Raw genomic sequence first — 56877 nt, forward strand, 5'->3', positions numbered from 1 at the left:
CACCCTCGTGGTGAAGTTTTTTTCCCACTTCAACTATTTAAGATTTTCTGCTCAGAATTAAATTTCAAATAAAAAGTGAAGTTTTCTTTCATTCCTATGGAAATAAAGGGGAACAAAGAAAAATAAAATGCTTTTCTCCTGTTTTCTGTTTACAAAAAAAAATAGTACTCTTAACAGAAGTATCTGTTTAAACTTGAGGGAAAATGTAAAAGATTCTAAAAGACTTTGAAAACCATGATTGGGACAAAGCTTGGTTTGGAGTTTTAGAGCTTTGGCTTCTAAAAACTTTGGTGCGTTTATGGCTTGTTCATTCAAAGACAAATACCAACATTTGTGATAATCAATATTTAATTTTCCTTTTTCCTGGAAAAAAGGAAAGTGCCCCAGCTCCATGTCTCATGGCCAAAACCCAAGCCAAAGAAGGGGGCAGGCAGGAGGGCCAGGCTGAGCTGTGCCTCTCCCTGCTGGCTCTGCTGCCCTTCCCAGTGCCCTCAGTCAAAAGAAGCAGTGGAACAAACCATGACACAAATTCCTGAGGACAACCCCTGTGAGAGCAGATCTTTACAAGGAGCCTTGGTCTCCAACTTTCCAAGCACCTCCTTAACAGCCATCCCTTCCCAGCAGAACCCAGGTGCGCACCATCCGGGTTTCTCTGGGGGATGCGAGGTAGGCAATTAAAGCTCAGCGCCCTGCAGGGCTGTTTCATGAGGCTCACACAGAACTGTAGTGTTTTCGCCATGTAAACAAGCAGCAGGTCCGTGGGAGAACCTGGCCCACCAGGTCTGCTGAAAGCCTCTGCAAACCCATCAGAGGAAGGTGAGAACAGGAGTGGAGCAGGCAGAACACAGAGCCCAGCCACAGGCACCGAAGGAGGAGCAGGTTTCTTGCACTGTCCCACTATCTCCCCCTCCCTAACCCCACACCAGGAAGCCCTGCCGCCCCAGCACTCACTGGCTGCAATGCAATAGGCAAATTTGCTGCACAGACCGTCTGCATCCCATCCCAAACCCACCGAGGCTTGCATTTTTCAGTCAAATCAAGGGACTGACACCCAAATGCTGCACATCAGGGCTCCCAGGCAAGGATTTCACTGCAAAAGTTTCCTTTTCCCTCATCCTTCCTTTACCCTCCTGTAACTGCTGGACTGATTAGCTGCAAGCCCAGGCAGACAGGTAAAATCCCACCTTGCTAGCTCACTGCCAATTCTTCTTCCTCTGTTTAATGCTCCTGCCAGGAGCGATTCCATTCACTCCAAACACAATAGCCTTTTCCCTCCCCTTAGGCCAGGAGCACATCTCTGCCGTGGAAAATTTCCCTGTCTTATACCTCCGATGCGATCTGCCTGCAGCCAGCCTGGCAGGTTGGCTTCTTTCACACTGCTTAAAATGCTTGTGAAACAAAAGCCCTTTAATCCCTCCTGGCTGGGCCAGGCACCTCTGTCAGTCCCCTCCTGGTAGTGCAGGAGGAGGGATCTCAGCTGGAGGTGCAGGGTGCCCAGGAGCTGGTGGCTGGAAGCTGGGTAGGACACTGGGGACAGAGCTGGGAGCAGTTCCCAGCAAGGGTGCAGAGCTGAGGCCTCGTGTCGATGATGATCTGGGGGGAAGAAGAGCAGAGATCCTCCAACCAGCCCCATATGCTTGCCTGGAGAAGTTTTCAAGGCCCACAGAGCTATTGGGGAGCCAAAGGCTGGCAGCCAAGCACACTGCTGGGCATCCTAAAGCCTGGCAAGAAAAGAAGTAAGTCCAGAAGCAAGGCACCTGCCCTTGTGTTCCCCAATGTCTCTTCCCAGCCCTCCTGCCCCAAATGGGGACATCTCAGCACACATCTGTGCTGGTGAAGAAAAAGGCTGGCTGAAGGGGAGACAACACGGCTCAGGTTGTAGAGACCTCGGATCTCTGACTCCACTGGTGTCCAGTGACTAAAATTTCATGCAGTGACTTCAAAGTGCATATGGTGAAAGAAAAGGATCTCCAGCCACAACAGGCCCATGTTCATCATGTAATTTCCTCGGGATAAGGGAAGAGAGATGATTCAGACTCTGATTCATGCCTGTCCAGTCTGATCTGAGTGTTATCACACATTGTTCCTTGCCAAAGCTAGCCCTGCCCTGTGCCACCCGGGGCTGGCAGAAGCAACCCAGAAACCTTTTTATTTGGGTGGCTCACAAGGATTCAATCAGCTCCTTCCCACCTACCACTTCCAAAGCACCTGTGGGCAGCGGGGTCCTCCAGCTGAGATGGGAATCTCCGTACCACAGCGGCATCGGATGCAGGTGGGCAGCTGGCACCAGCACCCAGATCTGGGCTGCTTCTGTCAGCACCGAGTGCCTCTAGCTCTGGGGTAGCTGCTCAGGAGGCCCACACCACGCTGCTTTTGCTCCTGCCCCGGCCCTGTCCTGCTGGGTGGTGGGGCTGTGGTGGATAGAGCTGCATCCCGGCTCACCAAGCTGTGGGCTTTGCTGAATTGCTTCTGCTTGGGTGAGAAACAGGTGATGCCAGGCAGCCTTGGCCTCTTTGCTGGAGCTCCAAGCTCACCCCTCTTTCTGGTGGCTTTCTGCCTTCACACATGCTTTTCCCCAACCTGCTTTTCCTGCTCCCAGCCCTCATCCCATGCGCTCTGACTCAGGTCACTGCTTTGCCCAGCTGGCGTCAGGAAATCCCCTTGGCCCACGCAGGGTTGGCACCCAGACCAGTTCCGAGGCCTCCTTCCCAGGGCTGCCAATCGTGTTTTCATCACAGGTTTCTCCAAGGGGGAAGGATTTGTTCACACTTCATTGTTCTTCCCTTACGCGTGAGCACTGCGATCCTCCGCGCACAGCCCAGAGGGCAAAGGCAGAGCTCGCACTGCTGACGGTGCTGAAAGCAGACAGATGGCAAAAGCTCCCGGCTCCTTTTCAAGCCAGCCTCAAGAATTTGGCTGCCTGAGCAACCAGCCCAAGGAGTTTGGGGTCTGGGTTTGCCAGAAACACAGCCCAGTGCTGCCCGGACCCCTTGGAGGCAGCAAGGGCAGGCAGTGGACACAGCAGACGCCAGAGCCATTGCCAAGGGCTCTCAGGGGCCACCAGCCGAGAGCTGGCATTGGGCTAATTGCGTCAAAATTCATTAGGTTACTTACTGCCTGCGTTCCCAAGTGGCTGGAGAGGGACACCAGCAAGCAGCGACGCGTGCCGTGGCTGTGGGCACCACCTCTCCATGGATGGTGCCAGGACTTCAGGGAGGCTCTGCCTCCTTCCCCGCTGTTTTTCCCCTCCATGCTCTCCAGTTACCAGCTTGGCAGCCCCACACACAGCAACCGCAGCGACACCCGGGATAGGACCCAGCCAGGACACAAAGTCACCATTAACCTCGTATATCCAGGGAGCTCCCCCTCAAACTACTTGGGGAACAGGATGGGAAAGAGACACAAGATTTAGAAAACCAGTGGAGGATGATTTTTCAGGTGGAAGACCTTCGCTGAGCTACACAGGAGAAACACACCACAACCAGGACGGGTTCACGGCTGCTGGCCATCACTCAGCAGCATCATTTGGAGAAGGATTGGAAACACAGGAGGAAAGCTTGGTTTTATGCCCAGGGCTCCAGCACCGTGCCTGCTCCCTCCTACCTGCTGCAGCATCATATTGAAAAGGGAGATACTGTCCACCACCTGCCTCACAGGTGCATTAACTCATTAACCCATACAGACAAAACAAAGCGCTCAGAGCATGGAGAGTATCACTGCCTGATGCCAGCACCACTGAACGACACCCAAATTCTTGCAAACAACAAGCAAAAACCTACCAGCAGTTATCCCTTGGCCTGGCAGCCTGGACCAGGACTTGGGGAAGCAGCAGCAGAGCACGACGAGGCACTGCTGCCAGCCCACACCAAGAGAAAAGTAGCAGCCACATCACCATCGGCCTGGGTTTCACGTGTCACTGATCAACTCAGGTTTTAATTACGCCCCAATATCCCCCTGTCTCCTGAAACACAAAGCTCTCAGCCAGGCAGCTCCTGCCAGCCCAAGCTTCATAAAGAGCAGCCAGTGACCACGGCAGCCCAACCTTCGAGCCAGATGCTAACAGCTTTGGACAAGTGTGGGATTTTTACACCCCTATCTGCAGGGAAATCTGATGTTTAGTGCCCTGACTGCGAGCAGGTCACCCTTAAACCCCTGAACATCCCAGGCAAAAATAAAAAAAGGAAAAAGAAAAAAAAAAAAAAGCAAAAAAAAAGCAGCGCCGGAGGGGAATTGTACTGGCTCTAATCCCTTCTGCCATTCTGCATATTCATGGAACATTGTCATAACACATCAGCGGGACAAAAGGTCTGTCGGCACCTCCTCCTCATGCCTTTGATAAAGCATGAGACAAATGCTGAGTAAACACTTGGAATCCATTCACTGCCCCATTCTCATCGGGATGAGAAAGTCCTCCTCTTTCTTGCAGGCCCAGAGCTGCTCAGCCTAATAAAGTACGGCCCACGGGCTGTGAAAAGAGAGGCCTATGGATGATGAAAACATGGATTATCTCATTTCACCCTCCTTGTATCAGACCCTGCTCACATTCTGAGTGCACTTGGTCTGACACGCAATTACACACGGAAAAAAAAATTATTAAAAAAAAAAGGCCAGAGGGAGAGGGTATTTGGAGAACAGGGGAACTGTCCATAAAATTTCACAGATGACCTTTCCCTAGTGGGAAAGTGATTTGTTCCTGCCCCGTGACCCAGCCCAGCCATCGCCAGGACTTTTCACATTGACATCAGCACTTTCCTAAACGATGCAGCTCCAGACAAGAGAAGAAAGAACACCCAAAACGGAGCTTTGCAGGTCACTTCAAGGCCTGAGAGCCCAGAAAGCCCACGGGATGCTGCCAAACACTATAGCTGGGGCAGGAGATGTCCCCTGCTCGAAGCCAACCAGCTCCACACCTACATAGGCATGGATCCACTGTTGCTCTCATCACACAGGTAGACAGAGGGACCAGAGCCACCTCTGCAGATGACCAATAACCCCCAGAAATCAGCAAAGAGGGGTTCCTTACCTTTAGATGACTTGGCCAGGATTACTCAGGACATCAGTTGCCAAAATCTCCACCGGGCATTTCCAACACCAATGGCAGCTGCCTCTGTTGCCCAAATTTCTGGAGGCTTGAGCAAAAACCCCTGCAATAAAACAAACAAATAAAAAAGCTTATATAACCTCAAACAGGGCAAGGAACTGGCTGTTTTGAAAGTAATCATCTGGAAGAAATATTTTCCATATAAATGCCATTCTTTATTTGGAAGAATACGGGCAGTTTTCAGTATGAAAGTTATGAACACCGTAATACAAATATATCTATAACAGAAAACAAGAAATAGATTATGAATTGCTGTCAAATGATCAAGAAACAACAAACATACTGCTGCTTAATGAGGGCCTCTTCTCTTTTAAAGAAGTGCCTTGTAAACCTGCCCACTCACTGAAGGATGAGGGAGCTGGCTGTAAACGGTGTATTCAACACTTTTGTCTCTGCAAAACCCTAAAGTTCATTGGTCTTGCAAACAACAGGCAAAAAACAAACTACCAGCAGTGATCCCTTGGCCTGGCACATTACCCGTGAATGCTGCAATTCAAGTTTTTATGCATTTTACAAGGTGTTTGTTACCAAACACCTCGGAGGACTCACGAGTCACTCGCTGGACTGGGTGGTGAAGCCCGGAGCCAACAGCTCCCGATGCCATAAGAAATTTGCCAGTGGTGCTATGCCCAGATCCTCCCAGATTACTTAGTCACATAACTCCCAGTCACTTCCAAATGATCTCAACCGTCCTTGGGAGCTGAGCCTCGAGCTCAGCGCTGGGCGTTTCTCACCGGCAGAAGGCTCTGGGCAGCTCCTCTGCCTGCCCAGCCAGGGCCCCAGCCTGCAGGGCTTTGGGGCTGTGAATTCAACCACGTTGGTGATAAACATGGGGTTTGAGAGAGCCAAAAAATAGCCACTAATCTCTTTTTTCTTTTGCTGCTGTGTCTGGCAACAAGTCACCCAGGGGCTGTGCCCAACCCCAGCTGCCCAAAGGATGCTCGGTGCTTTGCAGGGCAGGGCACTTCACCTGTCTCACTTCTCAGCATGCAATCTGGCTCCGCCACCCTCAAGAGCTCCCAGCCCCAGGGAAGGGTCAGAATTTGGCCCTGAAGATCGATGGGGATTTATTTATTTTTTATTTTTCCATCCATCGAGGCGGGTTTGGTACCTGCCACGTCCTGTCAGCAGCGCCGGGGTTAGCGCATCAAGCCTTAAATCGACAGCGTTCCTCTGAAAACCCGATAAGTAATTGGGGGATCTGCTAATAGGGCTTGTCAAAATCAATTGGGGTTAAACACCTTTAGCTACAATAACAGCCACCTGACCCCGGGCTCCAGAAACCGCTGCTCGGAGGGACCCTGGGGGGTTACTCCTGGCTTCCCACTGCTTTGGGGCAGATAAAAGAGCAGACGATGCAGGGCTGGGTAATCCATTCAGCCCGGTGCACCGAAGTGACAGCTCCCAGAGTTTCTGCAGAGCTGATCCCTGCTGGGAATCATGCTCAGGGGGAGGAATCCGCCCAACCAGATCTGGGCGACCAGAGTTTTCTTAAATTCAATTGCCTGAAGGAGAAGGCAAATAGCGTTTAAGCGGAGGAAAGTGCCTTAAAACCACATCGTTGATACAATGGTGATACAGCCCACTCCGCTGACGCCTGAAATGATAATATTTTTTTTCTTAAATAAATAGCTCGGCAGTACGAGCCCAGCCCCCTGGTGCAGGGAGGCTGCAGTGGCTGCGCTGCCAAAGGGCTCCACACCGGGCTCACTGCCGAGCCTGGGCCAGCTCCGGACAGGCAGACAGCGGTGCTCACACCATGCTGAGCACCTCAGATCCCCCCAGGGGATCCCCACAGCACAAGGAAAGTGTTTCCCAGCCTCACAGCTCCCTGTAGCCCATGTGTCAGGTCTGCTGTGCTCCAGCTCCTGCTCACAGCTCCAGCAGCGCTGGATGAACCAAGGGGGAGTGACGGCTCCTGGATAAACCAGCACAGCTCCAGCATGCCAGCAATATGGAATAAAAGGGTTCATTCTGGCCTACAGGGGTTTATGGGAATGCCAGGACACCTGGACTGTCACCAGCACAGGGTGAGCAGTGGCATGGATTCAGCCCAAAGAGCAGCTGAGGAAAACATGGGGAAGAGCAGGGACATGGGGAGAAGCAACACTCATTCCTCCCCAGAGATGGGATGCACTTCAACTACCCATGCACATCAAGTGTTAGTGGTCTACCAGCCCAAAGCAAGAAAATCGTGCTCTTCCCACATCCAGGATCATCTCCACTGCAGCCCAAGGATGCTGCTGGCCTGCACAGAGCAGGACTGGAGGCTGCAGGGCAGATGAAATCAATCTGCTGGGACGGCTTCTTTCCCTGGAGGACATCCAAGGGGACCCTAATGTGCCCCTTTCACCTGGGCTCGTTTTTTCACTAAAAACCCAAGAGATATTAAACAAAGGAAACTCAGAGTGAGCTGAAAGACTCCACATGGCTCCCCTTTAGCCCTACCCTCGGGAGCCTGATGTCTGAAGCAAGCCTAAAACAACTGTCATCGGCCGGGGGGCGCCTTGTCCCGCGGAGCAGCGGCTGGTGCCACCGAGGAGGCATTCAGTCTAAATTAACTCTAGCCCTAATACCTGAGCAAACATTTTCAGCTCGAGACTTAATATCCCTGGACATGTCTGCTGTCTCCCAGGTGAATCCCCAGATAAACAAGGTCAGCTCAGCTCTAATGCGGCCGTAAAAGGCTGTCAGTCAGCCCAGGGGGTCTGCTCGCAAGGTCAAAGGAGTTCTGAAAGGCACTGGGGCCAGACCCGCCCCGCCACTCATTTTAAGTGCAGGAAGGTTTGTTTTCTCCTTACAATGTCAGGTATCCCAAATTTAGGATTAGATGTCAGCCACCACAACGCTGCTCTTTCAAAAGCAATAAGAAAATAAACACGTGCACACACACATCCCCGGCTAATTCCATGCACTGCACCCACCTGCAGTTGGGGGGTGGAGAGAACCCCTTCGGTGGGTCCCACACACCGTGTTCCTGGCACAAAAGAACCCCAAAAGCAGCATCCCTCAGTCAAAACACACGTTTATGGTACCTCCACCAGAATAATCCACTGCACAGGTCAGTTCGTGGCCAGTTTATCCCTTTTGGGGTGGAACCGTCATTATTCTTCAGCAGCCCTCCTCCTCTCCCTGTTTGTTCATCTCTCCTAAAGGGTTTTGGCAACTCCTAGCAGCCCCTTGCATCTCAGCCAGGGGAGCAGGGCAGGTTGCCCGCTGCATGACCAGCTGCTGTGCCCTGGGACCTCCTAGGAGCTGGTGGCACCAGGCAGTGTCAACCCAGACCCATGGAAATGTGATATGAGAAAGTCTCTGGATCCATCTAAGCACTGCTTTACAGACACAAAAAATACATATAAGTGAAGGTGAATATGCAAGAGAATCCATCTCCCACGTCACCTTATGCTGGGCCCACACAGCAGTGCCCACAGCGAAGAGCAGGGGGGTTTCAGCCTCTCTCAGGAGGGAAGGATGGGGAGCAGGAGCTGCCCTGGCCTCTTGGAAAGAAAAAGAAAGACAAATGAGCTCCTTGGAGGGGGAATTATTTGACTACACACAAAGAGGCGAACCTGAAGAGACTTGTGCCAGGAATGCCTGCAGCGAGGCAGGCTGTTGACTGACAGCAGCACCCTCCCTCCACGGCAGGCAGTGCAGCAGAGAGTAGGGGAGATGTGATCTTCTCCATACCTAACATCCCCGTGTGCTCGGGGAGGCATGGTGTCCCCATCCTCTGCCTGCTGTTCAGTTCACCTTGTTGTGCTCTGGCCATCTACGGACACAAATGGATGAGGAGGACTTTGCTGCTGCATCTCAAAGACATTTATCAACGTCCAGCCCCAAGCAACCTCAGCAGAGGTGCCCCAAGCCACACAGAGGACCCAGCTCATGGCACTAGAGGCAGGTAACCACTGCCTCTTTGAGGCATCTTTGCTCCAAGGTTGTCAAAACAGCCTCTACACCTGCAGGTGTAGGTTTGGTCCTAAGTGGCTATTTCAACACAGCGTGCGCACAACTGGGGAAAGCATTTCAGCCACCGAGTGATTTCTGGGGAGAAATCATCCAAGTGGCTGAATATTCAGGTGTTACTGCGCAAAGCTATGGCTCTCAAGTCAAACCAGATTAAGAAACGGCCATCCTTGATGCCTGCAGCTCCGTGTTCACTGCTGCAGCTCCAGAAGGGATCAGTTTTTAACCTGGATCATGTGGTTATTCAGCTAACCACACAGCCTGATAAAACAGTCACAACTGCACAGCATAGGGGATGGCAAATTGTGGCATAGCTGTAAGCAGCTGGGCCAGGAATGGCTTTTTTCAGACGAAGCAAGTGAATTGTCATTGTACTTAAAACAAAACTGAGTCGACACCATCGGCAGTCTGTCCTGGAGCAAACTTCCCAAGTGGTATCTCCTGGTGAAAGAAACCAAAAAACCTCCAGAAAGCAAGCAGACAACAAAATCCTACTGAACATTAAGGACGACAATCCCTCATAGGCAAGGCTAAAGCATTTCCCCAGAAAGCTCCTCCTCCGTGCTGCCCATCACAGGAACATTCCACAGCCAGTTAATAATATCCCAAGTCACTGCCCCCCCACCAAAGAAAAATAAAAAATAAAAATCAAGGCAAATAAATCATTTAAAAAAAAAAAAAAAAAGTCACTGTCCTTAAACATCCTCAATATTTCAAACTTCACTTTGTTTCAACATTCCTAAAACAGTGTTTTTTCAACAATTAAACCGTTAATCTTTTTTCAGATCCATTCACGACTCTATCTAGATGCATTTATCTGCCTGAGCTCAAAGCCAAGGAGCAAGCAGGCATTTCTTTTTCCGGCTCCTAGAAGACAATAGTGTCACAGCATTCGCTCCCAGGCTATGAATGCATTCAGACATTAGACTTTCCTCATTGCAACTCAGCCTAAAATACGATTCTCAGTTTCATCCCATGACATCATGCTCTCAAGATCCCCCCTCATCTAACTAAAAATCACTTCTCATTGAAGGCTGTGAGAAATTCTCTCTCCCAGACTGCCCCAGAGAGGCCTCGGGAGCTGCTGTCACCAGCTCCTTGCTCTGCTGGAGATGGTCACATCCGCTGCAAGACAGGAGCGGCCCTCCCAGCCACCTGCTTTTCATCCTAATTTTAGGGTTAAACTGTTCTTGAGGTCTGCCAGGCACTGGGATGCAGGAGCTGAGTTGGACACATGCCTGTCTCTGTGCCCCTGGGCTTGGCAATGGTATCCTCTCCCACTGCCTCATCCCAGCTTGTCCATCAGTGCCCTTACTCATTCCAACAGCATCTTACGTGTAGGGGCAGCTCCTTCCTCGCCTCTCCTCACTTCTCCACTCTTGGTAAGTTTCGGCTGAACCAAGATCCCCTCTCCAGCAAAGGCGCTGGAGCTCATCCTGATGCACTGCAGCGGTAGGGAAGCTTTGGCCAAGGACCAATTCCCTTCCCTTTCCCAAAAGATGTCATCCCCATCCCAGAGCATAGCGTGATGGATGTTTTCACCACTATCAACAAACGCAACACACAATGCAACACAAATGTGCTCACAGTTTAGAGAGCGTGTTCCTCCCGTCCCCTTCTGCCTTGCCTGCTGGAATTCAGAGATGGCCAACAACTATTAAACACATCAATATAAATGTTAGTAGATTGCTTCTAATAGGAAACAAAAATGTTTTGAGCAAAGCTAATTGCCGGGAAATAAGGTCGTTCCAATATTTCAGCGGGGGGTTATAAATCTCTTGGTTCCTGCCTCCTCCCAGCCTTAAGGTTTTACAGATGTTGCTGTCAGAAGGAGAAGAATGATTTCAGATGCTTGCTTCCACTTCACATTAAAAAAAAATTTACATGCATGCAGTAAATTGCATGGCGAATTTTCTTTCTTCAAGGAAAACGCTCAAATCACAGCAAACAAATTATAGAAAATCTGCATTGGGACTCCTAAAATCCTGTTATGGTACAAAATGCTCAACACATCAACAACTGTCAAACTTTAACATATAATTCAACTTGGCCAGTCACACTGACTAACCAAATGCTTCTTCCAGCCCTCTGCTTCTTCTCACCCCTCTCCCCCAGCAGGTCTGTGCTGGGGGCAGAGGGACACCACAGGGAGGTCAGGAGCCAGTGCTGGTCCTTCCTGGGCTAGAAGAGGAGGAGAAGGTACTGGGCAGCCATGGAAGAGAGCTGTTGTTTTTGCAAAACCCTAATCTAGATCCACATCAAAATGTTCAAGAGGACAGAGAGAAGGAAGAAGTTACAAGAGGAAGGTTAGGCAAGAAGAGAGTGTCCATCTGTGCACAGGCTGCTCAGAGGAGTTAACCATTTCCTTGGGAAACACTCTCCTGTTGGCCCCATTCACCAGCGGGGTCACCCAGCACCCTTCTCCTTGCACAGAGAGGCTGCTGAGCTCCTGGGAGCCCCAAAAAGCCCAATGCAGGCACCAAAGGAGGACCTGAGCAGGCCTCAGAGGCCCAGGCCCGGCACCGCCATGGCAGGAGCCACATTGGCTCGTGTTGTGGCAGAGATGTGCACATAATAACACACCGATTGCTCGGCTTCAGCTCCCTGAAGCTCATTTCAGCCCTGCTGGGCACCACTGTCACACACTGCAGTAATTTAACGTGACCTTTATCCTAGCCCAGTGCAATCCCTTCATTCTCCTTTAACTTCACTTACCTAACTCCTCAATACCACCCAAAGGGCAGGAGGGCTCTGCCTCCTCCCCATGTTCACCACGTGCCGTGGGGCTCAGGGACATCTCTCTGAGGCACCAGGCTTACACCAAACACACCTAACACAAGCCAAGGGGCCAGGACATCTCACAAGAGGCACACTTTATTTTTCCAACCCAGCAGAAGCCGTGCCTCCCCTGCTGAGATGCCTGGAGCCAGCTCTGAACACCGTGGGCCTGTTCCAGATTTACACTCTTTTTCCTCAAGCTCAGAGATCGCTGCCGAGCTATCTCTCATCCTGCTTTTGGCACCTCCTTGTATTTTAAGCTGTAGTCATACCCTCCAAACCCCACGTCCAGGGAAGGGAGCATCCAGTTCAGCTCCCTTTGCAATCTCAGGACAGCAGCACGACTTCTCCCACCACGGTGGGGTTACTGCTTGGATCTGATTTCAGCAAAACCCACATGGCACCCTTAAAAAAAATAAAATAAAATAAACCAAGTCAGAAATAACTAGCTGGGACAGGAGAGCTGATGTCCAGCGTTTCTCTTATTTAAGCAGAGGGAATGAGTAGAGGGAATTGAGTCTCCCAGAAGAGGAGCATGGGTGAAGGAACAAGCCCGTGCCCACCTTATTGCTGCTGGCACAGGGCTGAGCTGTGGCGAGGCAGAGGCCACACGGGGCCATATTCATGCAGCCCACGTAGCTGTGCTTCTCGATCCCTGCCACACAGCTGGGGGCTGCCTTTCAACCAGCTGCACCTGGGACCGAGCAGCATTTGGAGAAGAGAAAGATGCCAGGACAGCCTGAGGCTAGACGGGCCCCTTCAAGGGCAGATGCCAGCACAGGGTCCCCATGGAGCAGCTCAGCCCCGGGGAAGCCCAGGCCCCGTGCCAGGTCCCCGCAGAGAAACCACAGGGCTGCCAGGTGTGCACCCCGGGGTGCCCGTTTCGGGACGGCTCCTCGGCCCCGACCATAAATACCAGCCCCGACCGCGCGGTCCCCAGCAGCTCGCTGCGTTCTTCCAGCGGCCGTGCCAAGACAAGCCGACGTGAGGCTCCGTAATCGGCGGTTTGTTGGTCCCCTGGGGCCAGTGAAAGCCCAGATTAGACTTTACAGCTGACTCAAATGCACAAGCAACCGGGATCTGCTCGGGCCACAAACGGCTGCGGAATGATTTAGGAGATGGGCCCTTGGAGCTGCCAATTATTTATCTAGTTGATGACTCAGACAAGCAGTTTTACTGGCCAAGCCATGGGGAAAAACATATGGAACTAATCAGGTCGCGCTGAAAAGAAAAGATCAAATTAATATAAAGTAAATTGAACGACGCACACGATAGCAAACCTGATTTTTCCTTCCAAATAGGCACCATATCTAAAGACTCTTTTGTTGCTTATTATTCCTTTTGCTTTTAAGAGGCAACACATGGCAGCAGAAGTCCTTTCTGCAAGCACAACAAAACAGTCTCTTCACAAAGAGAAGCGATGGCTGTTTATTCAGCAGGTCCCTTCTAGTCACGACATCGCCATCTTAAAATCAGAATGTCATTGAGAGAAACAAGAAACCAATGCGTTTTTGTGATTACCCCAGAAATACACCAACTTCGGTGTTAAACCAATACAAACATGTTGATGAGCAGGCTTTGCACTAACAGGTACCCTGAGCTGTTGCCTGTTAAGTAGGCTAAGGAAGAGATGGGGTGCTATGGGAGTTTAAGGTTAACTGAGATATTTGGGGTCGCCTCTCTTTTATGCCCCAGGAAACCTGGATGCCCTTGGGAAAGTCACTTCAGCTCAACCAGCAGGAGCTGGATGCCAAAGTCCTACAGAGATGCATGATTTGGGATCTCGTGGGCTTTGGGACCGCCTCACCGCATAGCAAGGTTTGGAGCTTTCTGCTCACCCAGCCAGGTGAGCATATACAGATAAAAAAAATAATGATTTTTTTCTTAAAATTAAAAAAAATAAAATAAAATAAAATAAAATAATAATAATAATAAAAAAAAAAAAAGATTTTGCTGAAATCCCCTTTCCTGACAGACATCACCACTCCTCAGGACACTGTCCCAGAGACTCCCACCCACATCGCTGCCTCCTCCCTGGCACACAGCCCTTGATAACATCAGGCTAAGGCTGCCCTGTCCTCCCTGGGCCAGAAAACCAGATTTTCTGAGTGACCTGCCCAGGTCACCTCTCATCAGCCTCATTGCTCTTCCTCTCCGCAAGTCGCCAGGTATTGTCCAGAGCCAGACAGCTCCCCCCCTCCTCATTTCCACCCAAATTCTGACCACGTCAGTACTGGAGCCATCCCTTTCACACACCCTCCAGGGATTTATCCCCCCTTATGGCATCAGCTTGCTCTGAAACCTGCTCTTCCATCCTGCCCTTCCTGTTTGTGTTTTCTTCCTCACCGCTGCCCTTTGATTGATTTGTTTAAAGACATCAAATGGGCTGTGGTCTGAGGCCAAAAATGACCAGACCAGCTCAGCAGGTAGAGATCCCAGCTGCAAGAGTTTATTTCATCCCTGGCAGAGGGCTTACCCCACCTGAGATGCACGGCTTGCATCACAGCAACCCAATGCTCTTGGACACGCCACTGCTGGCCCACCCCCATGATCTTCCTAGCAGCTGAGCTTTTATTACTTCTGATGAGTATTTCGAGCAGTTTCACAGCTGTGCTTCCTACCGGAGAGCAGCAAGAGACCACTTTCCACCACCATCCAGCCCACAGCAATGCTCTTGCCCAGGAGGTGAGGGGCGACCTCAGGGCTCCTCCTGCCCATGAAGCAAGGAGGGAACCCACAGTGGCCTCAGTGGATATATTCACAGACCTACAGCCCTTCCTGCCTCCCCTGCTTCCACTACAACAACCCTCTCGTGGGGAACGTGCCTTCACCTGGATCATAAAGCAGAGACCAGGCCAATACTAAAGACAATGGGAGAGAACACACCTTAAAACAGAGCAATGACCTCATGCAGATTCCCAGAGACTTTTTGCTTTTATTAAGCAAGAGAGACAAGCAGCATTCAGGCCGACTTAAAAGATTGAGCAGCATGATGACAGCTCCCATTTCAGGGGAGAAAGGCAGAGGGAGAGGGGATTTGGATCCAGACTAAATCCTTGCGGCAGGTACCCATCAGCACGCACCCAAAGGTCACGCAGGGGAGGCAGCTCCTTTAAATAATAGGGCAGCTTGGGGCTTTTTTCACCTTTGGAAACATTTTTAATTTGTTTTGGCTGTGCTTCACCCCTGAAGACCTCATGGGATGCCTCTAGCATCACCCCTAAAGGAGCAGGTTTGGGGACTGTTGGTGTCCATATACGCAGGCAGAGTTGTGCAGGGCCCAAATGGGGATCCCACATCCCCAGGGAACCTGTCCCCCAAACAGGGGCTCACCTGCCACAGGCACCACCTAACAGTGTCCTGGGAAGTGTTCCCAGGTAGGGCACAGCAAGAGGACTGGAGCTGGAGGGAGTCAGTTTAGTTTTGTGTTGCACTGGTTTTGGGTTCCCTCTCCCCCTTTAAGCAAAGCTCCTAAAAATAAGGGATGACATGGAAATCTGAGTCTGCTTTAAAAAGAAAAAAACAACTTTTCTACTCATTGTGGTTATTGGACAGAGACAAACAAACCAGAAAAAAAGAGGAGTGGGGAGGGAAATCAGAAAGCAAAGACAAAACCAAGCCCCAGCTGATTTCTAACCTAATTTTGTGTTCTCGCAGCGCCTGGCAGGCTTCTCAGTCACGCAGACTTTGTGGCACTGGAGTCCCCTCGAGTGCCACCAAGCTCCTCAGCCAGCCAGGGGCTTTGAGATGCTCACTGTGTAGGGAAGGGGAGCCCCAGGCAGGACGGGCAGCCCGTGCCAGCTGCAGATCTCTGTCTTAAGGGACAGAAGTTTTACACTCTATGACACCCAACAAAACACAAGGAAAGAACTCAGCCATACCTCCCCGGCACTGCAACCCCCCCTAGCACCTTGCCTCTGGACAGCCCAGCGGCACTGAGAGCTTCACCCACAAGCAAAGCAAAACAAAACAAAGCAGGGATAACCAAACCCAGAGCGCTCACCTCTGCTCCTTCCCTGGATCCCAAAGCAGAGGCTGCAGGAACAGCCCTGCCCTACCAGGACACCAAAACCAGGGCTCCTAATTTGCAATTTCACACCACCTTCAGGGAAACCTGCCAGCAAGTCCCTGTCCTCACCACAGAGCCCTGGGCACCTGGGCTGGTTTCCCTGCTGGAACCAATGAAAGCAATTAGTAGCTAATCAGGGTCACCTTGTGGTTTTTGCCAAAGACCTTACCCTTTTGGGACCCTTCAGCATTTCCTTAGCTTCTCTGGAGGGCTCTCACCTCCCCACTTTTATCCCTTTCTTTTCCCCAGAGCTCATATTGTTACGGGACCATGCAGTTCTGAGAGGGGACAGCAGTATAGATAAGGCAGGAGCTAATTAATTGCTCATGATGGAAAAGTGACAACAGAGCTAATTAAGGCTCTTAATATGCCTCCTGCCTACCATGGTTAGCTGCTGTGGTGACCCTGCGCGTACTGGGATGGCAGAAACCTACCTGCTCTCCCCCTAGGACTCAAAATCTCCCTTCCCCTCTGTAATTTCTGTCACACTGACAGTTAATGGATGAATCATTTTTCAACTAATTTTCAAAATGAAGGTTATCACCTTTTCTTATTACTATTAAGGTCATTTGTGCCTTATTTTAATTAAGTGATGTTCTTATTAACTTTTAAAGACACGTGTTATCTGAAGCATAATTATCTAGCCTTTTATCGTGCAGCAGAGCTGGACACAAGTACTGCGGGATGTTACACCCCACAAGGGGAAGGAGAATCCCAAGCTGGTTTTGGTTCTGACTCTGCCTGCAATTGTGTTAACTTGTTCTTGAGGCGCTTCTCTTCCAACATGAAGCAGTGCCCTAAGAACACTGCACTGACGGGTCCTAAAGCACAGATCCTAAAGCAGGCTCATCCTGAAACTGCAGCGTGGGGCAGCAATGGCAGGACGGCCAGTAGGTCCTGAGCTATTCTGTAAGCAATTAGCAACTAGCTTTTGTCAAGAACTATCATTCAAGAGCCAAAACAGTGCAGGTTTTGGCTGTGTAGCTACACGTTTTCCTCTAAAATTGCCCTGTGGAAGGGAACCAGGTGCTTAGCGCTCAGCTTTTCCCAGCAGCTTCACCTCTGGCGCTCCCCGTGCCAGCTCTCACTTCTCAGAGAAGTCTCTCCATCAGCCTGGGATGGAGACACCAGGAACACAGTTTCCAGGACACCAGGTATATGACTCTTTCTCTCATGGAAAGATCTCACTCAAGACAAGCTCAGAAAGTTCCATAGTTGTTTCAGGACGGGAATGACAAACCTGTCACGAACCTGGTGGCACAGAACATCCGCAATAATTAAATTGGCACCATCTAGTTTTTCTCATTAGATGCAATTAAATAAACTGACACAAAAGCCTGATGATGTTCACTGTTGCCAAGTTACCAATATAGCAGATTTCTCGGCAACAAAACGCCATCCCAAAATATGTTTCCTTATGGGATTTTTTTTTTTTTAAAGTTACATTATCAGAAAGAAAAAAAAATAAAAATAAAAAGGCTTTTTAAGGAAACTAGGTCTTTCAATGCACGGGGCATACTGCACAGCTTATGAACGACACTTGCAATCCGCGTCCTCTTCTCGGTGAACCTTGCACCCCTCCTTGTGGCACATTTAAGCAATTGCCTTGCGAGCACAATCCTACCTCCAGGAGGCTGTGGGGCCGCTTCCCAAAAAAGCAAAGCGAAACGCCCGAGACAGGCTTTCACGTCTGGCTCCAAGCATCGTCTTCTCCAGGTTGTGAACGTCTACGAGCTGGAGATATAAACAACTCTCCCTCTCACTAAGAATCAAATACAAGCATGTTTCAAACATAATTAAACTGGAGGGTGTAGATGTGTGTGACACATTGGAACAGTTAAACTATCCAATCTTAATGTTTGTTTAAAGGTTACTTTTGGATGAAAGCTGGTTATAGAATAAATAACAGATGCTGAAGGCATCCATTATGTATTTTTGCAATTAGCAGAAAATCTTGGTACTTTTCTTAAAGAACATACATAATTTTGTGGGATGTTTATTGCTGGAAGCAATCTGCTCTTGCTGGCAGGAACAGCATCCAAGAGCCCAGGGAAGCTTCACAAGAAGTCACACATGGCGAGCCAAATGCAGTGCTCGCTTCAGGAACAAGCATTTCAAATGCCGAGCTCTGTGTCACAAGGAAGCGGTCAAATGCACTTTCTTTCCGCAGAAAACTTTAAATGAAAAAGAATACGGTAAAATTACCCCTATGTCTATTTTCCATGGACATTCTGATTAGCCAGCAAAAATGTGGCTGCTGATTACACTTTCATTTGTGAAATGCATCCAGGATGTTTCATGACATCGTTGTCTCCTGTGCCCAAGGGCTGCTCTAACTCTCCAGCAACCATCTCCCCTCTTGGGGTAGGGAGGTGCTTTGCTGCTGGGAAAATTTGTCCATCCAGGGTGAGTGGCCTGGAAACTAAAATGGAAGTAGACAAGCCACTACAACACCCACAGAACATCTCCCTCCCAAAGGAAATGTGTGTGTGCGGAGTATGAGGTGGGGCCAGCAGCTGAGCTTTGTTCTGTGCCAGTCCTCCCCTGAAAAAAAGGCACTGATGATTTCCATCAGAGCAAACGTAACCCCAGGAGGTACTCGGATGACAAGAGGTATTTGGGTTAGAACATATCATTGGAATATTTGGTAATCACAGCAGGGGACTTCAGCTGGATCTCGCTTCGAAGACAACAGTGGCAATGCCCCAAGCAGCAACCTGAAGAGACAGCTCCATGAAGAGGCCACCACGCTTTAAATTGATCCTCCAAGTACCTTGACAGATTCTGGTAGTCCCTGAAGTCCCCCATGATAGATTGAGCTTCATTCCAAAGACTTGATCCAATTGAGAAGTCATCCCAAAATACCTTTTCACGTCTCACAGCACTAAACGAAAACGTGTGCTGAGCACAGAGGTTTAGCTTAGTGCAAAGGGATCCGCTTTATAAGATACCATTTCCATATACCATCGTATATCATCATACTTACCCTGAGAGCTGCCCAGCAATCCCGCAGTCTTTGCTGTTTCTTACCATAAAGGAACTGCATTGTGCTAAAAAGCCCTCCAGAATAAAACAGATAATATCTTTTGGGATGGCGCCTTGCATTTTCCAAGAGTTGTCTCGCTGCAGCGGGCTATTACATGAAACTAAACCAAACCCTCCTATTTGTAAATTAGAAAGAAAAAGCACAACTCAAACTGTTATTTGGTTTAGCATTGAATATTTTGCACAGTACTTAAGGAGCATTTTAGACAAAAGCAAGCTTTCTGCCAAATATTTGAGGGGGAAGAGAAGATTTCTCTTTTGCTGTCTGAATACAGTTATAAACCAGGATGACAAAATAGCCTGGCATCGCTGCTCGCAGCGAAATGAGCTGTGCATCTAGCTCTTCACAAGAATGGCTCAATTTGTCTTCATTCTGCCCATTTTAGAATCTACAGCTTTACCCCGAGGTAAATTCCTGCCACTGTAACTCCTGAAATTCAAGGTGGCAGAGAACAAGCGGAGACAGCCAACTTCTAGGCAGGGAGTGCATTTGTATGAATTTCTATCCAGCATAATTGTGAAAAGATGAGCTAGAGTAAATCCAAGCATCGCTGCCGCGCGGAACAGATAGGTATCTAAAGCCGGAGTCTGATTAGTGGAGCAGAATTGACTGAGCTTCCTTAAGTATCTTCACTCCCCTCCTCAATCATCTCACTTGCTCCTATCGAAGCATGACAGGTCACTGCTAGTTCAGTGTCTACTGACTGAGGTTTTTTCATGCAACTGCTGCTAAGCACTGTGCTGAAGCAAGATGGGCACATCTGATCTCACAGGAGAAAAGAGCACAGGTACTACAAAGATTTTCTATAGTTAAAAAATAGCACAACACGCTTTATTATCAGTTTTGTAACAGATTATGCACCAAGCTCGCTGGCAGAAACAGCAGTAGGCTGGTGGTACTTAAAGATTTTGCTGCTTTTGCAAGGAACAGAGATTGGTAAGAGCACCCCTTCGCCATCCCAAAGAGTATCTGCAATTCAGAAAGGTAAGGAAAAGACATTAAAAGGCAGAAAGCAAAGAGGATAGAGAATACTTCAGCTGAGCAGATTAACAGACTCAATAAAGACATCTATTGTTACCAACAAATACTCTACAGACCACAGGCTGAAAACCACCATCTTAAACTAAGCAATCCATGAAAAATAGCTGAGAGCAGCAGGATTAAATTCATCTATGCTCCCGTATCTCCACTGGAAGATTTGTAAAGGTCTGCAGATCAAAAGAGGGCGAGAGCTGCTGCTCTATGCAATCCAAAGTCTTAATATTTTTGTTGCTGTCTCCTTTGTTACCCGATTAGCTGAATCATCTTTGCATCGTCTTGCAGTTTTCACTATTAGCCAGCCGTTACTCCGGGGATCTTCAGGCTACAGCAAGCGCACGGCCCCACGCGAGCAGCCTCTAAGCGCTGCACCTCGAAGCAGTAATCTGCTCTGCTCTTCTTCAGCGTGTCGGCCCCACCTGAGCAGAAGGCCAACCGAGCAGCCGCAGATCGCAGCTTTCAGAGACATCTGCTTCACAACAGGGACCGAACTGGTACTGAACTTCAAACTAAGCAGGAAAGTAGCCCACTAAGCTGTAACTTTCCTTACTGCTGGCAGCTTCGAAACTGCCAACAGATAACAACAGTTGGCAGCTCCAGACTGAGCCAATTTTTTTTCCCCATTTTAACTCTCCCATCCTCCTCAATTGAGCCTGGGCAGCAGCACACGGATTTCCCTGCTGTTTTGCATAAGATCTTGGAATTCCCTCACAAACCACCTCTTTTTATTAAGGACAAATGTTGTCAGTGGGGAATATCTTATACTGCAGCAATCCTCTGCTCCGTGCTTGCAGTCTTCGCCACACCAGTCTCTCCTGCCTTGCTCCCCTGACAAATCAGCACCTTTCTGGCAGGGATTTTCGGTTCAAGTCTCCTACCTTTGGGAGAGGAGAGCTTGCTTTGGGACAAGCTACCAGAGTCTTACCCTTGTCGGTCTGTCCCCTAGGAGATTCCACATCCTCAGAGTAGGCTTTCAGCAACAGTTTTTAAAATAACGTTTGGTTACACAGTTTTACCAGCAGAAAGCTACCTACACAGGTTGGAAAATTCCCTGCTTTTCCCATTCCTTTCAGGCCAGCTGTGCAAATCTTTCCAGAGTAAGGTTTCAAGTTCAACATGTTGTTTACTGGAAACCTACATGTGAATAAACAACTCATTTGTGACAAACCTCTCTGTGAAATATGAAGACTTAAAATAAGCCTGGCAACCTCTCCACTTTTTTTTGTTTGTCTTCTAAAAAAATAAAAATAAATAAAAAAAAATTATGCTGCACCAATCCTGCTTCCACCGATATCCAAAACAGTTTTCAGTTTGTCTATCCTGAAGGGCAATCATGACCAGTGTCCAAAAGCAAGTTCTTAACTGATGCATCTAGACTAAAAATACCCCAAATGGAAGAAAAGCTCCTTTAAGAACACAATCTCCAGCAAAGCACATAAACTTGTGATGCAGAGTAGCAGAAAAGCATCCAAGAAGTCAGTGATTGAGCAAGGAAGCAAGGAAAATGAAAAAAATATATATAAATCTCTAACAGTAGCCACACAATAGGATCAGGTTTCCTGGTCCACTTCCCAAGTCCCATTTCTTTCACAGACGTTCCAAACGAATTACTGCTGCAGAACTGTAAGAATGTAGTAACTTGACAAACCTATATAATCAAGAAAAGGTCAAGAAATCAAGAAAGATTAGGGAAATGCCTGCGGAGTTCTCATCTCTTCAGCACTTCAGTTCTGATGCTGAAAGCTGAACCTTTATAGACATATCCGTGTGTGTTTGTCCATGCAAGATATATGAAGTGTACGTGTATATTAGCACCGTTATAAGGGATGTTTTTCATAAATATGTACAGAGAAATTAAGCCAAGCACTCCTATTAAGCCACAGAACAAAGTTTATTCGATCTTCTCAAATTCTGTGTACAGTTTTGCTGCTAAGTGGGCACAACACATTGGCATATTACCTTTAATCTTCATTTCAATTTTAAATCCAACTTGAAAGGTTTTGTAACATTTAATGGCATCTTCAATAAATAAAAGGACAAAAATAACTAGTCTTTGTACAGACATTACAATCCACTCCAAATTCAGTATTGCCAAAACATTTGTCTTTAAAAAAAACAACAAAAAGAAACAACTTGCTCTAAAGGGTTTTTTGTTTGTTTTAGCACTTAAATACATAGAAAAGTATATGATGAGAAAAAACAGATATTCTATCCTCAGCAGAATTTGTAAGAGCCAGTAACTGAGAAACAAAGATAATTAAATCTCTAAGGAGATTAAAGAATCCTGCCTGAAGTCTTGAAAAAAGTCCTGATTTTAGCCTTCACATCAGAAGTGTAGTTTCACTGGGTCCTATCCTATGTCAGCATACTTAAACAATAAGAATTACATTCCATGATTTACTTATTTATTTTAAAGGAAAATTCATAAAGCAAAAGCATTAGCCTCCCATACTAACAGAAGTAATCATGGTCCATATATTCTGCAACAGTAAACAGGTATTTGTGCTCAGTCCTTTGTTTGAACTACCACCATACTGGAAAAGACCCTGTAGTTTACCCTTTATTTCTGTATCCACCTCTTCCCCAGTCCAACAGTAGCAGGAACCTCAGTAAAACGAGTATTCATGCAATACAAACCTGCCTGCACACATCAGAGCACAGGATGAGGACCAACAAAACTAATTTTAATTAGAACTTGGCTTAATTTAAAGCTTTCTTTAAATATAGAAAGTCAGCAATAAAGAAAAGCTGAATCCTCAAATTTTCTAACTGCAATTCCCTGTAATTTGCAGCCCATCACAAACCAATACTAATGTCAGTTAATGTAGCAAGAAGAATCCTATCACTAAAATTAGTTAAAACACCCATCCTCAAGCCTTCTTGGGGCTTCTTCAGTGAAAGCTCAGGGTGTGCAAGGAATGCATGGTTGGGCCCCTATGCATACTAATCTTATGGGGGGAGGTTACTTGAAACAAAAGGTAGAATTACATCACATCTGTACAAACGCTTAAAATACCGTTTTTCAGCTAGTTATCTGCTTCTCCCAACTATTATTGCTGCTGACTATACTAATGCAAGAGAATGTGATAAAGCAGGACCCAATCTGTTTAAGAGAATGGGACTTTTTCTGCAGATATTTTCCCTTCAGCTGACCACATAATAACAAAAGTGCAATCATTTACAAACTTTTCAAAGCAACTATTAAAATTATATACTTTTAGGGAAACAAATTCATAAGTTTAACCATAAAAATATTTCCCCAAGTAATAAACCTTAAAGCATTCAGTAACACAGTATTTCAGTAATTATAATACAGGAAATCCCTTCCACTTGTTACAAAAGACAGAACTATTAGAAGATTTTGCTTAATGTACACTATTTAAGAGTTTTGCACCTTGTGAAGGTCATGCCATAATTAAGAACTAAACTATCATTCAAAATAAATGAGAATGGAAAACTGACCTGACTTTGAAATGATATTCTCAACTTTTTGGAAACGAAGACAAGGCAAAGCCCAGGGTCGTGTCATCCAGATAGTCAGGAACTTACAAGACAGTTTACACCCAGAATCATAAGACAGCACCACTTTCCATAAACTACTTTGTATGCCTATTGCTGAACAGCATATTAAATAGTTTTGTGAGAACTGCTAGAACAGATTCTCATACTAACTGTAGTTTTACTTACAGAATACACGTTTGGGGGCAACAGGGAACTCTGTGACAAAAATTATACTCTGAAAAAAATGTTTCCTCAAATTGGTCCAAACATCCGAAAGATGAACACGGGCACACAGGTCCCTCATTGCTTAATGTTGTTGTTTAGTTGATCCTTAAGAAAGACAGGTGCATGACAATAAAGAAGGGCCGCCCATGACAGGCACAGAACTGTGACAGTACAGTCTCTTCAGAGATGTGTTTTAACTACGATTTTGCCACATGAGCAACTGAACTTATACTAATGGAGAACCCTGAAACTTGTATACTATAGCCACAAGAAATTATTTCCTATCAAAAAAACAGATCCGTTTGTAATTAACTGCCTTTTCAATCATCAATCAATATGTGAAAAACAATAAAAAAACCTTTTAAAACAATTACAAAGAGTGGACTGCAGTAGCAGCTATTCAAGCAAGATTCAAGCACAAGTTTAAACGAACTTTCAAGCTGGGAATTAGCCTTCTTTGTCAAAAATTTGTACAACTTTTTCAAAAACCTAAAAAGAGAGAGATTAAAACATTATTAATTTTATGAAGTGTTAGGTAAACAGTCACTTCAAGTTAATCCAGCACACAATAATTGATAGTATTTAAAGATGTTTTTCTTAAAATTTTCATAGTGATTCTTCAGTAGAAAAATTGGCACCAACTCTGGGAAAGCGGGACATAAGAACAATAATAAATATTTCAGAAAAGCAAGATCTCATGAAAGTGAAAAAGCCAAGAAACTGTTGAACACAGAAACAATAAAAATCTTTTTAGTCCGGCTCATGTTCAAGCAGAACAAATTGATTTCTTAGTTATTCCTATCTCAATTAGTTCTTTACAAGTCAAAATGAAAGTTCCACAACCTCCTTCAGTAATAAACTCATTCAGAAATCACTGCCTAATTAGCTTCACTGACCATACATACAACCAAGAAGAATCCCATAAATATGTAGCCCACACACTGCCATCCCTGTGTTTTCAGACTTACATACTTACTTCATCAACAGATTTAGAGGCATCCACTTTTCTGACTTTTCCCATTCTCTCATATAAGTCTATTATAGGCTTAGTAGACTGCAGATATGTATGAATTCTAGGAGAAAGCAAAGAATGCATTTATTTACATAATAACATTAAACCAGTAGAGAACTGAAAAGTTTTGGATATAGTACCTTTTTTCCAGACTCTCCCGATTATCGTCGCTTCTACCACTGCTCTTGCCTCTTTCAAGACAGCGACCAATACATATCTACAAAAGACATCAAAAGGATGATCATAACCGCAAACACAATGTGCTTACCTGAAAAGCAGGAGCAAACCAAAATAAATTATGAATTAGTAACAAATCTAGATAGTCCAGACATACAAAATATTGTCCAGATCAGATATATTTAAGCCAGACTTCACATAGGGAGTTAAGATTATTCCACAGAAAAAGGATGACAGCTCTATATTTCACCAGTTTATTAAGATGCGAGTTCTTAAAATGGAATTAGGGTCAGTGGAAGCAAAAGCAACATCAAGTTCTGTGGTGTGAATAAGACTCCAACTTGAGACATTTAAAGAAAATGATCTGATTTTCATGGATGTGTTCTGATCTGAAAAGCACAATGTCAGACTAGACTACCAATATATGCTTACACTGAAAAAGAGTTGGTGTGTTCTCTCAAAAATTTATGTAAGATGACACGTTAATTTATTCAAAGTTATATTATTTTTACTTGGCATTGCCATAAGAAGATTTAAAAAGCAAAGTCTCAGTAAAAATTACAAAACGATACTTAAAAGCTGCCCGTTGAACTGTTAGTTTTGAAGCCTGAAGTTAAGTAAGCAATGCTGACACGTGTACACCTCATGAGTGTATTTACCTTATGCATGCAAGAGGACAATAGTTAGGTGACTTTTTTTTCCTACAAAGTACATCTATAGTAAAAATTAGAATCTCAAAATTAACACACCCCCAATGAAAGTTTTCACTTAACCTTTTATTTTCTTTATTAAGCAGAAAAATAGACCCACACTTGTTGAGACTAAAAAACTTTGCAATTAAGAAAAAAATAGCAACATTTCTTAGAAAACTGGGGGAAAGGAGGAAAGCCAGATTAAGATGTTATTTTACGATCAGTTTTTATCCCTCAAGGGCACTGTCATATTAAAGAGACAGCATATCATGGCATTTGTTTAATTAATATAATGTATCATTGTCAAAAAGCCCTTATAATTAATGACTTGCTGAATACAATTTTGATTATGAGGTATCCTACAGCACAGCTCACAACTATGAAAATTAAGACTTACGCTGTCAGCACTTTAGAATTAAAGCAAACATTGCTACCAAACAAGTAGACTGAAATCTTTAAGAGTAAACAGAGCAATGTTTTCTGAACATGAATCAAATGATTGTTTAATATATTTAAAGCTTTTATAAACGCTCCAGAATGCGATTCTTTGAAGTGCTTCTTCAGTAAAATTTATTTGCAGACGATTGTACCAAGTGTAATTATTCACTTGCTATTGCAAAAGCCTGCAGTTCTTCATCTGCAGAAACAAGTTGCCAAAATGCCTGAAACTCACAAATCAAGTTTTCCTTCTACTCCAACACCAGTCCCTTGATATTGAAAGATTCACTACCCAACTGAGTTTTATCGTTCTTCAGTGAATCTCACAACATAGCAAGAAAAGAAGTTAGGCTAACACACTTCATTACCTCGTTGTCGCAATCAAAAAACAGAACAAAAGAAACATCCGCCTTTCCATCCATAGTCTTATTCCAGCCTTGAAGATTATCTTCATTTCTGGGAAATCCATCAATCAAGAACTTGTTCTTCTGAGAATTAGCAGCCATTGTTTGATCCATAGCCTGCCAGAAGAGAATTCATTTCAAGATCCCCTGCACATGCAATTATCTAGCAACTTGCTCAATCACCCCCAAAGTGTTCATATGGCAAATTAATAAGTATTTCTCTTAGAGTTACTGCAGATTTACAGAGTGTTTTTTTTTTGTGTCACCTTCAATGTGTTCTATTTATTTCACTGATGCAACAATAGAGCCTCCTTTTAAACTGAATACACCATTTTATAAAGCTCAGTATCTCAAACTTTTAAAGCTGGGCCTGTTTGTTACATTCTGCAATATTGCGTAACAGCACATACCAGCGTAAGATGCCAAACTGTCCCTGGTCTAGAATTAAGCCTAATGGAAAAAACTCCAGAGAAAATTAGTTGCATGAGCAACAGAAATTTTTTCTGTCACAAAGGAGATGCCCTGATTATTTTCCTGGACATCTAAATAAGGATGAACACTGGAGTTTCTCCTTCCACAGAAACATTAGCAGGTGCTCTTCCCCTTTCCTTCACCTGGCTGTCTATTTTGTTAAAACTTACAGAAACTTAATAACTTTAATGCCTTCACCCTACACTCTCATATGACTGATCTGACCACTAAGCCCTACAGCGTGCTACGGGAAGTGAGAAATACAGAACTTCATTTGTTTCCCTAGGAGAACCCAAAAAGAAAAATTTAAATTCTCACAGATCCCTAGGTATCAGAGGCCATCACCCACTGCCTCCCAGCCAGCAGCATGACTAATTGCCGAGAGAAGCACAGCATGCAGTGTGCACCTGTGTCTGCTATTCCATACTGCTCATACTACATTGGAGAATGGGCAGTTCTTGAAGAATACTGCCACTGCTTTGTCACTTAGTCTGCACGAGCGAGCTAGAAAGGAAATAGCCCTTTCCTCACCCTCTTCAACAAGCTGATTGTTATTTCAACTGGTACGATTTCTCCCTCCTTAATGTAGTTCTCAATGAGTTCTCCGTACTGTGAGCCCGGCCTTTTTCGTTCGTCTCGAAGGAGGTCGCCAGCAGAAAGGTGTGTGTAGCCGTATTTCTGGAACATGCAAAAAACAGGCAGATGCCCTTGAATTAGTACATATGCAAGGTTACATCAGTCAACACTATCAGTGACATTTATCCCTGTATTACAACAGAAAAATATCAGAAATAGCAGCTTGCTAGTGGCAAATCTGTTCCATCTTCAGGACGCACAGCAAGAGAGATTCTTGGGCTAAATGGTTCACATGGCCTTGGTCAGATATTTGCATCGTGTTTTCAAAGGTAACATCCCATTTGGAAATGAGAAAGTCTCAAAGTGCCCGAGGCACTTCTTGAAACATTGCACTGTGCATGAGACATTTAACAAGCACCAAACTTGATAGAAGCTACACCCCATCCTACACAATTCCAGTACCTCACTTCTCCACACGGTAAAGCCAGATTTGACCTACTGACTGACGGCCTCTTCAAAATTTTAAGACTGTCTTTCATTGCTAGGTTTACACAACAGGTAAATCAAAAAAAAAAAAAAAAAACAACAAAAGCACACAAACCAATTCCTGTTTCTTTGCAGCTGGAGGCACGCTTTAAGCACAGCAGTGTCCTTATTTTCTAGTTGTAGGTCTGACAGCAACTTCCTCCTCTGCCTTGGTCGCATCACTTATAACTGCATCTAAGAGTGCAGGTGCACAGATGCCTTGAACCAACAGAAAGCACTGCTGCCAGCAAACAGTCCTGCCCACACACTGCTCCAAACCCAGCCCCGCACACCTGCCCTGTGTTCGTCCTTCCCCAGAAAGGAGGTGACCAGAGGGCTGCCCTTGGGGGAGGCTCAGATGCAGGCTGTGAGCAGATTAATCGGTCCATGGGAGATCTTACCAAAGAGAAACATGTTGTTATAAGGGAAAATTCAGATCACAAAACAATCACTTGCTCAGCTCATTTAACATCACAAGAAAACTAACCAAGTGTACCCCTTGAACAAATATAGTCCTTAAAAACAGATGTAAAGACATCTCTTTAACGAATGCTTAAGCTAAACAGGCAATAAAGACACCTCCTGGGCGATTACCTAAGCTATCTATATACCCAAGACAGAGTACACCTATACATACTTGTCCTGAAGTTTTTGCTACAAAACAAAAGCAGCAGCAAATTACTTCAGGGTTATCAGCTCGGCTGCAGCAACATCTGAAGCAAATTTCAAAAATGGTGCCTGAGCAGCATAATAATGTGCCTAAATGCTTTTTAAGGCTGTGAACTTGGGATTTAAAAACTTGGCTACTGGACTAAGTACAACAGAAATATTACACAACCCACTAAGTGGCTTTAAAAACATTTCAGTTGCTTTCCAATTTCACCCACAAAAGCGTGGAAAGTTAGTTCTGCATAGTCATAATTTAAGAAGGGATATAATTACCTAAATCTCCAAAACTCTACACATCTGGAAAGAAAAGGAAACAAGATTTTGCTTTAAGTAACTGTGAAGAAAAACCTCCACAAATATCTTCTGTAAGCTCTCTGTACTCGTGCTTTCATGTGCATTGCATTTGGACATGCCTATTTAACTGCAAATCTACATATTAACTATGGACTACAGAAGCCGTAAACCCAAGTCAATCTTTTCTCTTAAGCACGAAACCTTACTCTGCTGAACCCCAAATTAACATGCAGTCCTTGGTGAAGTAAAGACCGATGATGTTTTTCACATTAAGTTTCTACGAAGAAGAAAACAGGAGGAAAAATATAATCCCTTCTGTTTTAGAGGATTACCAAACCATTTAATTTTCCTTGGCATGTCCCTTTTCATGCATGAAAAGAAACTTGAGTCAGACAATTTTTGGAATTCTCTATCCTTTGCAGCAGCAAACTAAATTATTTTTTAACGGCTGAACGGGAAAGTAAAAGATAGAAGTGTTTTAAAGTGCTGCTGTATAAATAGAGTTGTTTTAGATAATAGTAAATTGTCTTCTGGAGTAACCTTCAGAACGGATTAACCAGGCAATAAGGAAAACAAACTTCTCCTTCAGTGGCAAAACATCTATTTGTTAACTGCTCTGAGCGCAAGAGCCAAAGACAACATGTCAGTTTAAACAACACAAACAAGCACAGAGAAAGGCCTGACTGCGAGTCTATATGCAGCAGGCTGCAGGGACGTGGTGCTCATGCTGCTCTTGCCAGTTTTAATCAAGCCATGTGCCCAGGACACAAAGTTTTCTTTCATCTTCGGCGAGACAAACCCTCAGCAAGCATCCTGAAGCAGACAAAACCTTAACTTTCCCCAAGAGCTCGCAAAAGAGACTGTAATGTTACTGCACCACCAGGCTAAACGCTCTCACGCCTTGCAAGTTCGCATTGTGCCAGCACTTTCCAGCAGCGCCAAGCCCATCACGATGCAATCCCCAGGATGGAACCTGTTGCAACCACTTCTCTGAAATCAGAAAGAGAGGGCTGTGACTTCCAAACAATGAAAAAGCAGTTCCTCCAATTCTCCCAGGAGAATGCATACATTCTTTTAGAATAAATCCATAACATTAGCTGACGGCTGAAAGGTCGGCTTAAAATAGCAACCAGGTTAAACAAACAAAAAAATAAAATACTTGGATGCCATGCACCTAAGATCTAGACAGACTTCTAGACCTTGGAAAATAAACAATTCACTATTCTAAAACATATTTCATAGATAATGTTTTCCACTATGCTAGCTGACAGGCACGCCCTTCTAGAAGAAAAAAAAAAGAAGAAATCAGCAGAGCTACCATATAAGCTGCTCTCATTGTTTTCAAAACTGTTTTCACATTTGGAGAACCATAACCCCAGTCTCTACCAGAAAATCTGTTTTCAGTGTAGATACCTTCCTCCCTCGCTTTCAAAAAGCAGACTGAAGTGGAAAGGCAAGTTCAAGTTTCTAGCAATCCCACCTGAGAGGTGTTACTCAGAACAGCCCTTAACGGTGCTCTGCAAGAGAGCGAAGCACAGCTTGCTTGTTCATCGCACAAAGGCTTGGGAAATCAGGCTCCACTCAGCAGGGTGAACTGGGACGCACAATCTGGATGTGCCACATCTCCAAATGAAACCCCAAGCCTGCTGCCTCTCCAGAACGCCCTTCTCTTCCCTGTACCACTGCCACTTGATCTGTCATCTGCCAGCCAGGATCTGCAACATCCGCCTGCAGCCAGCACAAGCCTTACGTTGTGTTTGCTGAAAGGTGAGTAGATTCACATGAACTGCAAATGAGATCAGAGGGCTCGTATCCGTGCCACACCTGAACGTGGCAGAGCTCAGCCTGGCCGCTCCCTCAGCGCAGTACAAAGGAACCAGGAGTGTGTATCAGCTGCTGCTGGGACCCCGTGCTGGAGCTTTTACGGGGCACGAGGTTTGCTTCCGATTCAGCCCCGTGTGGTCCACCGCTCTGCTACACAGTTTGGAAGTTCCTTGAGTGCGCAGGAGCCAAGAAAGAAGCTAGAGCAACACAAATTACTGCTCTGACCTTGAATCCTATCTTGGCTTATCGTTGTTAATCTGCAAATGAAAGTCAAAGGGCTGAACAAATAAAAAAACAAACTTTTATTGCCCTAGTTCTGGCTTGTCATATCTTCTGGCAACTTTCAGTTGCTTCGTAAGGTTGCCCATTTTCTCAGATAGCCTCTTCAAGAGCTAGTAAAGAAATAAAAATAGAACCGCGTAAAGCAGGCAGCCTTCATGGTGTGGGGTTTTGGGTTTGTTTGTTTTGCTTAAACCTAAAAAAGTTTTGTCTGCCCCGTTGGCAATCTGCACACAGAAGCAGAACTTTGAGGTATAAATCATCATGCAGTAGCAGCCCTTCTGTCTGCATATTCCAGTAAAAAAATTAAAAAAAGATTTCCCTAGCTAGAGATATATTCTTGCTTCTGGGGGAAAACAAAACAAAACACAAGGCAAAACAAAACAAAAAGCACAAAACCCACACTAATAAAAACAAAACACACAAAGGAGATCCCACTGATAGCGCCTCCGGGGGAGCGGGGGGCAAACAGAACACCCCAGTGCTTCAGGAACGCAGAGCTGAACAAAAGACACCCAGGATGGCTGGGAAAGTCCTAAATTCAATGCCCAGTGAGCGAGCCTGGGTTCTGTAAAATGGAAGCATATAGGGAATTTTTTTTTTTTTTTTGAGGGGGGGTTAAATGATCTCTCACCATGTTTCACAACAGCGCCACGGTTCAGAAATATGAACTGACATTCCAGCAAACAATTATGAGAACTCGGAGCTAACTGGACTACTAGTACGTGGCACTCTTGGAAGAGATTTTGAAAACTGAGTTTAGAGCAAACAACGCTGAAAACGCTTTTATTTCAAGAAAGTTACTGCTGTCTCTCTGCAGACTTCCAGAGGACAATTAACACATGACAGCAAAAACTAAATCTGCTGCTGCTGCTTCCAGAGGAGTGTTTCTGATACACTGCCTTCTTCTTTGCAGTTTTCTTTTCCTCTGAGAATCTGTATCACACATCCCAAAACAACTTAGCACCTTTTCCCCCTTGGATTCTCATTTACGATCTTGCAGAAAGAAGAGGCTCAGCATCCCACCTTGTGGGCTGAATTTTAAACAGAAATATCCAGCTTAGGGCTGCGGTGAGAATTAATTACATTTTGCGTATGCAGGGAAGGGTGTTTTGCATACCCCAAATCCCTGCAGAGTCACCTTGCCAAAAAAACAAAGAAACAACAACAAAAACAGCTGACATCTTGCTTGAAATAAAGACAGATTATTTAGTTATGCTTTTTTCCCCTCTCCCAAAGGACCTTTGTGTTTCAGGCAAAGGTTGTAAAGATTTAAAGTTTAAGTTAATGAAATCATATTTTGTGCAGATTTGAGGAATGTGGTATTTTTCCTTGACTGTACCATAACTACTTCATTAGCAAAGTTCAAAAGTCAGTAATAAAGCATTCATTTTGTCCTATATACACATAATGACCTCACAATCACAAAAGATAAATGCTGTGGGAAGCATGAAGGTTAGATCTCAAGAACATGCACTCAGATGCCTTCATCCAACTACCTGCTCCAACATCTGCCCCACAGAGAGCCCTGCCACATCCCAGCGATGTCGAACGCTACATCAGGCAGCCGTGGAAGGCTGTGGGAGTTAATCTGCAGGGCGGGGAGAGAGCAGGCACTTAAGAGGGAATTCTGCTTCATCCCCTCCCAAACAGGAGGAATAGAGCAGCATTTCTACTGGATTTACATTTCAGTGACAATCCTGTGAGCCTAGGGAATACACGCACAAGTCTCCCCTCCGTATCAGAGGAAACCAGCCTCCTTCAGCTGTCTCTTCAAACCTTATCTGCAAAGATAAAGAAACCTAATCACTTACCTGCTGCTCCCTTTTGTACACTGTGTCAATACCCATTTTCACTTGCTATTACAAATTCTTCCCTCAAATCACTTCCCCATTTTAGTCCAAACTTGATACAAATACACGCCCGGTCCGTAATGAGGGGCTGCGATCTGAACAGCCACGATGCAGGCTGGTACTTAGGAAATCCACATCTTACCTGTAATGATTGATGGCTATCTCCCTTCTCTGGGAGGGTAAAACACAGTCAGCGAAGCAATTACAACACTTTTTGAGAAATTGTTCCCAGGTAGTACTTAATGCCAGCTCCACAAACCACCTACAGGGGCTTGTGGTTTTGAATAAAGTCATTTGAAGCTAAAAATCATACGGGGTCACACCTCAGCAAAGCGAGGCCTCTCCACGTGACGTGCTCCGTCCCACATCTCCAGCATGTACAGCAACTGAGAAGTATTTATAGCTCATACTGACTTTTTGTTGAGCACAAACTTCAGGTTTAGAGCAAGATATGGGATCGGATTCGTTCCTAATGTAAACTAATATTAATCAGCCCATTTATACAACAAGGATGAATGAGGTTTATTATTACTTAGCTGCAGCCCCTTTTCTCTGCGGCAAGCTGCCAACGGGGTTTAAAATCCAAACAAAAATACACTTTCAACCTGAAGGCAGCACTGAGTGCATGACGGCCATTCAACTGCCTGCGTTAGGGCTCTCTGGGGGGCTGTGAGGGCCAGGCCAAGGGTGTGAGCTTAAAAAAAAAAATCTGGTGCTCAACAGTGCCTTGATTGCGTTTCATCCATACTTCCCTGTTCATGCTCTCTCTTTCTGAAGTTTTCCAACAGACTCTCCCGAGCCCAGCCCTCACTGGAGCCACCCCAGACCTTCCCTCCCTCAAGGCTTAGCCAGCAACTCCTGCAGAGTTGCCCAATGGAGTGGGAGAGCCAGACGCTGCTGTCAGCAGCCCCTTGTGCTTCCCGCAGTCAGCCCACTGCACAGGCCGTCAGTAACGTCTTTCCACGCAGCAAACAGGATTAGCAGAATTACGGCAAGTTCCCATTTATTATCTTTTGGACTTCTCTTTCTAGGCTTAGAAAGAAAATAAACACAGTACAAGCAAAGTTAGTTTTCCGTTTTTAGCTGCAACTACAATTAGGGTAGCAGTGATTCATTTGAATCCTTCCTCCTGAAGTGGTCTTTATCCAATTACTGCAGCCTATCAAGCCAGAGGCATTCATACTTCTGAACACAGGGCAGCAGCCACAGGAGGTTCTTCAGCCCTGAGGCTATGCTAATGGTTTGGCGAAAGCCATTAATGACAGCCTAAAAAAATTCCCTACAGTTTAAGCTCGTTTGTTTGCTATGTTCCAGGGACTGAATTTGACCTTACCAAAATTTGACCTTATAAGCACTACGAACCTTTCATCCCACCGCTTAATTTAAGGAATAAGCCAGTTTGAAGAGTCCATAATTTGAGGTTAAAATCCTTCAGAACTAAAGCCTGAATGGCATTTTTCAGTCTGCACCAAATTTGCCTAACCCAGTTATATGTACCAAGGCCTGGGTGTGATGGCAGCACGCAGAAACTGCAACAGCACTGCCAGGGCATCGCCAGAACTGAAGGTGCATCAAACGTGCCTGCGCTAGGACTTGTGGTTGGGTGCTTTGTCCTTTTTCCCTCCACAATCAGCAGATTCAGAAACACAGGCATTACTACAATTCTGTCATTTTTTTTTCATTGGGGCATGGATAGACCTTGATCCTTCAAGGCTTTCCATGAAAAAAAATAAAATGCATGTGCTCAGGGAACAAAAATGCCTCAAAGCCAACACGCACACGTCTGGAAGCATCAACTACTTCTGTAATTACCCACCTGAGCGCTACGCAATTATAATCTGATTGTTTGCTTTTTAGGCAGAGAATATTGCACTGTGCAAGAGTCACCCTTTCCTCTTCAGCATCTGTTCTATCTCAAAGGACTGTAAAAATGTATTTGGAAGAAGAGAATCGTGAAGAACAGAGCCGAACGCCTCGTCATCCTGTGCCACCAGCTTGGGGCTCTTTGAAATAAGAGGAGACGAGGTTAGCTTCTGGGGGGGCAGGACACGTTCTGATCTCTACCATAGCGTAGCACTGAGCCAAATTTCAACCGTGGGCGCTACCCGAGGCGGCAGAGGGCCACACGGCCAACCCCTGCCACGTCTCCCCGCCGGCCGGGCCGTGCCCAGCACCACAGCCCCGGCCCCAGCACCCAGCCCAGCCCGCCCTCGGCAATGGGGGGGGGGTGCAGCCTACAACCCCCAGCGTGCCCCGCGGCCGCGCCCGCAGGAGCCCCCCGCAGCCGTGCCGCGGGGCACGCTGGGAAGTGTAGTCCCCCCCTCCCCCAGAGCCCACCGCCCTCACCTCGACGATGCGAGCGCACTGCGTCCCCTTGCCCGCCCCGGGCCCGCCGAGGACGAAGACGACGACGGGCTTCATGAGGAGGAGGAGGCGGCGGCGGCGGAGCAGCAGCAGGACAGCGGCGGCGGGGCGGCGACCGAGCGGAGAGCGGCGGCGGCGACGGCAGCCGAGACCGGGGGCGGCTGAGGGCGGCTCGCGGGCGGTGCGAGGCTGAGGCGGAGCCGGCGCTGAGGTGGCCCCGCCGCGGGGAAAACGCTTCCGGGCGCCTCAGCGCCCCGCAGCACCCGGCGTGCCCCGCGCGGCCCGAGCTGCCGGTAGCCGCCGGTGGGGGCAGCAGGCCGCGCTCCGCCAGGCCCGGCCCCCAACATGGCGCCCGTCCCCTCTCGTCGCCATGGCAACGCCGCCGCGCCGCAGGGCGCATGCGCGCCCCCCTCCCCGACCGTTTCTTCGCCCGTTTTTAAATCCCCCCCGCCCTGCGCGCGCGCGCTGGCGGTTGGCTCCGCGGGGAGGGGGCGCGCCGCGATCGGGAGGGAGGCGGCGCCGTCCCATTGGCTGGCGGAGGGCGGAGGGGGCGGGAGCGCGGCCGGTTCTGCTTTCCCATTGGCTGGCGGCGGGCGCGGGGCGAGCGGCGGGAGCGGCGGCGGTGTCTCCCCTCAGGCAGCGCCCTCAGGGCCGGCGGCGGACCCCGGCCCGCAGGTACCGCGGGGAGCCCACGGGGAAACGGGGGGCTCCGGGGCAACAATTAGTTGTTTTTTCTTAACAAGTGAGTCCTTTGCTCCTTCTGAAAAACGCTAATTGAACATGGGGGTGAACTCGGCGCTTTACTTTGTCTCTTTGCCGTCTTCGCAGCGCTGCCGCAGGAGGATGGTGCCCTTCAGCTTCCCGCTGGCCAGGTGCGCGCTCTGGGACCCGGCGCCCATGGGTGACGCCGTGGGTTCGCACATCGCCTACTACAGGTATGGAGAGGCCTTCTTAGGCAGCGGGTGGCTGACATAACGCGACAATGACGCGATTCAAAGCTTCATTTCATCTTCTGAGTATAGTGTATAAAAAACACAAAGGAGAAAGAAACAACCAGTGTGTTTGTAATAAGCATATAGGATTTTTCATTGAAAAGAGTTAAGTGTTTAAGAAGTTTCTCTTTTTGTGGGGTAATTGCAGTCAGGTGGGTTGGAGGTACCTTCGTCTAAACTACAATTGCGTGCTGTTTGCTTCCTACATGGAAAGGTGTAGAAGTAACTGCATGCTTGTAGCTTTCTTTAACTTGCTTTTCCTTATCTCTAAATATCCAAAGGAAAGTATTTTTTTGGCAAACTGAATGCAGATAGCATGCTTCAAGTAAAACTTGAAGCTAAGTGTTTTGCTTGCTTCAGAAATCAGGGTTCAGATACCAAAAGGTTTTATTTATTTATTTATTTATTTATTTATTTATTTATTTATTTATTGTTAGAATGAGTCTGGAGGAAAATCTGAAGCACTTGGGAACTTGTAGGGCAGGATATTCCAAACCTGACTTTTAAAATCAACAGAGAGCAAAAATTGATCTTTGTTACTTAGGACAATTTTCATACAGATACATCTACAGCAAGATCTTCAATATTCACGCAAGTATACGAAGATCATTGTGACAGGAGAAGGATATAACCCATTTACTTTATATATGGGTAATCTTGGTAAAGAGGTGGGCAGCCCTTACACACAGGTCAGAGCAGCCTCCACATCTCCTTTCCACACAGTGCTTTGTGAGTTTAAATTTAAATCTCCAAGTTTTAGCCAAGTTTAAAATTAATTACTTTAATTTTTATGAAGGCACTTTACTTCTCTAATCTTGATAAGAGGATATGAGTCATCTTCACAGTGTTCACATAAATCAGTAGCTTCTCTTTGAACTTTCTCCAAGTCAATATCAGATAAGCTTTGATGAGCTAAAATAATGTTGATGTACTTACTAACCCAAATTCCAAACTTTTTACCATTTTACCTTTTTTTAATGAGTTGTGATTTTATAAGTTACGTAATTCTTCTCCTGACATTGCTGTGTCTTTGAGCTCAGGCTGCTGTAGCTTTTAAATCCGCATTCAGTGCTGGGCTAAAATGATAGGGCACCCTGTCAAACTTAGTTAAGCTTTGTGGTTTATTTACTCTGTAGATTTATGAGACTTGAGTTCTGTGTTTTAGCCTTAATGTTTCTAACTTGTACACCTTATATTAAAATAATTCACTATCATGCATCTTAGTTCTATAACAATGTTGCTCTTAAGCTGAAAAGGCTCTTCTCTCTTCTTGTTATTTATTCTCCAGGGGGAAAAAAATGTTTCCACTCTGACCTTAGTTTGCAGGATTAATCAAGCCAAAATATTTTTGTTAAGATAATCGTATAAAGCATTCTGTGAATCTATTCTAGTTAAAGTGTGTTCTTGAATGTGAATGATTGATTGGGGTGATGCACAGAACAAGAGATAAAATCCCATGAATATTTTATGCAATATTACTAACTTTTATCTTTTTGCTGTTTAGAGCTTTGGGCTGCTTCTGTATATTTTCCTTTCAAAGGAGGATAAAAGATCCGTAAGCTAGCACAATAAAGCGCGTTAAAAAAAATTCGTGCTTTAAACTTGGTTGTTGTCTCTCTTTAGAAATCCAAAATTATTTCTGATGGAGAAAACCTTGCGACTTGCCTATCGCCATGCTAAGCAGAGTGAAAAGAAATTATTTGCCTGTTTTTTACTTGGGACTCTTGCAGTGGATGAAGGTAACTTTAAATATCAAGTAGACAGACAATAGCAGTTAGTTGAATAAGCCTTTATCAAGGAGCCTGAGTTGTTGCTCTTGGACTCTTTTTGTTTATTTTCAAGATGGGGAAGGCATAAAGCTAACAATAGACCGTTTTGATCCTGGCCGAGAAGTTGCTGGTGGATCGGGCAAAGTTCCAACTGCATCTCTTCCTGGAGACTTTCTGATTCGGTGTACAGTTAGTGCCTGGGGACCTTCTTCAGGCAGCATTATAGTCCACAGTGCTGAAGATATCAGCTTGGCTTTTAAGGTAAGCAGCTGCTGGCAGCTTTTGGGTTTCTTAATAAACTGCCATCTAGGCAGGAGATTGGACTATGTACAGGTCTTAATTTCCAACCCCACCAATTTAAAACAAAACTAGAAAAGTAGTGCCTGGAGGAAAACTACTTAGTTGGTGATGTCAAACCAAAAAACCAAAAATGGTGATGTTGGTGAGCTACTTGAGTGTCACTGAAAAGCACACTGAAAACTACTCAGAATCGGTGGTCTTCACAGAAGTTCAGGGATTATGCTTTCTTTTATCTTCGACTAAAATCTTGCTGTCTCACTGTAAGTTTTCAGCTGGTCTGACCATGAAAAAGAGCAAGATGACTGTGATAGCAACACACTTATTTAAACAAGCAAGAACAGCTTTTTCTTTCAAATCTATCACGAGTGAGTTGTGGTATTTGCATTAAAGTTCATTAAAAGTATTGCTAAGCAAGTGACTTGCAAGAAAACCTGTAAAGGCTATGTAGGCTGGTAGGTATAGCTGAAATGTGTAAACTATTCTGTGCTCTGTGGATAAATAATCCAGAAAAAACACCTATTTCTGTAATCATTTGCCTGTAGTTACTGCAGTGATACATTCAACTATGTATTTTTTCATACAAATAGCACTCTACATTGGTTTTCTCATGGCGATACATCCACATGTCAAAATATAAATTTCTTGAATGCACGTAGGAAAGCTTCAATGGTCCACTTTGAGCCTTCTAGTTGCTGTTAATTTATTAATTTTTATATAATTTAAGTATCCCCAGGTTTCTGAATATATTATAAAGCAAGGCTAGCAAATGCATTTAAGATGTGTTTAATTTCAAATATATTTTACATTATTATTCATTATATTCAGCATAGCCATGAGCTTTGGAGGCATGGCTTATCTTTTTTCATACGGTGCCTACTGCAGCACTGGCTAATGAATAATTTGAGTTCTTACTGCAGTAAAAATGGAATCGTAGTAGTAATATGAAGACAACTTTGTATGGTTTAACTTTTTTTCTTTCCCTTACTTGTAGGATCTGCAGCACAGCCTGTGCAGTAAAGATTCACTGGACCTGTCTAAACTGCTCACTGTTAGAGCTCACATTGTTTTCACAGAAAACCTGGATAATCTAAATTTCAGTTTTCACTGGGCTTCTATTACTGCAGCAAATATCTTGGAATACACCCCTGTGAAATCTGTCCCAATTATTCCCACAGCCCTAGCAAGAAATTTGAATGGTCCTATGAATATTGCACAAGTGCAAGGAACTTATAAATGCGGGTAAGTAAAGAATGATGCTAAAACTCCTTAAGTGGCCTGTACGCCTTAGAAGAGGAAGGTAGGAGGCATCTCAGTGCTTTGCTTTTTAATAAAGTAACTGACATGAAAAGAACATGATTTCTGGTACCTAAAAAAACAGTACATTGTAAACAAGCAGGAAATGGGATCAGGTAAAAACCTTAAGTCGTTCAAGTAGGAGCTCTTGCTTTTGACCTCAGTAGAAGCACCTTCCTGCTGGGGCAGGCTGAGGCATGTCTAGTCAACAAAACAACTACAAACAGCATCCAGCTTGTGTAACGATAGCAGTGCTGGCCCTAAAACGAACATCAGATGAATGTGAACAAAAGCTCTTTCTGTTAACCGTGCTTATAAAGATGGTGTTGGGGAATTGTCATTCTGACTGGTAACTGCTTTAATAAGATGAACTAAGCATAGAGCAGGAAAATAATCTGAAGCAACTGAATGCCATTTTATTTGGTGAGAGACCTTGTGAATGCCTTCCTGACAGTTATTCAAATTTAACATGACTTGCACTTCTAGTTCATTGTAACTACCAGAATATTAAGCAAATGTGCTTGATAATTTTTTGATTGACACAGGGAATGTCCATACAGTAAGTATGGAGAAAGAATGGGTTTGATTTTTTTTTTTTTTTTCTCAGACTTCCTTCTTGCAGTACTTTCTAAACTTTCATCATTCTTTTCAGGATTTTTCTGAAAGACTGATTTCCAAAATATTAATACTACTAATGGTGATGATAATAAAACAAACAACAAAAAAACACAACTTCTGCTTTGTTTCAGCTACCTTACTATGGACCAGACGAGAAAACTACTTTTGCTGCTTGAGTCTGATCCGAAGGCATATGCTCTGCCATTAGTTGGAGTGTAAGTGTAGATTCATAAACATAGATGTGTGTTAATAAGTAGATAAATATCTATTAATATATTAATACACATATTGGTTTGAGTGGTATTTGAGGGAATATGTAGTGGAAACTTGCTAATGTAGCGGTCTCTAATCGGATATTTCTTCTTGCTTGTAGTTGGCTGAGTGGAGTTACTCATATCAGTAGTCCTCAAGTTTGGGCATGCTGCCTGCGATACTTATTCAGTTCTTCCGTTCAAGAAAGGCAAGTCACTTGTCTACAAAACACAGAAACTATGGGATGCCTAAAAACGTATCTCCCAGAAATGTGTGGTAAATGGGTTCGAGGATATTTGGGGGAATTCTATGATGTATGAGTTGTATAGGACGTGGGTCTGTCTGCTTTAGTTGTTCTTCCTGGTTTTGACTTCTGCCTCAAATCTCTTGAAAACTATAACTGAAGCGTTAGCGAGCTGGGCCAATATCCCAAAGAAACAAGAAGGTAAATATTTACTGTCATTAAGGTCACTGCGTTCTTCAGTTTAAATAAGATCTGGCAAGCAGGAAACACTTACATAAGGAGTGGTGTGTTTAGCTGTTGGGTTTTTTTGAACTTTTCTTATGGGTGCTTTTTGGCATGTGGTTTCTCCCCGCTTGTATCTAACCAACACATTGAAGCACACAGATTTGCAGCTAGTTCTGTCTTGTAATGACTTCCTGCTAAGTAGTCTATTTTTGTAGTTTTTTGCATTCTGATTTTTTTTCAGTGTCATGTTAGTAAATAATCATCCCTTGTTTTCTATATCTTTTCACCTGTAATATTGGCCAAGTTCTATTTTATATGGAAGCTGGAAGGAGGGAGTTCAGGTCTTTATAGTTTTAAAATGTTCTTCTGGTAAATTAAACCTTAGAATATGCAATATATGCATAAGAATTTCTTATGCTGTTATTCATACTTGCTTTTAAATTACAAAATGAAAACACATTTGGTGAACAGATGTTTGTAATTACTGAATAGACTTTTTTCCTTAAGCAATTTAAAGACACACAAATGCAGATAAGACCCCAATTAGATTATTAGATTTGGCAGTCAAGTTAGATGCTTGACTCTCATTAACTTTCACTGATTCTATCTTGGAAGTGGATTAGGTTGATTTGATGAACCATACAAAGAGAATTAACCTCTGTAGGCTAACTGTTCAATCTGTACATCATATATTTTTAACTCTTAAGTTGTGAGAATCGTTTTAAAGTTGTATGGGAATGTGCTTTTTGAGCATCTTGTTCTTACTGCTTTCTCTATCCCAGATAGAACTGGAAAGAATAAAATAAAAGTATTCTGAAAGCAGCAGTACCTTTTTCCTGGAAATGCACATTGTTTTCGTTATCCTTGATCTTACTTCTGTGCTAATATTGACTGCTGTGTTGCACTGTCCCCTATCCATATAAAAACCAAAACGAACCAAACAAAAAATACCTTCAGTATACCTTTTATTTAAAAAATCTGTTTTTAATATTGATGAGCATTTTTAGAATTCTGAGGAATGATGAATGCTACGTGTCTTTATAATCTCTTCTATTGAATTATGAAAAAAAAAACAACACTATAATTTTTATAATGTTTTCTTCTATACTATTATTGAAGACTTCTAGGATTTCATTTAAAGTACAAAGTGATCCTGAAGGGTTGAACTAGAAAGTATAAAAATTATTCTCACTGTTTCTCTACTTTGCTTTGATTCTTGCATATGGCATCAGTTGTAAGTCCCTCTGTGTTCTGTCTATGGCTCAGTACCACTCAAAATACAGTAAGTCACCAGACTGATAAATTGTTTGATTATTTGCCCAATATATTGAGAACCTGATGGTCTTCTTCCTGTTTCTTATTTTTTTAAGATATGTACTTTTGTTTCTGTTTTAGGGTTTTCTCAGAATCTGGGAGGTTTCTTGTTGTGCTTTATTCATTGACACACAAAGATCCAGAGTTTTATGAGTGTGTTCCATGCCGTGGACAGACTGAATTAGGGTTTCAGCTGTTAACTTGCAATGAAACTGTACACCTCTTTAAAGTAAGTGGCTTGGCTCCTTACTGCATCATGGTAGATTAAAAAAATCAACTTCAGTGTATGTACTTAAAGGAGGGGTCACTATAATGTGACCCAAATGAAACTGCAGCGTTTAAAAATGATGTAGCTGTTTAAAGTTAGATGTGGGTTTGTTGGTTGTTCTTTTTATTATTTTTTTTTCCCAGTGATTTATTGTAATTTGTGTCTCAGAGTGAGAGCACCACCCAAGTCAGGAACTGCTCACTTTTCCAGTGGCATTTAAGAGTCTGTCTTTTAAAAAATAGCATGCTGTGTTGGAATTTGCTAGTGTTCTTTCTTATTCTGATTTCCTATAGCATTCATTAATCTGGTATACTGTGCTGGATGCTTCCATTGACTGCTGTGGGTGATGCATGTTTGTATTTTCTTTCTGGAGAGCAAAGCTAAGAATGCAAAATGGAGTTCAGTGGCTGCTAACCTGCAGAGCTCTTCCTGTGATGCAGTAACAAAGCAGAAGCAATTCCATCTTTTTGCAAAGTAACTGTTTGAAAGAATGGGTTGCAGAGTCTGGGGGAAAATTAAAAGGTTTGCAGAAATCCTAGGAATATCGTTTTTTTTTTAAAATGTTTTCTTGGGTGTGTGCAGAACCTGAGGCTGAGTTGTTCATTTGCTCAGTACATGCTTCTGGGCTCTGGTAGAGAAGCAGTTAATGTTACATGTCCTGTGCTGTTCTACTGTGTGCTTTCTCCAGAAAAAGCTTTCTGAAGATGGCAAGACTTCAGTAACAGAGCCTTGCTTCTGTTGTTTCCAGGATTTTCCTAGCTGTATGTGAATCAGCACAGAACAGTTACTGTTTCTTCTGATGGTAAAGGCTTGTGGAAGAGCATCTAAGCAGTTACAGCAAGGAAGCATCTGCTCATGGCTATAATTAGGCCAACTACTTTACAGAGTAGCTGGGGGAACAGCGTTAAACAGGAAGGGAAGCTGCCTGCCTCCTTGTAGTGGTAAAAGAATTGAGAATTGAAAGTAAAGGCCAAGCAACAAATAATCAGATATAAACTTCCTTAAACCTATGTCTTTGGGAGCAGTACCTCAGTAATCAAAAGTTGAAATCTGCGTGCTTCACAAATACATAAAATTCCATTTCAGAATGTTGAACCTTCGGACAAGATCCCTATCCGGTTTGAGTTGAGTGCAGAAAACCAAAACGCAGAAACTGAGTTCTTCAGCAGAATCTGCAAGAAACTTCCTATTAGAAGGTAAATCTTTCAGGTGTCAGCTGTGCACAAAAATCAGATATTTTTCAGATGAGATGTTTTTGATCTCTGCTGTGCAGGATGGCAGACTAACTCTGACTACAGTGATGATCTTGCATTAAAATCTGAATGGGCTTGTGTTTATTCATAGAGTTTATGTTCAAGTAAGATGGTTAAGCTGACCCTATAGCCAGAGAAAAATACTAATAGTTCTACCCTTCTTACTAGTGGTTGTAATTTATACAGCAGATATTCCTACAAATGTTTCTTTACTGATGGAGCTTAGTATTTTCACTGTATTAAGTTTTCCGTGTCCTTTGATCCAAATCTCTAGCTGAAATCTACTTAAGTTGGTAAAAATTCAGTTTTGCTTCTGACGTTTCAGAGCTGAAACCTAGATAGGTTGAAACTTAGATTTTTGGGACTTATATATAACCTGACTTATCCATCAAATTTTTGGTTATCTGTGGCTGTAAGACAGCCTTCAATCTCCTTTAAACAATCTTTGCTTTATTACTTTCTGTTTTTCTAACATAAATCAGTGCTTCAGTGTTAGAATGTCACTTAAATACTGTGGAGAGAGAGGATTAGTATCTTTTTGGGCAATTAAAAAAAAAAAAAAAAAAAGGCAGCAAATGCATTTTCATTGCTTGGTCCCAGAGCTGTTTTCCATGCGAACTCCCTGGCTAACCAGGGAGGTGTATAACTATTTCTAGGAAAAAATGATGCTGGTATTTCACTGTAGACTGCACAGTGACAAACATGAAGATTCATATTAGTGCTGCCAAAACAGACAAGTAAAGATTTCCGTTTGACTAATGATGTTTGTTAGTCCTCCCCACGGCTGTTCACCCAGTAAGCTGTCTGCAAGTGATCACGACTCCGGTGTGGAAGATGAGGATTTATCCCCAAGACCCATTCCAAGTCCACACCCAGTGAGTCAACAGGTAACTAAATAAATAATTGCTCTGGGCATCTCAGGTTTTAGAAGATGTGATGCTTTAAGCAGCGAAGCTCATTGTAAGGGGATCAGAGAACATAAAGCTTCTGTCTCAAAGTGCTAGCAGGAGGAAAAAAAAACCTGAAGAAGTGGACTGAGAGTCTTAGCTCTGTCTCTAGTCAGCCTGCCTTTGTGCCAGGGCTATAGACACCAATTCCTGCATGTGCTAGCATTTGGGAGCAGAGATAGTAGGTTCTACTTAAGGAACCTGTCTAATATCATATGGAATAGCCATGGTGTCTAAGGTTAAGAATGGTGCTGCAAACTCCCTTTCTTGTATATCTCTGGGTTAATTTATTTATTTATTTTAAACTCAAGTGTGTACAAATATAATGAAATACCTGCAACAGAACGTATCTGGTAATCCACAACTGTCACATCCTTCTTGACCTCCTTATGGGGTCTGTTACGTACTGGGTCTAACAATAATAAGAGGGAATATGTAGCCTGTCTCCGGAAGGGGAAGGATTCCTACTCCAGATTGATATAGAGCTTTTGTTTCGTAGACATGGCTATTATGCCATGTGAAAGCAGTACCATTGTATATGAATTATCTTGGAGATCTTTTTTTCTATACCTGGATTCTCTAAGCTTTAAAAAGGTATTCCATATAGAGTTGATTTGGAGCCAGTAACAGTCAAATACTGGATCTAATGGAAAAACTGTCTTGGAGAAACACTAGGAAAATTCTGCATGTGAAGAGCAGGAAGCTCACTTTAAAATGCTGTCTTAAACTTGCTTGTGTAATTGTCTTCAGGTTACCAGGATCTTTCCTTCAGTTCCTGAACTGTCCCTTGTTTTGGATGGGAGCTTCATGGAATCAGGACAGTTGCCTAAGCCTGTGGGAACTTCAAGTGCTAAAAGTCTACCTCGAGCGCTACATCAGCCTATTAAAAAGAAATGGTGCTTGGGATCTATGTATTACCCCAGCCAGTACTCTGACGACAAACAAAACTTGGCTGATAATATAGGAGATCCCTCTTTGAGGCAATTACCAAACCATTTGAATCAGAAAATTCCACCTTCAAGGCCTTCCAGGGGCAAGCAAGCTCAACTCCAGCAGCAGTTGCACTGTAAGAATGCCTGTCCTCAATCAAGAAAAAGTTCTGGATCTTCTCCTTCGACTCCTTGTAGTGGGCCTTCCCCAGAGGCATCTGAGCATCAACCCAGAAGGCCACCACAAAGGCTTGCATTAAATCCCGATGGAGCTGCACAGCAGGGAGAGCCTCCAGTTCGAAGAACCTCGGTGTCCAGTTCCAGGCAACTTCCCGCTGTTACACAGCCAGTCCTCTACAACTCTGCTTTTCCACTGCAGAGCTGCAGAAGGCCACCAGAACTGCAGATGCCAGTTCAAGTTCCACCTTGCTGTCCAACCAGCACATGCAACTGTCAGTTTCCTGCTTCTGTCCAATATAATCCAATAAACTCATGGCAAGGAATTGGTAAAATGAGCCCCACGCATGGAGCAGAAGTCCCGTCAGAGATGGCTCAGCAAAATCCATGTACAGTGCTCCATCAAAATATCATTTGTCCAAATATTTGCTGCAATCCAGGATATACCACGAGTAACCCCATAAGCATGGGATGCCATGGGAAAATGGGGAACTGTTCTCTTGAAAATAGCTTGTCACATGGGATAAGACCACCTTCAAGTGCAGGCCCTTCTAGTCCACAGTTTTGTGGAGCCCACTCACCATGCCTGCATGCGCCTGCTTCTAAAGCAGGATCAGATAATGGGATGATGGGACTATCTCCAGATGCTTACAGGGTTCTTACAGAACAAGACAGACAACTCAAATTACTTCAAGCTCAGGTTTGTTGAAATGTCTGCCTTCTCCTCTGCCCTCTTGGTGGTTATGCTTTGATAGTTTCCCTACCAGAGGAATTAAACTAAGTGTTTGTTCTCATGAGGACAAGAAAGCTCGTCATACCACGTCCGGTTTGGGGGTGGAATTAGCTCTGCTAATTGATGTCACTTAAAACAATGGAAACTTTTGACTTTGCTAATTAAGCTTTGTATTTTTGTCATAATTCCAAAACATGAAGGTTTGTTTCCCTTTCAGCAGACTTTTATAATGCAAATTGATGTGAATTCTATATAAATACTTTGTATATATATATATATATGTATGCTTTTCTATGTTAAAAATTTGTGTGTATATGTGTGTGTGTATCCAGGCTAGAGACAGACTATAGACTTTGGCATTAACGTAAGCATACAGGTGAAGCACAGAACATTGTCACGTGTTACTTCACCCACCTTTAAAGCCTACAGCTTCCTGAGCTGTTGAGGCTCTTGATTAGAAAACTTTAACAGTCTGTTTGCAGCAAACTGGCAGGATTCACCAGGTGTTTGTTGCTGGGCTGGAAAATTGGGTTTTACTGGACTCACTAAGTTTTGTTTTGATACCAAGTCAAGTTCCTTGAAAGTACCTGCCTCGAGTTACACTTCTGCAGGGTGTGATTTAGGACTGAAGGGCTAATGTTTGAATTCTGCTGGTGATGAATTGATGGGAATAGTACAATTGTAGGCAATACATATTTTTCCTACCTAAACTAGAAAATTTAAGCTGAAATCTGCTATAGATATGGTTCCTGCTTGTAAAATCAAGCTCTTGAAGCATGAAGGAGGGAAAACACTCCATATGGTATAAATACTTTGGAGTTGTGAATTAATCAACAAACGGTGGATAGAAATACTGGAGTAAAGATTGCCTGGGCAACCCTAATTTTATCATTTAAGTGCTTGTATTTGTGATTTAATACACAGCTGGTTTAACACGGTGTAGGGACAGTTGGCATATTAAAAGCTTGGCTGGTAAGTGAGCAATAGGCTTCGTATATGAATGAAGGGGACAGAAAATACTTCCAACAAGTGTGGTGTAAATAAGCTTTCCTCAAGTTTTCTTGGTGTACTTCTGCCAGCATGCATAAAACCTCTTATTTGTTAGCTCTGCCAGTGTCAAAATTGATGTTTTGATTTATGCTGCATGCACGGCTGAGAACTGGGATGTTAATCAGACTTCTGTGGCAACACAGCCTGGATTTGAATCCAGATCTTAGAGGATTCAAATTTAATAATTCATTTCTGCCTCTTTATTATATTTTCCTGTACAAACGATACCATTCTGATAACTGTTACAGATCCAACGCTTATTGGAAGCACAGGCTCGTCAGGCTTGTTCCTCCGAAACAGCCTCATCTAGCAATGCTCAGCAGCCTGAGAAGCAAGGGGAACTTGTTACTATGGAAACTCAGCCCTCACCAGCTTTGCCCATGAGAAAAAGTGTGAGCATTGCTGTGAGCACAGGTAACACTTTATTCCTTAAGAACAGACTGGCATTGCTTTTTCTGGATATTTCTGTGATTTTGTCTGTAGAGAGAAGGGAATGTATTGCAGAAATGTTGAATGCTGGCAAACATATGCCTGGATACCAAAACCAGCCAAGTTTGGTTTGTTTGTGTTCGTGAGTTTAGGCTGGAGTTACTTTGGTCTTTGGGCTGCAAAGACTGTGATTGCCGTCACTGGAGGAGTTATTTTTCCAATTGCTTTAGCAAGGTCTTATATTTTTAATTATGATTTGTTCTAAGAAAATATACACATCTTTTTTATTATTATTAATACACTATTTTGAAAAGTAGTAACTATTACCCTATCTGGTGTTCTATTAAATTCAATATTGATAGCATGCTTTCTGTAACTCATGGAGGTCTGTGCGTGGAGGGGAGACTGCATTCTTTTTAATTTTAGCAAATTATGCAGGTGTAACTGTAAGGTTACATATTAACATATCAATTCCTGTTTAATCCATAGAAAAATCTTGGTTACTGTAGGAATTTGGTAAATTTTCCAACAGGTTCAAGGGCAGTATATTAAAACACTTCAATACAACCATTTATTTTCTTCAAGAATGCTTTGGGAGCATACTTTGTAACGTAGCACTTGAACAATGTTTTGCCAAATCCTATCTGTTCTAAACCTTAAATCAGTTTTGAAATGGTGAAAAAAACCTGAATGTGAGCAAATGATTCCTCTAGCTTTACAAAACCAAACGGTCTCAAAAGATAGTAATGACTTTCCTAAATGGGTAAAAATCTTATTCTTCTCTTCTAGGTGCTAGCTTATTTTGGGATGCACCCTCAGAAAAACAGGATGACTCCATACCACAAGGAAAGAAAGAGGATGCAGAGATTTCTAAGGAAGACATAAACATTTCAATTAATGCTGAGCAAGATGCAAGTAACACAAGTATTGCTTCTTCTTTAAAGGTGGTTGACATGCCCAGCTTTGTAGACAGTATTCATCTCATGGAAGAAGGTGCTAATCAGAATACTCTCCAGTAAGTAACCAGAAATATCTCCTGTTCACATAAGCTGAACTACCTTGCAGAAGTTACTACTTTTTGTAATTTTTCATAATTCTTGAAAAAGAATTATGAAAATGGTCACCTGACTTCAGTTGTGTTCCTTCCCTTCTTTGTGTTTTTTTGTTTTTTGTTTTTTTTTTTTTTAATTATGCTTTGAATTGTACGGCTTGCCAAAACACAGTTGTCTTCAGAGTTTGTATTTATCAGTCATACACATTTAGCTGGTTTACCTATCAGCAAGAGCTGATGGCAAGAGCATTTAGCTTGGAAAAGCACGTACGGTGCTGGCAGCATTCCCTTTCTTACCTTAACTCCTGAGCAGAAAGGGGACACTGCTGTAGTTATTTGCTTTCCTACAGTGATTTTTCCTTTTCAGCATTCAGAACCATTTCAGTTCTGAGAGGCTTATGATTATGTGACTGATTATGATATGTCCTCTGAATTTCTCCGCATTTTGCACCTAATTACATTGCGTATGCAAGTGCCACGTTCATTGATATTAACTACATTATTTTTAAGGTCAGATTCTTCAAGTAGCAATAACTCATCTCAGTCTAATTTAGAAATATTTTTAGTTATCTATATGGATGTTATTTTTACACAGGGAACAGCTCAACAATTTGACACTTAATAATCTAATATTCCCTGAGTATAAAAAGCCAAAGGAGGGGGAATATCCTTCCAGTTAAATTAGGTTTCTAAAATAATCATATTGGGAAAGATGGATGATAATTAGGCCAAAATTTAAATGTTCATAGTCCTTGATTACAATATTATCTACAAATAAGTAACACTACCAGTAATGTTACTGATTCAAATCACTGTTTTCAATATTATATTTTAAAGAAATGCCATCTGAAGTTTCTCTTCAACTTGGGTACATAAATCTGTGAAATTGTTTTCTAAGTGTCTTATGGCAGGAACACAGAGACTCTCACTCAGACTTCTTTGAAGAGGAGGGGGACATTTTTGGGACTGATAAATAATTGTTAGTATAACACTAACTGATAACCTACATTGACTATCTAGTATGTCACGTGATTTAAATCTTATCGCTTTCAACACAGGCAATTGATCGTTTGGGTTCTGAAATTCCATTATCTTACACTTGTCTCTTGAGAAGGGACGGGAAGGGGAAGGAGGGTCACTTAACGATCTCTTTGGGATGATAGTACTACTGATGTGTCTGGTCTCAAAAGGTTTATGCAATGTACACACCAGACAGCAGCGGATGCAGAGCATCGTTTAACTCATTCTAGAATATTACCCTTTTTATCTGTAAACTTCAGGGCAGATTATGATTTCTTTTACATTTGTTATTATAGAGAAACATTTCAACTAGGGGTGTTTGTTCTCAGTTCATTATATTTGGTCTGCATTCTGTATGTGTGTACTTATAACTCTTTGAGAAGTTCTTCCAATGTGGTCTTTAAACTTCAACAGGACTTTTTTTTAAAACCAAGGTGAATAAATGGTAACAAAAGATACCTTCTGAATAAGTCATGTTTCAGAACATATGGAAAATATGACTCATAAAGGCTTTAAGTGTCCATAAAGATATTGAAAATGTAAGACTAACTCCAAAATTTTAATGACTTATTTTATCTGCTTTAAGGGTAAGTCAGTGTCAATGAGTTTTAACAAATCCAGAGAAGCCAATGATGTTTTCAAATCATCATTTGAAAAACTATTGAGGCTGCTGTAGTCTTACCCTGCAGGCTGTGTTTCTTCAGTCCTCAAAAGGCTTTCGCTCCTTTTTGCAGTCATTTTCTTTCAAAGTTTCAGGCAGAAAACAACCAAGAAACGTTAGACTCTATCTCCAGTGGTCTGTTTTCTCCTTTTCTGGTATTCATAGACAGGCACTGGTAGCGATGCCTTTTGTTTTCTGTTTCAAAGAAATATATCTGCTTATGTCAATGGTTTCTTTCAGAAATGAAAACGTTTCCCAAGCACTTGTTCACAATTCATCCTCGCAAGAAAGTGCGAGCATGTGCTTACAGGAAGAGCCAACAGAGGGAGCCAGCAACCATGTGGTGGTAACAAGTGAGCAAAACGAGCCACCCACCTCCTTGTTGCCCCGGCGTCCATCGGAGGATCAGAAGCTCTACCAGCACTTGCTGGTAATTCATTGAAATTTCATATTCAAATCTGAATGCAACAGTTCCAACAACACACTGCTGAAGTCATGATTGGCTTGACTGAAAACCCCATGCAATTTTCTAGTTTGTATGATATGCTTTACAGAAAAGTTCCAGGTTTGCAGATCTTCCTTTTAAGATCTAAATGGCTATTCCTCATTCTTCTGTGCATACATGGAGTACTGTCTACTGCCTAATATATAATTCTGTAGTTAAAAGATGATATCAGTTAACTTTTCCCAATTAACGCCCTTTAAAATAGCACAGCACTTTATCCTCAAGTCTCTTCAAGGATGGAGGCTTTAATCTTGAAGCAGAATGTCATGTTTAAATTCAGCACAGACTCTTACAGAAAGCTTACAGAAATGTAAGGTAGCACAGTGTTCCTGTACACTGACATGAGTTTACGTGATTGCATCTGAACTGAATCTGAGTTTGGCTTGTCTGTCAAACAAGCCGTTAACCCATCTAGTTGTGTAGTAAATTACAAAAGAACAAAACAATTTGCTTTCGTGACAACTGCTGCACGTCATGATAATTTTGGCAATGTGGTTCCTTTCCTGCCCCATTTTTTCTCTAGGGCCAAGTAAACCATCTCTTAAAGTCCTCAGAAGAGCAAGATCACTTGCCAGTAAAAACAGGATTCGTTAATGATGGTCCTAATTATCAGAGTGGTGATGATGCAACAGAACAGGACTCGGAGGCTGACATGGGAGTGGTGGATAAAGAGAGTGTGATTAGCGCTACGCTCAAGCAACTGAGGAGTCTTGGAGTGACAATTGAATCGCCCAGCAAAATGAAGAAAAATACACACAAAGTGGAGAATGCCAGGTAAAATACTGGTTATGTTGAGTAGTAACTTCTAGACCTACCAAGACTGAGTCCAGGTGTCTGGCTACTTCAGGGCTGACCCAAAGTTAAAATATATCATTAAGAGCTGCATTTCTGGAGGAGTGTGTTTGAGACATGGGTCTTGTTCATGTAGCTGCTTATGGATAGGGCTGACTGCCTGATACACCTCTACTTTCATCCTTACTGTCTTCTTGATACTATTGTGTAAGTGTTAGGTAAACCAAAACTCAGTCTCCTAATTAATGTTCTCTTCAGCTGTGTATCAAAAGCTGTTTCCAGTCATACAGTTTCTGAGCTCTATTCTGTCATTTTCACTTTAATTTCATCAGATACTTTTCCAGAATTTCTTTGCTTCCTTCTTGGCTGCAGTTTGTTGGTGTTCTTCTAGTCAATAATATGCTGATAAGTGAACCTGTAAGACAAAATGAGAATTCTTGATTTTTTTTTTCTTCAAAGTTGGGGCAGGGGATGGGATTCTTCTTTCTGCCACATTCATGGTTGATAAATAATTCAGAGCAAAGGTCTCCAGCTCAACAGAGAAAGAAACAACAGTGAAAGAAAACAGAGAAAGAAACAACTCCATAGCCTGATTTCTGGTGGTGCATTTGGTAATTTCTCGTTTGCTGATGAAAGTCAACAATAGCTCAAATCTGCTTTAGAAAACAATCAGCTCTGAAATCTGCTAGTAGAGGTTGGTTCTTCCTGGTAGCAGGGCTGTGGTCAGTATTGAATCAGAAGGGAATATCATCAGTTCTCCAAGGCACTGTTTGAACACTGTCAGCGTGACTGGCTGGAGAGCTGCTCTGCAGGACGTGCAGGATGTCTGGCCTCAGCACTGAGCAGCCTGCTCAAGCTGTGGTGCTCAGGAGAAAGGAGAAATCAATGCGGAGAGCGAAATGAATTGATCAGATTATACTGTGAAATGCATATTTCTTTTCCTGTAATGCTAAACTTTTTGCTGCTTTATTTCAGCATCCTAGCATGCATAAATCCTGAAGCAGTGATTCCTGGACTAAATTACATGTCGTTTGCCAACGTCAGCATGTATGGCTTAACTCCCAACGTAGTTGATCTGAGCATGGAAGCAAACGCTATAGCACTCAAGTATCTCAGTGAAAATCAGTTATCTAGACTTTCTCTCAGTCGCTCAGGCCCAAATCCTCCTCCCGATTTCTCTTTCCAAGACGCCTCACATGCAAATGTGGACAAGAGCATGGTGGGCCTTAGCCTAATTTCACCAAACAATATGTCCTTTGCCACCAAGAAGTACATGAAACGATACGGACTGATCCAGGGCAACGACAGTAGTGAGGATGAAGAGGAACTGCACGTTCAAGGTGGCAGCTGTGGCACTGACAAAAGTGAAAACGCGCTGCACAACTGCACCCCTGTGTCGGATGGCTTCAACCACTGGACTGAATTATCCAAAAGAATTGATGAAGGATTCCCTGCTCATCTGAAAAGTCGCAGCAAAGAGTTGACTGCTAATGCTCCTCTGCCAGAATTAAACGGTCCTATGATAAGAAACATTACAAACGATTTTTTTCCTCCCAGAGCAGAACAAGCAAATGACAACTCGGTTGAGATTTTGAAGGATTTAAAATCAAACCACAAATTGTTACCTGGGAAGGTTGAATTCACTGAACAACCTGGCAGGAAATATGAAGGAGATATTAAAGTTTTCCCAGGAAATCTGCATACTTCAGCCCTTGAAACATTACACCAGTCACACAGCATGAACTCGGTTGGCACCATTCTTGATGTAAAACAACTCAGGCAACTGCCAAAGTTGTTCTGAACATCTCCAGAGATAACTGGCAGATGCTGTTTCAAATCGAAGTGGGACCCCTCTGTAAAAGACTGCAGGAAACCAAGGATTAAGCTGTCTTTTATGAGGTCTCTTTGTTGTAGCAACATTAAAATTTGCAGAACTGAGCTTTCAGCCCAGTTTGAGAGCCACCTCTAGAAGCCTGGTCGAGTCAGTGCTGGTCAGCATTGAAGTATGTTTGCACTCGTGTTTACAGTTCAGCGTAATTTTAAAGTATCCAGGAGGTGAATCGACTTGAAGCCTTAATGAAGCTTTAATAATGATGCTTATTTAAATGCTCTTCTGTTGAATTTTTTAACTACTGACTTTTACGTGTTTGTGCCAACTGTGAGCCATCGCTGTGGTGTGGCAGAGCAGGGGCAGCAGAGCTAAAGCACTAACTTCTAGAAGTCTGCTGAAACGTTTGGATTCCTGTGTGTGGGGTTGTGCTGGGTGGGAAGGGAACTATAACCATGGTTTTACTTTGCATGAAGTTATTTTGAATTCAGACAGGAAGGCACATGTAACAGACTCTGTATCATGAAATTTTATAAAGAAATTGGGGAAAACTAGCACTTTCATAACTTCTGTGATTTTTTTTTTCCTAAATGAATGTTTTCTATTTATTTAATAACTACGTATTGCTCATAAAGGTCAAAGATTTCATTAAAAAAAATAAAAAATCTCCAGTTGTGTGGTGTAGCCTTCATTTAAGACATTTGCTAATTCCTGGTCACTGTTGAGAATGGCTAACGAAGTATGAGGATGTCACCTGGTAATAACTCTTCAGGAATCCCAGTGTTAGGTGGGAGGGTAAGCAAAATAAATAAATTATTCTTCATTAACACAGATCAGTCTGAAAGCTTTACAGCGTATTATTGGGATTGCTATTATGGGATTATGGAAACTGAGGAATTCAGCTATTGATTTTCTGTTCAGACTTGGAATTCTGTACAGATGTTTAGGTGTAATAGGTACTCCTGGGACTGTGGTGCTGGTTGGGTTCCTCCTGGCTCAGGAAGCCCCAGGTGCCCAGCGCTGGCTTTGACAGCTCGGCTTCCTCTGGCAAGTCCTAAGGACGTGGCTCCACCAGCGTCACTGCAGCTAATGCGGCTCCCTTCTGACCTCCTGGTCTTGGAAATGAGGCCGTGGCGGTGGAAGTTGCAATTTATTCCAGTTCCCACCATCCGTAACAGGGAGGACGGGGCCGAATGACATAGTGCCATCTGTTTTCTCCCTGGCTGTGGTGCATCAGCACGCTTCGGGCTTAATGGGAGTCTGAACAAACTTTGTTTTTATGATGGCATTGTCTCAACACGAGTTCAGCCTACGGTGCTGACCTCGTCTTTCCTGCTCCAAGGGTGTTAAAGCAGAAATTAAAGCAACCTCCACCAAAGTCCCAGGCTTTTCCCGTTCAGAGCTGAAGGGCTGGGGTGGCTCTGTTAGCTTATGGGATGTTTGATTATAGACTAATTGCTAATTAATTTATTACAGTAAGAGTTCCAGCACCTACCACCTTTATGGGCCTTTATGGGCTAAGAATCAGGCTTGAATTAAGCCACTATTTTTTTTCGGAGCAAAGCTGAGCTGCCTGGGTATAGAGAGAGGAAGGCGGCAGCTTCACGCTGTGTCAGAATTTCTCCTCACAGCAGCCTCTTCCATCACCAAGACTATTCGCTTCCTTTCAGGAAAGCTGCTACTACTTTTCCGTGCCGGGAAGAAGGGGAGGCTTTCCCACTCCGAAGCGCTACTGGGTCAGGCACGAGCTTACAATCCAGCAGTCTGGTTTCTGCTGAAGTAGCCAAAAAATAGTTAATGTTTTTGGACATTCCACTGGGATGAATGAGGCAATTCATACCTCTGAGCTATTGTTGTAGGGTTTTGTTCTTTGTTTCCTATTGTAAAATGTCTGGAAACACAGGAAGATGACAGTTGTATTGGTTAATATTTTGAAGACTTTCTTCAAATGCTTGCAGGCGAGGAGCAATTTGAAAACAAAAGCCTCGCTGCTTGCACGCAGCTCGGGACGAGGGTGTGGTATTAAATTAAGTTACGCAAATTGTGTATGATCCTGGACAGCGAGCTGAGCCACTGAAACGTTCAGTTACTGCCCGAAAAAAATAAACCACCCTTCCCTAAAACCACTTTTCCTTTCGCAGTGTAGGGCTGGGAGGTTTTGGGATGCCTGCTGCCTTCTTCCCAAAGCACCCGCTGCAGCTCCGGGTCCAAATCCTCGCAGTTTGCTGGGTTTGCTCTGAGCCTCGGGAGATGCAGCGGGGAGAGGGCAGCCCCTTAGAGCTGTTATTTCCCCTATTATTTCCATCTCCCCTTCATCCTACCAAAACCCAAACACCTCCAGGTTTTGCTGCGCAGCTCCTGGCCCCGCTCGAAGCCCGGCAGGTGCCGGGGGGCTCGGGGAGGGACCCGGGGGGGCTCCGCTCGCAGCCGGGCCGGAGGAGGCAATGCTCCCCCCGGGTCTGGGGGCCCAGAAGATGCTCGGCTTCCTAATCTGCGCGGCCCAGCCCCGGCTGTTCTATCTTTAACGCTTCCTGTTGGTTAGAGGAGCCGGCTTGCAAATGCTCGTGTTTCCTGGCTGGAGGCACGGCGGGCTCCCCGCTTGTCGTGACCGACCCTGCCCGGCAGCCTCACGCACCGTGCCGGCAGCGTGCCGGCTCCCCGCATCGTGCCGGCTCCCTCTATCGTGCCGGCTCCCCCGTATATCGTGACAGCACCCCCCCTATCATACCGTGACGGCCTCCGCCACCCGAGCTCTTCCCCCGGGGGCGGGTGGATGGAGGGGTGGAGGGTGGGGGGGGGGGGGGGTGCCGGGGCGAAACCTCTCCCACGGCCGCATCCAGAGCGGGAGGCTGAGGGGAAGGAGTGAAAGGAAGAAAAACAGCCCCGCGATTTCCCGCACCCCCCCGGCCGGGGCCGTGCAGGTGG

At 44.2% G+C, this 56877-nt stretch overlaps 2 protein-coding genes across 2 annotated transcripts; one reads left to right on the top strand and one right to left on the bottom strand.

The window, feature by feature from the left end:
* Window positions 1-21945: 21945 nt before the first annotated feature.
* On the bottom strand, window positions 21946-35589 carry CMPK1 (cytidine/uridine monophosphate kinase 1). Its single transcript, XM_084290960.1, has 6 exons — window positions 35285-35589; window positions 27450-27596; window positions 26412-26564; window positions 24877-24953; window positions 24701-24797; window positions 21946-24213 (listed from the first exon to the last, which is right to left on the bottom strand). Exons 1-6 carry the CDS (start codon window positions 35357-35359, stop codon window positions 24172-24174), a joined length of 591 nt encoding a protein of 196 aa, XP_084147086.1. The 5' UTR covers window positions 35360-35589; the 3' UTR covers window positions 21946-24171.
* Window positions 35590-36145: 556 nt separating this feature from the next.
* Window positions 36146-53947, top strand: STIL (STIL centriolar assembly protein; the record flags this gene model as incomplete). Its single annotated transcript, XM_084290711.1, has 15 exons — window positions 36146-36237; window positions 37918-38033; window positions 38137-38324; window positions 39355-39602; window positions 40406-40489; window positions 40648-40734; window positions 42391-42538; window positions 43664-43773; window positions 44603-44717; window positions 45528-46583; window positions 47915-48080; window positions 48885-49110; window positions 51068-51257; window positions 51856-52106; window positions 53100-53947. The coding sequence occupies 15 exons, from the start codon at window positions 36146-36148 to the stop codon at window positions 53923-53925; spliced, it is 3903 nt and encodes a 1300-aa protein (XP_084146837.1). The 3' UTR covers window positions 53926-53947.
* Window positions 53948-56877: the final 2930 nt, after the last annotated feature.

The sequence above is a fragment of the Netta rufina genome (genome assembly GCF_964035555.1).
Source record: "Netta rufina genome assembly, chromosome: 8".
Classification (NCBI taxonomy): domain Eukaryota; kingdom Metazoa; phylum Chordata; class Aves; order Anseriformes; family Anatidae; genus Netta; species Netta rufina.

Bases quoted from the DNA above. Each gene is read 5' to 3' on its own strand.
- CMPK1 (XM_084290960.1), bottom strand. From the start codon at position 35,359: ATGAAGCCCGTCGTCGTCTTCGTCCTCGGCGGGCCCGGGGCGGGCAAG. The intron at 27,597-35,284 runs GTGAGGGCGGTG...TGCATGTTCCAG, and splicing joins AGTGCGCTCGCATCGTCGAG to AAATACGGCTACACACACCT. The intron at 26,565-27,449 runs GTGAGGAAAGGG...CTCTTCTGGCAG, and splicing joins CAATCAGCTTGTTGAAGAGG to GCTATGGATCAAACAATGGC.